General features: G+C 46.9%; 1 protein-coding gene across 1 annotated transcript; it reads right to left on the bottom strand.

The window, feature by feature from the left end:
• Positions 1 to 27,401: 27,401 nt before the first annotated feature.
• On the bottom strand, positions 27,402 to 66,886 carry CANX (calnexin). The gene is made up of 15 exons (XM_077266293.1): positions 66,748 to 66,886; positions 57,115 to 57,360; positions 56,664 to 56,737; positions 56,528 to 56,586; positions 53,665 to 53,806; positions 46,262 to 46,343; positions 45,695 to 45,887; positions 44,020 to 44,209; positions 43,128 to 43,241; positions 42,881 to 43,037; positions 42,496 to 42,711; positions 42,171 to 42,290; positions 41,545 to 41,686; positions 38,408 to 38,502; positions 27,402 to 28,288 (listed from the first exon to the last, which is right to left on the bottom strand). The coding sequence occupies exons 2-15, from the start codon at positions 57,355 to 57,357 to the stop codon at positions 28,238 to 28,240; spliced, it is 1,878 nt and encodes a 625-aa protein (XP_077122408.1). The 5' UTR covers positions 57,358 to 57,360; positions 66,748 to 66,886; the 3' UTR covers positions 27,402 to 28,237.
• Positions 66,887 to 72,089: the final 5,203 nt, after the last annotated feature.

Genomic DNA, 72,089 nt, shown 5'->3' with positions numbered 1-72,089 from the left:
GCCCGCAGCTCCCTTATACACTGTCTGATGGGCCCGCAGCTCCCGTATAAACAGTATGATGGACTCACAGCTTCATTATACATAGTATGATGGGCCCGCAGCTCCCGTATACATAGTATGATTGGCCTGCAGCTCCTGTATACACAGTATGATGGACCCACAGCTCCTGTATACACAGTATGATGGACCCGCAGCTCCTGTATACACAGTATGATGGGCCCGCAGCTCCCTTATACACAGTATGATTGACCTGCAGCTCCCTTATACACAGTATGATTGACCTGCAGCTCCCGTATACACAGTATGATGGACCCACAGCTCCCTTATACATAGTATGATTGGCCCGCAGCTCCCGTATACACAGTATGATGGGCCCACAGCTCCCATATACTGTACACAGTATGATGGACTCACAGCTCCTGTATACACAGTATGATGGGCCCGCAGCTCCCTTATACACAGTATGATGTCCCCCACAGTTCTCCGGTACACAGTATAATGGGCCCACAGCTTCCTTACACACAGTATGATGGGCCCGCAGCTCCCGTATACACAGTATGATGGACTCACAGCTCCGTCATGATTTGGATGCCCCGGTCATTTACTCATCCTCCGGTGTATTCACTATTTTGTGGCACTGCTGCAGTGCCGCTGCTCAAACTTGTGAGCGCAGCTTCTGACTGGCCAGAAGTTAGAAGCTATGTCACAAGCGCTCAATGTAAGACTATGAGGCTATGTGCACTTGTTGCGGATTCGTGTGCGGATTTACCACGGATTTCCTGTGTTTTTTGTGCAGATTTCACCTGCGATTTACCACCTGTGGATTCCTATAGAGGAGCAGGTGTAAAACGCTGCGGAATCCGCAAAAAGAATTGACATGCTGCAGAAAATACAACGCATTTCTGCACGGTATTTTCCGTACCATGTACACTGCAGATTTGGTTTTCCATAGGTTTACATGGCACTGTAAACCAGATGGAAAACTGCTGTGAATCCGCAGCGGCTAATCCACACCGTGTGCACATAGCCTGAGGGTGAGAAAGAGGCCAGAACGAGGCTCCCACAGACTTACATTGATTGCTGACCTCTGCGCTGCTCCATGAAACACTGGAACCGCTGACAGGTCACGAACTGAAGGAGACAGAGCCGAGCGGAGACTTAGGGTATGTGCACACGCTGCGGATCCGCAGCAGTATCCCATGCATTTACATTACAATGTAAACCTATGGGAAACTAAATCCGCAGTGCACATGCTGCGGAAAAAAACGCCGGAAGCGCAGCGGTTTACATTCCGCAGCATGTCAATTCTTTGTGCGGATTCCGCTGCGGGTTTACACCTGCTCCAATAGAAAACTGCAGGTGTAAACCCACAGCGCAATCCGCAATAGAAACCGCGATAAATCCGCAGGAAAAACCGCAGCGGTTTTGCCCTGCGAATTTATCAAATCCGCTGCGGAAAAATCCGCAATCCTCCACAATACGTGTGCACATAACCTAAAACAGATGAAAACGCCAAAAGGCAAGTATCAGACAGGGGGCAGGGGACATGGATTTTCAGCACCGCTCCAGAAACAAATAAAAAATAATGCTGGAGTGGTGCTGTAAATGTGATGCAGCTCTTGGTTACTGTATGGGGGCTCCTTATACTAATACTCATAAACGACCCAGGTAGTACGTATCAAAAGCCCCCGACCCCCATCTCCAGCCTCCCCAGACAGCAAATATTACGTGATGTAGCACATATAATATCATAACTAAACATTATAATATTCAGCCCCCAGTGACCTGTCCCCCCTCCCCCACTTCAATACCCCCATCAACTCCATCATCTCACATCCACCCCCTCAGTGCCCTGTCCCACCTCACCCACCTTCTGCCCTCACAACACCCAAATGGTCTTACATTCACCCCCCAGTGTCCTGTCTCCCCTCCCCCACAATACCCCCATGGTCTCACATTCACCCCCGGTACCCTGTCCCCCCTCACCCACTTTCAGCCCCCACAATACCCCAACGGTCTCAGTGACATACCTGAATTTAATAAACCTAATAAGTTCCATCCCCACTTACTGATGAAGTTTGCACTGCAGGCAGGACCAGGAAGTGTCAGTGTAATGCAGGGTGTGGGCACTAGGACCCAGCATGCCTGAGCCAATCCCAGCGTGCACAGAGTAAAGAATGCTGCAGCCATGGGAAAAAGCTTCATGATCAGGTCAGAGGGGACCATTCACTGCAGGAGCGAGACTCTGCAGCCGGCCACTGTGCTAGCAGCCTGCAGAGTGTTTGTCAGACCAGAGCAGACGTTATACTGCTCTGCTCCTATGCTGTGTGCTGCCTCGTCACAGAAGTGGCCCTGGCTCCCGGTGGGCCCCTTCATATGACAGGGCCCGGGGCGATGGCCCCCTCTGCCCCCCCAGTAGCTACGCTACTGGAGTTACTACAACACACAGGCGCTAGTAGGAAGGCTACTGATTTCCACCTGTAGAAGGGAACTCTGGATGTGCCTTCAGACCAGCCGGACTCTGCCTGCCCTGTGAACGGTACTCTGGACTGTGGATCTTGAAGTCTTCAGTAAAAGGTAAAGAGACTGCAACCTTTGTGTCCTCGTTATTCACTGCGCCTTACAACGTCCACCATCACCACCTACACATCTGGGAAGCCCTGGGGACATACTTCACCTGTGGGAAGGTACACCATCTAGCTGCCATTCTATCACCCCAGCGGACCTCTAGCAGCGTCGGTCACTCTGAACGAATACCACAGGTGGCGTCACGAACACCAGACAAACTTCACCTTTAATTGGACACCCCTCAGAAGGGCCACAGACCGGGTCGGGCCACCGTGACATCCCCAGAACCAAGAGAGATAGACCCGATACCGAGTACCCCATTCCCCTACACGTGGGGGCGCTCCACAAGCATGACATCACTCTCCCCATGAGGAAAGCAATGCCACTGTGACATCCAGGAACCTGGGGTGTTACATTCCCCCCATTAAATCCAGTACTCACGAACTGGGAAAAGAAGAACAGCAATAACAGGTTCATAAAGACATACAAAAACATTTTTAAATGCTTGAAAACAGGTATAAACATTGGCTTCCCTTTATGGGAGGTAATTATTTTTTAAATGTTGCAGGAACATATATATGCAGCGCCCCAGAGTCCTGGTCGTTGCAGTACTGTGGCTCCGCCACTATGGGGTGCTATGGTGCGTCTGATGGCACTGAAGGAGTTCATCTGATCAGGTATCACAGACACCAATACATTTCACAGCCGGGCCTCCGGGGGGAGCTAAGGGTTCTATTCACTAGGCCACTCCCCACCATAGTGGGTAAACTGGGGGTCAGGCAGGAAGTTAGATCAGAAAGCTGACTGGGTTGGAACCAGGCAACACCTTGTGGCAGAGGGTGTTGTGGGGTGAAGATGCAGTAGGGTCTCTGTCAGAGGTGGGATCCTGACAGAGGCTTGGCAACTTGAACGAACGTAACGGGACCGTGCCTGCTCTGGGTAGCGGCGGTGCCCAAGGAAGGATTAGAAGAGAGATAGATTGTGCTGAGTGAGAAACGAGATCACGCAAAAGGAGAAATACCAGTAGGAGTCGTGCTGTAAGACCGAAGCAACATCCTACTGAGGCGCACTACCGGTGGCCGGAACGCCGAGGGAGTATCATAACATTCAGCTTCAAGCAATACTCCAAACAGCGGCAGGACAGTCAGTCTAAGGTGGGCTGTCTAACTTTAATCACCTATGCAGTCTTGGGGGGCAACTTGTGGAGAGGGGCGACTCTAGGGTCCCGGAAGAGCTCCGAGCCTACCCGTCAAACGGGTGCCGTCCCAACCAGAACAACAGGGAGGGACGGAGGATTAGCAGAACATCATCTAATCGAGTTGTGAGGGAACTTAAGAAACAGACACAACAGTTGTGGGGACTTTCTGTAAGCACAGTAGGGAAGGACCACAACACATAGCGCTAGTAGGAAGGCACCGATTTCCACCTGTGAAGAGAACTCTGGAGGTGCCATTGGGCCGGCCGGACTTGCGCAGCCTGGTGAACCGTGTTCTGGACTGAGGACCCAGAGATCTTCAGTAAAGAGACTGCAACCTGGTGTCCTCGTTATTTACTGCACCGCACCACAGCCTCATCACTACCATCATCCATCATACCTATCCACATCATTCACTGTGCGCCCCTCGGCAGGGTCACGGACCGGGCCTAGCCACCGTGACAACCCCAGAGCAGACACTCACCCAGGCCCGGTACCGGGTACCCCTCGGCCCTGCGGCGGTGGGGGCGCTACAAACTTGGCGTCACGAACAGGATCTACTTAAGCCTGAAGAATCAGGTCATGTGTGCCTTGGAACTGTAATTTGTTGTGCTTGGACTGTACTTTATTGCAAAGACTGTGCTGCGCCATTTACCGCCAAAATCCGCCGCCATTATAGCGCTGAGGAGAGCGCAGGAGAAGAGGGGCGTGGAGTGGGCGTAGGCAAGCTGGAGAGCGCGAACAACCATGGCCGCCCAGTCTAAATATTTCTGTGTCCTGAGGACGTGTCCGTCAACAGCTGAGGTCCGCCTCCTGATCCTGTTTGGAGGGTGGAGACCATGGAGACGGGGCCGCCCACGAAAGAGACCGCGGGAAGAAGACACTGGAGAGGAGATAAAGATGGCGACGCCGGAAGCACCGCATGGGAATGATCGGACTCGGAGAGAGGCTGGACAGCCCGATGCGGCCCAGGGTACGCCGTCACTGCGGGAGCTGACCCTTGCAGAGCCAACGATGGGCCAACCTCCCCGGCCGCCGTCAGAGGAGTGTATGGCCGCGGCCGAGGCCCGGCGGATAGCTTCCCGCTTGGAGGCCGATGCCCGCGTGATCGCTCGGCTGGGCCAGCCCACGGAGATCCGCTTGTCTCCGGTGTCCCCTGCTCCTTCCAACCCGGCCGCGGCTGAAAGTGCGCTGCAGACGCAGGGCCTGAAGATCATGCCAGAGGCCGAACACCTGCGGCGCTTGGTGGCTGCATGGCGAGACCGACCACAACCGGCAACCCAGGTTGATCTGACCACCGTTGCAGAGGTCCCCTCGTCCCATTGGGGTGTAGTGGTCTCCTTCAACCCCCGACATGGACGCGGGGTTATACAGGAGATCGGGGAGCCGCTACAAGTCCACGTGGACCGGGAGGAGGTGGAGCCCTGCGGAGGAAGATTCCCTCGCGACCTGGAGCCAGGGGATGCGGTAACCTACACCAGGTGGAGGAGGGCTACGGGTGAGGCTGGCTGGATGGCGCGGGGCGTCCAACGGTGCGTCGCACTCCAAGCCACTGCCGGAGCATCAGAGGATGAATCTCCTGCTGAGAAAGCCACAGAACCTGACCCTGAAGAACAGCGAAGAACCCGGACCCACCATGTACCTTGGGGGCGTGCCGGATCCTCAGCGAAGAGAGCATCGCGGCGCGGAATCCTGTCGTTGTTGGGACCGGAACCGCTCCCTGGATCGGCAGCACGACCTGTTGGTCTGGTGAGGCCCGGAAGGAAACCACCTTCTTCCCCGAAGAACGAGTAAGCATAATTGCTTTATCAATATGTAAATAGTTGTTGTTTTACTGTTTTGCTGCTGCTAAAACCCGTCCAGGGTTAACTCTTAAAGGGATTCCTTTTGTTGACCCGGGATCCCTATTGTTTTGTTTTTGTTTGTTTTTCTGAGTTTTTTTTTGTTGCACAAGTTTTAGTTGAAAAGAACTGCTGAAATCATGAACAGTGCATGATGCAAACTTTTTGTACATAGTTTGCACCTTATTAAAGGTGCTCCCTACTGGTTTTACTTAAAGAAGGACTCTTTGTGAAGATACCACACTGGAACCTTTGCTGAGTACGGACTGGTAGCTTGAGAAGGCGTGCTACCTCATAGAGACTTGGTCCCCTCTTAAAGGGGATGTTCATTTGTCGCACTTAAAAGGTGATATTGCTTTAAGACAGATAGCGATAATGTTTGATGATGATAATGTTTACATGAGTAAGTTATATGTATTTAACTAGTTAATTGTGAAGAAATGCTGATGATGTTCTCTGAAAAAAAAAGAAAAAGTGAAAGATAGTAGAAGGATGCAGTGGGCCCATAGGGGTAGACGTGGTGTCCAGCATGCATGTTAGTGAGAAAGATAATGAGAAGGTTTGATGTTATATAAAGAAAATGGTTGATAACGTTGATAGATGATTAGGATAGAAGGTAAACCCTGAGTCCTCATAGGAGTCATGTAGAGATGGCTCAGTGCTCTTAAACTGAAGGTAATGTTATGCTCTATACTGTGTATAGTAGTGGAAAAGGCAGTAGGCCCGGGCTGAACGGGGCGGTCCTGCATAGAAAGGAGAGGCAGTAGGTCTGGTGCCGTTAGGACAGGCGGTCCTGCAGATTTAAAGAAGGAGAATGAAAAAGTTAAATTGCCTTATAATGTGATTATAAGAAGGTCTTTAGTGGATGCGGAGTGTATGTCCTTAAAGGCAATGTTAAATTATTGTTCAACAATTTTGCACTTAGTAGAATACCCGGTTGGGTAAAAGGAAAGTTATTTATAGCATGTTGCTATGATATCTATCCATGTTTGTAACGTTCAAGTGTCCTCACCTCCCATAAAGGGAAGCTCTGTTTAAGTATGCTTATTGTTATTGCACTCAACAAAACTGTATGTCTTTTTGCTAACTTGTATTGTTGTTTTCTTCCCAGTCCCGGAGTACTGTGTTTAACCAGGGGGGAGTGCAGCGCCCCAGAGTCCTGGTCGTTGCAGTACTGTGGCTCCGCCACTATGGGGAGCTATGGTGCGTCTGATGGCACTGAAGGAGTTCATCTGATCAGGTATCACAGACACCAATACATTTCACAGCCGGGCCTCCGGGGGGAGCTAAGGGTTCTATTCACTAGGCCACTCCCCACCATAGTGGGTAAACTGGGGGTCAGGCAGGAAGTTAGATCAGAAAGCTGACTGGGTTGGAACCAGGCAACACCTTGTGGCAGAGGGTGTTGTGGGGGGAAGATGCAGTAGGGTCTCTGTCAGAGGTGGGATCCTGACAGAGGCTTGGCAACTTGAACGAACGTAACGGGACCGTGCCTGCGCTGGGTAGCGGCGGTGCCCAAGGAAGGATTAGAAGAGAGATAGATTGTGCTGAGTGAGAAACGAGATCACGCAAAAGGAGAAATACCAGTAGGAGTCGTGCTGTAAGACCGAAGCAACATCCTACTGAGGCGCACTACCGGTGGCCGGAACGCCGAGGGAGTATCATAACATTCAGCTTCAAGCAATACTCCAAACAGCGGCAGGACAGTCAGTCTAAGGCGGGCTGTCTAACTTTAATCACCTATGCAGTCTTGGGGGGCAACTTGTGGAGAGGGGCGACTCTAGGGCCCCGGAAGAGCTCCGAGCCTACCCGTCAAACGGGTGCCGTCCCAACCAGAACAACAGGGAGGGACGGAGGATTAGCAGAACATCATCTAATCGAGTTGTGAGGGAACTTAAGAAACAGACACAACAGTTGTGGGGACTTTCTGTAAGCACAGCAGGGAAGGACCACAACACATAGCGCTAGTAGGAAGGCACCGATTTCCACCTGTGAAGAGAACTCTGGAGGTGCCATTGGGCCGGCCGGACTTGCGCAGCCTGGTGAACCGTGTTCTGGACTGAGGACCCAGAGATCTTCAGTAAAGAGGTAAAGAGACTGCAACCTGGTGTCCTCGTTATTTACTGCACCGCACCACAGCCTCATCACTACCATCATCCATCATACCTATCCACATCATTCACTGTGCGCCCCTCGGCAGGGTCACGGACCGGGCCTAGCCACCGTGACAACCCCAGAGCAGAGACTCACCCAGGCCCGGTACCGGGTACCCCTCGGCCCTGCGGCCGTGGGGGCGCTACATATACATAGTATAAATAACTTTCCAAAAATATAAAACTTTCCTGTAACATACTATAAAACGGCGACTACCCTTTACGGGTATACTATCTTTAGAGCTCCCTTCAATCAAAGTGCAAAAACATCAGCTTTACTTCCAATTTACAAACTCTCACTATAATTCCCAACACTAACTGCATATTTAAACTGTCTGATATATATTATACTAGCTCACTTCTTCCAACAATTCTAAACATTATCACTTTCTTAAAGTGCTACAAATTTGAACATTCTCTGTTTTGAGGTAGTGCATTTAAATGGGCAATCTATATTCAAGTCAATAAATAACATTCAAACAGCAGCAACGATGCGGGGGAACCCATCATAAACCCCCACCGTAGGCTTTGGGCGGGCTACAAGGCGTAACATCCCGACCTGGTCTTCAGCCACTCCCGAAGGTTTTTATTCAGGTCACTGTAAAACAAATCAACTCATAAGGCAAACATTAGCAAAAGTTGTTTCAAAGTTTCCACGTGAAACCAGTAGAAAGCACCTAAAGTGGTGCCAACTATGTACAATGAAGAGTTTGTGGACCATTCACCGTCCATGGTCTCAGTGTCTTTAAACAAATTAACTTTTGAAATGGAAACCTGGTCATGTTAGTCAAAGTTTCAGATTTTTTTAACTATTCACAGTCATGTTCAAACTTGCAAGCAAAAACTTTATCTCCTTTGCCAGGGTAGCTCTGGACGGCTGCTACTCCCTGACCGGGAAAATTCTGGATCATATCACTCCACTAGTATGGCATATCGGCCTGCTGGCTGGTTCCACCACTGGTGTCTGGGTGGACTGGTGGCATTTGGTAGTTGGCCTGGTCTGGCCTGCTGCTGTGCCTGCAGGGACTGAGATTGGTACACATCTCCTACAGTCTAAAGCATACCACCCTTTCTCGTCAATATGGCTAGTGTAAGTCCCTTTGTCACCGGGGTTCAGGTCCCTGTCCGGGTGTCCTTCTATAAGGTGCGATTCAATCTCCCGGTGGTTGACAAATATCTCGTTTATCATGCCTGGTTCTTCAATGAAGCCCCAGCCTCTCCACTCGTTGAAGACCACTACTTCCCCCTGTCGCAGTGGTCCCTTTCTGTCCAAGGGATTTTACATGTTCGGGCCTTTCCTTCCGATTTCTTTTCCTCAAATGCTGCTTTCCAGGCCACGGATTCCTGTCTCTATTTCTCCACCCGCCGTCTGCAATGCTCCCGCCAGGTTATCATGGGGATCTCCCCCTGGAGCTCAATCAAGTCCTCCTCCGTGGGTCATTCTACGAACACCATGGGTTCCTGATAGCTAGCCTGGGGCTCACAGGTTGGGATTAGCGGAGCTGCCAACTGATCTGAGCTACCATCTCCAAGGTCCTGGTCTAGCCGATGATCTACTCCTCCAGGCCTCGGCGTTGGTGGGGTTGGCAGGGGGCCCAACAGGGTGTCATCTAGTGCAGGGGTTGTTGCGGGACTGGCGGCCGGGGTACCCTCAGTGTACAGTGACATCTCACCGACGGACCCAAAACCCTGGTCGGGTGTATACCGCAGTGGGGGTGACTCGGGCCTAGCTGTCGGGTCTTCCGCCGCCGGGGGTCAGGGTCATGCCCCTTACCTTCTCTTCTGGAGTTCCGGATCTTCTTTTCTGCTCCGGGCCGGATAACTTTGCTGGCGGTCGTCCGGTAAGGCTCCCGATGAAGGTCTCCTTACACCCAGCCACAGCCTCCAGCTGCATCAGCACGAGCTGCTGGGTGAGCTCTTCTACCTCTCTCCGCAGGAGATCCGGATCCAGCTTCGATGACGGGTACAGCTCTTGCAAACCCCAGCTGGGGGAGCCCTCCTGCTCTACCCCACACTCCGATGCTCGGTCATCTCCCTCCGCCATGTTGCTTTCCGGCACTGCCTCGGTCTCGTTTCCCGCGGTTTCACTCCACCACGCCCATCTTCGTGGGCGGTTCTTTCTCTTCTTCCCACCATCTCAGACTAGGAGGCGAACTTCTCTAATTGATGCGCATACTTCTCTCACATAGCAGTATTGGTAAGGGGCGGCCATAGCTCTCGCGCCATTTCTCCAGGCTCTGCCCATGGCAACCCGCCCTTCTCCTCCTGCATGCCACATGGTGCTGTAATGGCGGTGGTTTTGGTGGCAATTTACAGTTCACAGTCTCTCAACAAAACACAGTTAGGCACAGTCTCTTAGGCACAGAGGACCCGATTCTTCGGGTCGGTCCATCCTGTTCGTGATACCAAGTTGGAACTCCCACCAGGGCCATGGGGTACTCGGTACTGTGTGTCTGGTACTTAAGGGGTTGTGTCATGGTGGCGGCGACCCGGTCCGTGGCCCTGGGCACCCATGTAAAAGGGGCTTGAATAAAGTTTGTGTTCGTGATGCCACCTGTAGTATTCGGTCAGGGATGATCGAAGCTGTTTAAAGGGGTCCTCTGGGGTGATCCTATGGCAGCTAAGATGGTATAACTTCCCACAGGTGAAGTTGGGTCCCCAGGGCTCCCGGTGTGTAGATAAAGATGGTGGGTAGTACAGTAAGAAATGGAGGACACAGGTTTGCAGTCTCTTTACTTGGTTTACTGAAGAATTCAGACAGCCACAGTCCAGGGCACCAGATCACAGGTACAGGCAGGGTTCGGCCGCCTTGGAAGCGAGTTCAGAGTCCCCTTTACCAGGTGGAGTTAGAAGCCTTCCTACTAGTGCTGTGGTGTAGTTCCTTGCTGCCTATGGCTTCTGCAAGGTCCTCACTGTTCTCTCTGTCCTCCTTAAAGGGTAGGACACTAACCCGTATGACAGGTGGCTCGAGACTTTTTACAGGGTCTCTATCATGACCCGGGCTCTATGCGCCACTGTGTCCAGGTGTTAGGGCAGACAGGTGATATGTAGTCCAAGTGTCCTGCCAGTTTCTGCTGTGAGTTTTGGAGTCCCTCACAACTTTTGTCTTCCAGCTACCGGTGTCTGCGCTCTGCAAGGAGGTAGCTCAGTTGCAGCTATTCTCCCCAGTTCTTTACTCTCCCATGCTTCGCTCTCCTACACGCTCACTACAATCTGTTCTTTTTTCTGTGTTATCTCTGTCTAGTGGCTGCACGGCCCCTTCAGTCCTTTCGACTCTCTCTTCTCTGTCTCTCTGACAGGCTGACTGAACTTGCTTTCCCTCCAGACCAGAATATCTATAGGGCAGCCACCCACAAACTGGATCAGGGCTCCTCCTTCTGGCCTGGAGTGTGAACATGTTGTATGCTTGTGGTTACCTGATAAAGAAGATCCTCCCTCACACTCAAGCGTGACATCACTCTCACCGTGGGGCCTTCAATCCAAAGGCAGAGGGGCTGTTAGCCCCTCTCCTGGCTCCGGAACGCTGTGATCATGTTTGATCGCAGTGTTCCAGGGGTTAAAGTGCTGGGAGCGGTCCGTATCCGCTCCTGGCACTTGATGCCAGGTGTCAACTGTGAGAATCAGCTGATACCCGGCCGCGATCCCGCCGGGAGCGGGGTTGATCGCATGTGACGTACTATTCCGTCCATGGGAATTAAGTCCCAGGTCATATTGATGGAATAGTACGTCGGATGGCAGAGAGGTGTTAATAATGCCTGATTGCGGTGAGTGGTGGGGATTCGCTCTGCACTGTTGGAACACGTGTCTCGTTAAAGCAGAGTTTGAAGGCGTAGGTGGAGGCCCTAGATGAGATAGAGGAGGCAGAAGCAGTGAAGGAAGTGTTAAATGTAGAGGTTTGTCCTGCAAGCCTTGGGGATGCCAAGACTTGTAGAGCAGCACTTGTCCCCACAGCCACCAGAGTCACCCAGTGGCCAGTCAGCGAGATGTAACGCCCTTTGGCCATGCTTACTAGTCTAAAGGTACCTTCACACGAAGCGACGCTGCAGCGATAGCGACAACGATGCCGATCGCTGCAGCGTCGCTGTTTGATCGCTGGGGAGCTGTCACACAGACCGCTCTCCAGCGACCAACGATGCCGAGGTCCCCGGGTAACCAGGGTAAACATCGGGTTGCTAAGCGCAGGGCCGCGCTTAGTAACCCGATGTTTACCCTGGTTACCAGCGTAAAAGTAAAAAAAACAAACAGTACATACTCACCTGCGCGTCCCCCAGCGTCTGCTTCCTGACACTGACTGAGCTCCGGCCCTAACAGCACAGCGGTGACGTCACCGCTGTGCTTTCACTTTCACTTTAGGGCCGGCGCTCAGTAAGTGTCAGGAAGCAGACGCTGGGGGACGCGCAGGTGAGTATGTACTGTTTGTTTTTTTTACTTTTACGCTGGTAACCAGGGTAAACATCGGGTTACTAAGCGCGGCCCTGCGCTTGGTAACCCGATGTTTACCCTGGTTACCAGTGTAAAACATCGCTGGTATCGTTGCTTTTGCTTTCAAACACAACGATACACGGCGATCGGACGACCAAATAAAGTTCTGGACTTTATTCAGCGACCAGCGACATCACAGCAGGATCCTGATCGCTGCTGCGTGTCAAACTAAACGATATCGCTAGCGAGGACGCTGCAACGTCACGGATCGCTAGCGATATCGTTACAAAGTCGTTTCGTGTGAAGGTACCTTTAGTGTCGGTGGTGAAATGCACCCTGGCAGAGATTTAGTCAAGGAATGGGTGATGTTGTCTGCGACATGCTGGTGTAGCGCAGGCACACCTTTCTTAGAAAAGTAATGGCGACTGGGCAATTGGTAGGGAAACTGCGATGGCCATCAGGTTTCGGAAACTGTCTGTATCTACTAGGCGGAAAGACAGCGTTTCTGGGGCCAACAGATTGGAGATGGTGGAGTTCAACCTCTTAGCTTTGTCATGCGTAGGATGAAACAATCTTTTTCGTGACCACAACTGCGGAACCGTGGGCTGACTGCAGTGCTGAGAGAGGGTGGAGTATGGTGAACTGGATAAACTGCTGGACCGTGAGAGAGGTGCAGGCGGAGATGTTATGATGGTGTCACGCCTGCCGCACCTCCCCTTGGCTCTCAACATACTTACCTGTCCCAGTGCGCTTCTGCCACTGCTGCCGCGTCTTCCTCCGGCTCCCGACGTGCTTGTCCTACCCTGCGTGCTCCAGGTGTATTCGCGCACCACCTGACCTCCTCGCTGGCTCCTGATTCTCGGTGGCGGCGCATGAGCACTTCACTTTCCCTCACAGGCTGGTCTTCGCTCGCTCCGTTCCTCCTTTTCATGATCCTGGAGGTTTTCTGACCCGGAAGTTCTGCGTTACTCTTCCTTTATCAGGTAGCCTCTCCCCCTGTTCTTTGCCTGATTATCTATTGTGCTTCACGCTAGATTCAGGTCCCTCGCTTTCCTCTTTTTCTGCCAATCAGTCCAGTATTTTGCGCTGTCTCGTATTCTGTGCTTCCCTGCCCTGTTACCTCTTAGAGTGCTCTCATTGTGCCTTCCGTCCGTCCCGATCTGCTCCTTGCCTGTCCCGTTTTCCAGTCTCTCCTGAGTGTCCTCCTCTGTCTGATCCGTATCAGTCCCTCCTGTTCTCTCCAGTCTCCGTTTCCTGTTTTATTCGCCTGGCTTTCGTGCTTCTCCTATGTCCTGTCCCCGGGTATCAGCGACTGCAGCAATAGTCTCCTCTGGGCCTGCCTCTGATGCTCCCTGTATAGGGGGTGGTCTACCAGGCCAGCTCACCCTTGGGAGGTTCATTGTCGCAGTCCACCGGGTTCACTTTAGGAGTTCCACAAACCCTACAGATGGATTGAGAAACTTGTGGTGTGCTCGTTCTCTGAAATCGGTCAAAAACAGCAGGAATGTCCGCTTCCGTTACAGCTAACGGCGGGCTCTCAGTCAGCATGACTGGAGCGGTTAAAGAATCCGAGGTTCTGCTGTCGAAGACCTGCTTCTCAATAGTTAACACGGTAAAAGAGGAGGAGGAGGAAGAAGCAGCAGATGCCATTAATGGGCCAGCTGATGGTTGTTGAGGTCCGCATTTTTGCACAGTGGGATTCCCACAGTAAACCATGTTGATTGCACATGTGTAGGTTCATACATGTAGTAGTCAAATTATTGCACTTTTTACCTCGACTCATCCTTTGCAGTGTCAAAAAAAAGGCCCAGGCTAGGCAACCCTTGCCACCCCTGCGAGCTGCAGACCCACAGATGCTGCTGGTCAGAGGCACAGTTGTGGATGAGGATGCATTGCTCGTTGTGGCTGCATCACTACGTGTCTGCGATGTACGGTGGAACGTAATCTCCTAGTCTTCCTCCTCAGATGACCTACTCAGCTGTGTGCCCCTATGTTCACACCAACTGGGATCTAACACATCATCATCATTCTGTGTTATACGTTCCTCACCCTTGGAGTCACCTTTCTTCTATCCCTGACAGCACAGTACAGTCCGCGTGAGCCTCAGCTCTCGGAGTCTCATCAAGATCACCTCCAACCCCCCCCCCCCCCCCCAGGGGTTACCGTCTGATGACAAGGGTCAGGATGATGTTCGGACCCTACTTCGTCCTGCCCCAGATCCAAGCTAAAAATAATTTGGGCATCGGTGCAGAGTTCCTCCTCTTGACTCTGTGAAGCTTTTGAGTACACTTCAGATGACCATGGCTTAGAATGTGTGAACAGCTCTTCATACTCACCCATCTGTGGTTCCGTAGTCAGTTGTACGGTTGGAGAGTTGGGATGTGGGTGAAGCAAAGGGAATTTCATGACTCCTCTGTGGACTGTACTGGGTGTGTTGTTAAGGAAGAGGAGGAGAGGCCACTAGAAGCTGCGCTTGCCATCAACTCTAGTACCTGTGCTTTCTGGGCATCATCGACAAAGCGTACCACTGTGCGTCTGCCAAAGAAAGGTAGTGGTGTAGCCTGTCCAGAAATAGAAGTTGTCAGTTGTCTTTGCATAGAATGTGACGTTTCTTCACTAGTTCTTTCACAAACATTACCACCTACCCCAAATACACCTTGAACACCAAGCCTAATTCCCCTTCCACCACAGCTTTTTCCCAGTCATGTTGCTCAGACAGTGTGGTAGGAGCATAGTATAGTAACAAAAAATTAGATTTTAAACTCTGCTCCACCTCTGGAAACAGCTGAATTTCAGCGACAGTAAATTCCAAGTTGAAATATGGCACGCTGTATCGTTACTAGTTACAAAAAAAAAAAAAAAAAAAAAAGAAGAATTGATTGAGTGTGGATGAGGCCTTTGTGAAAAAGAAGTTATGCTACAAACAATTTGAAAGTCAGGTCCCCTACTATATGACACTAGGAACAGGAGATATTTTTTTTGTGGCCTATGGATCAGGCCTCTACACACAACACACCTGTAGGACATGTGCCCTGCAGGCTTTGTCTGTGGACTTCAGTAATTGCAAAAAAAAAAAAAAAATGCTGGAAGGTAAATTTAACAGCCACACTGAACACGAGCTAGCTACATTACCTGACTGATATACAACTGCCTAACTAACTAGCTAAAATCTTGCTGTTAACAGTGCCAGCGTCAGGAGCAGCCTCTCTGCGCTGTTAGGCCGGCCCACACTGGGCGTAAGACAATACGCCACGTATTATACGTCCGTACTACGGCCGTAATACGGAGAAATGTTCCCAAAATATTGATCCGTAGTCAGGGTGTGTCAGCGTATTTTGCGCATGGCATCCTCCGTATGTAATCCGTATGGCATCCGTACTGCGAGATTTTCGCGCAGGCTTGCAAAACCGACATCTAATGGATTTATGTGCTCAAATGTTCGGGAAAATATATATATATATATATATATATATATATATATCATTGAGACACATATATATATATTCTGTATTTAGATTTCATTCAGCGCGATATGTGTTAAAAGCCGGTAATTCAATTGCCGGCTTCTCATTTCTCCTGCACAAACCCGACAGGATATGAGACATGGTTTACATACAGTAAACCATCTCATATCCCCTTTTTTTTTGCATATTCCACACTACTAATGTTAGTAGTGTGTATGTGCAAAATTTCAGCGCTGTAGCTGCTGAAATAAAGGGTTAAATGGCGGAAAAAATTGGCGTGGGCTCCCGCGCAATTTTCTCCGCCAGAATGGTAAAGCCAGTGACCGAGGGCAGATATTAATAGCCAGGAGAGGGTCCATGGTTATTGGCCCCCCCGTGGCTAAAAACATCTGCCCCCAGCCACCCCAGAAAAGGCACATCTGTAAGATGCGCCTATTCTGGCACTTGGCCACTCTCTTCCCACTCCCTGTAGCGGTGGGATATGGGGTAATGAAGGGTTAATGCCACCTTGCTATTGGAAGGTGACATTAAGCCAGATTAATAATGGAGAGGCGTCAATTATGTCACCTATCCATTATTAATCCAATAGTACGAAAGGGTTAAAAAACACACACACACACATGATTTAAAAGTATTTTAATGAAATAAACACAGCGGTTGTTGTAATAATTTATTGTTCTCTCAATCCATCAGGAACACCCTCGCTTGGAAAAATAATAAACGCACAAGATACATACCTTCTGGTGAACCGTCTCGTCCCACGAAGTAATCCATCTGAAGGGGTTAACTAATATTACAGGCAGGAGCCCTGCTAAATGCAGCTGTGCTCCGTGCTTGTAATTCCCCAGCGAATGAATGAAATGTAGGTCATTGACCTACATTTCCTTCAGTCGCGGTGATGCGCCCCCTGGTGCATGTCCTCATATGACCTGGAGCGTGGGAAAAAGTTCCCAGGCTGCAGTTCATGAGAACATCCACCAGAGGGCGCCTCACCGCGACTGAAGGAAATGTAGGTCAATGACCTACATTTCATTCATTCGCTGGGGAATTACAAGCACGGAGCACAGCTGCATTTAGCAGGGCTCCTGCCTGTAATATTAGTTAACCCCTTCAGATGGATTACTTCGTGGGACGAGACGGTTCACCAGAAGGTATGTATCTTGTGCGTTTATTATTTTTCCAAGCGAGGGTGTTCCTGATGGATTGAGAGAACAATAAATTATTACAACAACCGCTGTGTTTATTTCATTAAAATACTTTTAAATCATGTGTGTGTGTTTTTTAACCCTTTCGTACTATTGGATTAATAATGGATAGGTGACATAATTGACGCCTCTCCATTATTAATCTGGCTTAATGTCACCTTCCAATAGCAAGGTGGCATTAACCCTTCATTACCCCATATCCCACCGCTACAGGGAGTGGGAAGAGAGTGGCCAAGTGCCAGAATAGGCGCATCTTCCAGATGTGCCTTTTCTGGGGTGGCTGGGGCAGATGTTTTTAGCCACGGGGGGGCCAATAACCATGGACCCTCTCCTGGCTATTAATATCTGCCCTCGGTCACTGGCTTTACCATTCTGGCGGAGAAAATTGCGCGGGAGCCCACGCCAATTTTTTCCGCCATTTAACCCTTTATTTCAGCAGCTACAGCGCTGAAATTTTGCACATACACACTACTAACATTAGTAGTGTGGAATATGCAAAAAAAAAAGGGATATGAGATGGTTTACTGTATGTAAACCATGTCTCATATCCTGTCGGGTTTGGGAAGGAGAAATGAAAAGCCGGCAATTGAATTACCGACTTTTCACTAACACCGCTGCGTATTTCTCGCAAGTCACACTGCTGGTCAGTGTGGAATCCGTATTTTTCTCGCCCCCATAGACTTTCATTGGCGATTTTTTTGCGCAATACGGTGACAAACGCAGCATGCTGCGATTTTGTACGGCCGTAGAAAGCCGTATAATACTGAACCGTAATATACGGCTAATAGGAGCAGCCCCATTGAGAATAATTGTGCCGTTTATTTTGCGAGTTTTACGGACGTAGTTTATGCGCTCATACGTCCGTAAAACTCGCTAGTGTGAGGCCGGCCTTAGTGTCAAAAAAACAAGATGTTCGCTATTTATATGTAGAGGGACATGTGATTTCAGCAGCAAATGACACAAGCCGTTGTGTCATGACATTGTGGGTATTTCCTGCACCCTGATTTGCTAGCCGCAATGTGCACACATAAAGCTAGGGAAAAAAAATAAAAAAATGATTGTTTACTAGAACGCCACACCTCTGAGCTCTGCAAACCCCCTCCCCTCATCAAACGCGTGCCAAACGCTCATGATACATCACCATTTTTGTTTCTAAAGTGCTGAAAATACTTTTGTGGCAACGCAAATATTTTCCCGCACTTTTACCAAATGTTACTCATTTTTTCCGATTTTATAAAATTTTGCTTGTGTTTCCAATCACAAATCCGAATGTGCCATATTCGTGCCGAATTTATATTTGGCGATCGTTTTCTGAGCAAATTCGCTCATTACTAGTCATGACGACCCCTGAGTCACCAAACTACAGAAAGCTGCAACAAACAAATTTACAAAATAAAAAAAAAATTACACTAAAATACACAATTTGTTAAAAAAAACAAAAAACACAAAGAACAAAAAAGTACACATATTTGGTATCACTGCGTCCAGAATAGCCCGATTTATAAAACTCAAGAAAAAAAGCTGAATGTCACTAAGAAACAGGTGAGTACTCACTGTTTGAGCGGGTTTAGCTGAGTCCAATAGATTTATAAAACTGTAAAGGCTGAGTCACACATAATATCGTTAACGATATCGTTGCAATATCACGCTTTTGGTGACGTAAGCAACGATCCCGCTAACGATCTCGTTATGTGTGACAGCGACCAACGATCAGGCCCCTGCTGGGAGATCGTTGGTCGATGGGAATGATCAGGACCTTTTTTTGGTCGCTGATCAACCGCTGTCATCGCTGGATCGGTGTGTGTGACGCCGATCCAGCGATGTGTTCACTTGTAACCAGGGTAAATATCGGGTTACTAAGTGCAGGTCCACGCTTAGTAACCCGATATTTACCCTGGTTACCATTGTAAAAGTTAAAAAAAAAAAAAAAAAAACACTACATACTCACATTCTGATGTCTGTCACGTCCCCCGGCGTCCACAGGGTTGACTGTGTCAGCGCCAGCCGTAAAGCAGAGCACAGCGGTGACGTCACCGCTGTGCTCTGCTTTATGGCCGGCGCTGACACATTCAGTGCAGGGAAGCTCTCAGCAGCAGCGCGTGCATTACCAGCGCTCCTTCCGAAAGCAGTTTTAACCCTGTGGACGCCGGCGGGGGACGTGACAGACATCAGAATGTGAGTATGTACTGTTTTTTTTTTTTTTCACTTTTACAATGGTAACCAGGGTAAATATCGGGTTACTAAGCGCGGCCCTGCACTTAGTAACCCGATGTTTACCCTGGTTACCCGGGTGCTGCAGGGGGACTTCGGCATCGTTGAAACTGTCTTCAACGATGCCGAAGTCGTTCCCCTGATCGTTGGTCGCTGGAGAGAGCTGTCTGTGTGACAGCTCCCCAGCGACCACACAACGACTTACCAACGATCACGGCCAGGTCATATCGCTGGTTGTGATCGTTGGTAAGTCGTTTAGTGTAACGGTACCTTAAGGCTATGTGCACACGTTCAGGATTTCTTGCAGAAAATTCTTGAGAAAAACCTGAAATTTTCTGCAAGAAATCTGCATGCGTTTTTTGCGCGTTTTTGGTGCGTTTTTTTCCGGCCATTTCCCAATGCATTTTATAGTGGGAAATCCGCAAAAAAACCCCGCAAAATTAATTAACATGCTGCGTTTTTTCACAGAAAAAAACACATCATGTGCACAAAACATGCGGAATTCATTCTAAATGATGGGATGCATATTGTATGCTGTTTTTTTGCGGTTTTATAGCGTTTTTATGGCGAAAAAACGGCAAAAAATCAGCAACGTGTGCACACAGCCTAATGCTAGTTAAACCCTTCAGTGAACTCCGTCGGGGGGGGAAAAAAAAAAAAAAAAAGCAAACTATAGTTTTTCATCATACCACTGGAAGTGGAATAAAACGTGATTAAAAAGACAGATATAAATAAAAATGGTACCACTGAAAAAGCCATTTGTCCTGCAAAAAGCAAGCCGCCATGCAGCTCCATCAGCAGAAAAATTAAGGAGTCATAGCTTTCAGAATAAAGTGATGAAAAATCCCGGTAACGGGATTTCTCAGAGCCCATGACAGCACCACGGAGAGAGGGGATCCGCCGTTCAGGGACAAGAAACCTACAGATAAAAAAGTGGTACCTCTCCCTCGCATCAGTTGGTTTACAGAGCATCGGAGGACCTCCAGTTTAATGACAAAAAAATATATATTTTATCATACAGCTTATCAGAAAAAACACCGTGACTATACATCAACACACTACTAACTGCAAAAACGTGCTCATCACACATGTGATGGGAGGGAATAAACAGGTGCTGTCATGGGCTCTGAGAAATTCCGTTACTGGTAAGTAAATACGTCTTTCTCTATCCCCCATGACAGCACAAAGGATAAAAATTACAGTAGTGATGAGCGAATATACTCATTACTCGAGATTTCTCAAGCATGCTCGGGGGTCCTCCGAGTATTTTTTATTGCTCGGAGTTTTAGTTTTTAGCGCCACAGCTGAATGATTTACATCTGTTAGCCAGCATAAGTACATGTGGGGATTCCCTAGCAACCAGGCAACCCCCACATGTACTTATGCTGGCTATCAGATGTAAATCATTCAGCTGCGGCACTAAAAACAAACTCCGACCACTAAAAAAATACTCGGAGGACCCCTGAGCATGCTCCAGAAATCTCGAGTAACGAGTATATTCACTCATCACTAAATTACAGAGATTTGTAACTCAGTGAGGGACCACAGCCTGAAGAACCCTTCTCCCGAAGGTTAAGTAAGAAGAAGAGGCTAGGTCCAGCCGATAGTGTTTGAAAAAGCTGGAAGGTGATGACCAAGTGGCGGTCTTACAGATCTGTTCTATTGATACCTTTCTGCCCAGGAGGTTTCCTTTGCTCTCATAGAATGAGCTTTTCAGTCCCTCCGGGATATTCCCACTAGGTGAATAGGCCAAGGCTATAGCATCCCTTATCCATCTCGCCAGGGTACTCTTGGAAGCCTTGAGTCTCTTTCTAGGACCTTGAAAACACACAAAGAGAAAGCCTTCCTTCCTACACCTCTGGGTGGACTCTAGATACGGAACCAGACATCTCCTAACATCTAAAGTGTGGAATCTTTCTTCTTTCCTATTCTTAGGGTTAGAGCATAGATCCTCTTGGGATCTATGGAAGTGAGATGCTACCTTTGGTAAATAGACCGGGTCAGGTTTTAAAATAACCCTATTGTGACACCCCAGGAATCCGGTTGTCACAGTGGTATTGCCTGCCTCCCGAGGAGGGTAATGCCATGCCTGGAAGCGAGAAGAAATTCCTTTAGCAGATAACACTAGCATGCAACACTTTCCTGACTCCAGGCCAGAAGGGGAGCCCTAGACCCGGTTTCAAGGTAGCTTCCCTATACTTTCTGGTCTGGAGGAGGAGTGAGAGGTCAGTCTGTGTGAGACAGTGAAGGGAGAGAAAGCACAGGTGGAAAGAGAAACTGGAGTGGCGCGGCGATTCAGCTCACTCCAGATTTGAGTGCAAGAAGCCAGACATCGGGGTCCGAGGTTTTGTGGGAACTGTATGCCCCACAGCAGAAATCAGAGGGCAGGAGATTGCAGGTCTTCTAGCTACTGACTCCTGAAGGCTCAGTAGCAGATTAGAGCCCGGAGTCACCACGAGAAAGGGACACCTGTAAAAAGGCTCGGGCTACCTGCCATGCGGGTATTTTGTTCCACCAAAAGGACAGATTGAGAGAGGGACTTTAGGAAAGCTAATGCACCAAGAACCTAGAATTCAGCGCAGAAAGGAAGGCTTCCAATCCCACCTGACTAGGGGGATTCCGAACCGCTTCCAGGCAACCCAGATTTCAAGATCACCGGTAATCTGTGTACCTGAACTTCACCAGTAAAAGGTAAAGAGACTGCAATCCTGTGTCTTCCAATTCTTTCCTGCACCTCAACATCTACAAGCCCTCTTAAACTGTCCTGGTAGCCCTGGGGAGCAAAACCAACTACGGTAAGCTGCAGTACCATCGGCCCCAGATCCCTTTTAAGCAGCGTCGGCCATCCCTAGCCGAGTATCACAGGTGGCATCACGAACTGTAGACTTTATTTCCCAATACACTTTATTTCCCCTTTAATTGGACGCCCAGGGCCACGGACTGGGTCACCGCTGCCGGGACACATCCCTTTAAGAACTGTCCCGGTTCCGAGTACCCCACAGTCCTAGCGGGCGCTCCACTATCATATAGAATCTTAGCGAAGGGAGGACCTGCAGATAAGGCCTGGATGTCGCTTACTCTCTGATGTTAGAGCCACAAGGAGAACAGTTTTAAATGATAGGACCTTGAGAGGGACTGAGTTTAGAAGTTCAAAAGGAGGACCTGTTAGGGCTGATAGGACAAGATTTAAATCCCAAGGTGGTAGCTTCTGGCTGACTGCTGGCCTAGATCTTGCAGAGGATTTGATAAAACGTGCCACCCTCTGGATTACCCGCTATATTCTGATTATATAGTGCTCCTAAGGCTGCAACCTGTACCTTTAAAGGTGCTGACCGCTAGGGGTTGTTGGTATTCCGAAGGGGAGGGCTTTGTACTGAAACTCCCTTATTTCCCCTTTTATGGAGACTGCTAGCCTGAGAAATCTCTGGGACTCTTTGTGAATGGGGACATGATAGTAAGCATCGCTTAAATCCAGAACAGTCATAAAACTATTCGGAAACAGTATTTTGATAGTCAATTTTATTGATTCCATCTTGAATCTCTGATTTTTTTTATATAGCCGTTTAATTTCTGCAAGTTTATGATTGTCCGGTTAGACCCTGTGCCGCATTTGAGAGCCGCAAACTTGGATGTTAATCTAACTGAATCAGCTGATGAGTCAGCCAAAAAGGCAGCCGCACCCTGAATCAAGGGAATGGATTCCAATACCTTGCTTCTGGGTACCCCATCTCACAGCTGCTTCTCCAACTGATCCACCCACTTAAGTGATATGGAGGTACAGGTGGCTGCTATGGCAGGCCTAAGATTACCCCCTGCCGATTCCCATGCCCCTTTAAGGAAGGTGTCAGCTTTTTTATCTAAGGGATCTTTCAATGTACCCATGTCCTCAAAGGGAAGAGCAAATTTTTTTTTAGAAGCTTTGGCCACTGCAACATCTAGTTTCGGGGCCTTATCCCATGATGTAGATGCCTCATCCTCAAAGGGGTATTTTCTCTTAAGGGAAGGTATCGATGAGTTTTGCTTGTTGGGCTTCTCCCACTCCTTTTTAATTAGGGCCCGGGTGTTTTCGTTCAGGGGGAAAACTTTACGCCTCTTCTGGCCTAACCCCCAAACATTATGTCCAGCACCGTTTTGTCAGGGCGAGGGTCAATCACCCCCATGATAGATCTCACCGCTTTTACCAAGGTTTCTACTTCATCTAGGGGAAAACAGTAACGCCCGCCCCTTTTCATCATCCGAGGACAAGGAGGGGTCTGATACATCTGAGTCTATGCCCCCGAAGGGGGGATTAGACTGGGAGTAAAATGTTTTGGTTTCCCTCCTCCTAACCTAATCTCAGTTTGAAGGACTTAAGGTACCTTCACACTAAACGATATCGCTAGTGATCCGTGACGTTGCAGTGTCCTGGCTAGCGATATCGTTGTGTGACACGCAGCAGCGATCAGGATCCTGCTGTGATATCGCTGGTCGTTGAACAAAGTTCAGAACTTTATTTGGTCGTCAGACCGGCGTGTATCGTCGTGTTTGACACCAAAAGCAACGATACCAGCGATGTTTTACACTGGTAACCAGGGTAAACATCGGGTTACCAAGCGCAGGGCCGCACTTAGTAACCCGATGTTTACCCTGGTTACCAGTGTAAAAAAAACAAACAGTACATACTCACCTTCGCGTCCCCCGGAGTCCGCTTCCCACACTGACTGAGCGTCGTAAAGTGAAAGTGAAAGTACAGCGCAGCGGTGACGTCACCGCTCTGCTGTTAGGGCCGGCGCTCAGTCAGTGCAGGAAGCGGACGCCGCGAATGTAAGTATGTACTTTGGTTTTTTTACATTTTACGCTGGTAACCAGGGTAAACATCGGGTTACTAAGCGCGGCCCTGCGCTTAGTAACCCAATGTTTACCCTGGTTACCCGGGGACCTCGGCATCGTTGGTCGCTGGAGAGCGGTCTGTGTGACAGCTCTCCAGCGATCAAACAGCGACGCTGCAGCGATCAGCATCGTTGTCGCTATCGCTGCAGCGTCGCTTAATGTGAAGGTACCTTAAAAGACACTTTTGACCTCCGCTTTGATTAGATCTCAGTTCAGAGGTGAAGTCTGGGGTTTCCTGGCATATCACTTGTTCTATGCAAGAATGACAAAGCTTCTTATCCCAGGCCACATGTAATGCTTTGTCGCACATTGGGCAACATCTGTGCTTCGTCTTTCCCAATCTCTTCCTTCCCTAATAAAAAAAGGAAGAGAAGGGAACCCCAATTACAATGGTGAACTTTAACGAAGATCAGTCACCCATCAGACGCAGCCACAGGTGCAGATTCCTCCGGAGGTGTCTTTACACAGCGCAGCAGAAATTCTGGCACGATGGACGAGTGGCTGCTAGACCGTTTACATCGCTTGCTTGAAGGATCTCTCTTAGCCTGTGTCTTTGGTTGTGGTTGCTGGTGCTGCTGGTCGCTGTCCACCATGATTCACAGGGACTGCATGCAGCAGGGAGCGTCTGCACTATTTCCCTTTTTGAATTTGCCACCCAGCGTTCTGCGTTCACTTCCTGTCCATCCCTCCTCCTGCGGCCACGTCACCGGGGAGCGCCTCAGCTGCGCATACGCCGGCCGGGAACCCAGAAGACCCGCTTTACTTCCAGAGCGTCGGCCATCTTTCTTCACCTTCAGGGCGCACACTGCCCGCACGCGAGTTCCCTAGGAATTCAGAAGCCCTTGCTTCCTCTCCGGAGTGGCAACCGCGCTTCCCCCCTCTCACCCTGCAAGACCCTTCGGTCCCAGCAGCAGCGGCCTTAGGCACTGCACCAGCCGTGGCAGAGGCCTCCCCGCTGCCAGAACCCAGACTGGCCAGCCCTGGATCTCCGTCCTGCATCTTCTTTCAGGTACCGCAGGTTCCCAGTCAGGGACAGGAAACCAACTGATGCAAGGGAGAGGTACCGCCCTTTTTATCTGTAGGTTTCCTGTCCCTGAAGGGTGGATCCACTCTATCTGTGGTGCTGTCATGGGGGATAGAAAAATAATTCTTTCTATAAAGTTTGTAAAAGCGCCAAAACAAAAAAAAACAAATGTGGTTATGCTGTAATCGTACTCACCCAAAGGATAAAGCTGCTTTATCAATTTTACCACACACAAAACAGCATAAACCTCCCCCCAAACAAAAAAAAAACAAAAACAATTCCTGAATTGCTGGTTTTTGTTCATTCTGCCTCCCAAAAATCAGAATAGAAAGCAATCAAAAAAGTGTCATGTGCCCGAAAATGGTACCAATAAAAACATCAACTCGTCCTGCAAAAAACAAGCTCTCACATGACTGTCAGCTTGTTTTTGCAAAAAAAATAAAAAAGCGTCTTTTAGTGGATGACAGCAGTCAAACATAAAATACCAATATAAATCTGGTATCGCTGTAATTGCAACGACCCGAAGAATAAAGTTGCCTAATCACTTATACCGCACGAGGAACGGCGTAAAAAATAAAGCCAATTCTTCACCCGTTTTGTTCATTCTGCCTCCCAAAGATCGCAATAAGCCTAGGCGCACATTTATCCTGTGTTCTGTGCTGAGCTCTTATGTAACACCCCAAGTAACCGGTTGTTACATCCACAGAGGTGTCTAACTCAGATGTTACCAAAAAACCTTCCAAACACATGACATCATATGGGCAGTCCAGAATTGTTTAACCCCTTAACCCCCGGAGCTTTTTTTGGTTTTGCATTTTCCTTCCCCTCCTTCCCAGAGCCAAAACTTTATTTTCCGTCAATATGGCCATGTGAGTACTAGTCAGGGCTGGGTTATAAATAATAAAAAAATAAATAAAAAAATCCCAATCTGACGATCCCCGAAGCAACATCAAATCCATTATCATCAAAAGCAAAGAACCAGAACAACCCTGCCATGAGAGGGCCGCCCACCAAAACGCTCAGCCCGGGCAAGGAGAGTATTAATCAGAGGCAGCACAGAGACCAAAAGGTAATCCTGGAGGAGCTGCGGTGTTTCCAAGCAGAGACTGGAGTATCTGTCCATACTGCCACAATAAGCCGTACACTCCATAGAGGTGTCCTTTATGGAAGAGTGGGCAGAAAAAAAAAAAAGCTCAACATTTAGGATCATAACACAATATGTCCATTCATGTACAAGTATTTTCAGGTTTGTAGTTACCAGTTTATATCTCTTGCGTTTTACCAATATTAAGTAAAACTATTTTTTGACTAATAAAGGAATAATAAAACTATATAAGTATGTATTTTTTTTTATAAAAGCTTTATTTTGTGTTCAGTCTCTGAATCCCTAACATCAACAATATAATTTATGATGCAACTGCAACAAGAGCAAAATGAGGAAAAAAAACCAAACAAAACATAACCAAACACAAAACAAAAAACGTTAAACTTCACATGGTTACAGCAAATCTGACTGCCAGCAAGGCCTATCCTAAATATCTGCTCAGATTATCCCGTGCCGATGCATCGCTACTGCAGCTGCTGAGGATACTCATGTGTAGTGAAGGACAATCTCCAGGTTAGATCACAAGATGAAACGTTTCATTCTTAAGAACTGACTGCTAGCCTTTAAGTGAAAGCCATTGTGCAGCTGGATTGCCAATAACAATGCCATTACCTACAAAAGTACGCAGTGGCCATGTCGCTGCTTGCACATTGTATGGATGCAGATGGCAGAAATGGAGTTTGTTCGTAGACTTGTTTGCAGATATTTAGGCTAGAACTCCAAAACTGAAGCATTACAGTGTCTTCATGTCAGTGGAAGTAGACTGTGGGCTGAACCAATATTCATCAAAATGCAGACTATTTACCATAATCCCTAATTCCGAGTACAAGAATAACGGTTCATCCCAAAATGATGGCCTCCTCCACTATGTGTAGGTCAATGGCAGCTAACAGACCAACAGTATAACGGTCTAACACTGAATCAAGTCTGTTTAACAATATCTGGGCCCATTTCGCTTTAAAAAGAAAAAAAAAAGTCAAGTAAAATAAAATGGAGACTCAAAAGTATAGGCTCACTTAAAAAGAATACTTTATGTAAATAGGATTAAAGGCTTAAAAAGAAATGTGGAAAATACTAAGTATAGATTTGGAATATAAGGGGAGAATTAAAAAAAAAAAATAAATTCAGAACATTGCAGCACAGTAATCAGACTGTAGTCTGGACCGCCCCTGCATTGCCTTATAAGGCTGTTCAGGGGAGGTCCAGACTACGGTTCAGCAACCAGTGGAATATTTTTACTCAAGTATGGAACAGAAGATTAAAACAAAGCTAATTAACATATTAGTTTTATTTTTAAGCTTTCTTTTAAGTGAACCTATACTTTAAGAGAACAATATAAATTCAGAAAGTGATGAAGATACTAAACGCTGGACAACTGCAGAACTAAGAAAGCACACAAAGCAAAAGATATACTGTATGTATATATTTATATTTACATATGCGCGCACACACACAAAAAAGAGGGACAAGATCTTGAACCTTGCTTAAACTTCATGGGTTTGTGGGAATTTTTTTTTTCTAGCTTTGGTCCGTAAGGCCAACTTTTATCAGACAGTGCAAGCGGCTTAACAGAACCCAAAGGCAACATGCATGGAATCAGGGTAGAAACATGCTGTCTGGGACCCAATCAGCATGTACTGCTTGTTTAAGGAGCACTCTTAATAAAAGATAGGAGGAACAAGAAAAAAAAAAAAAAAAAAAAAAAAAAAGATAACTGAAGGAGAGTTCTACCATACGGGAATAGAGGACCAAACAAGCTCTTTAAAAGGAAAGAACCTCTGCTTTTAATGGCTAACAAAGTCCTAGTGTTCTCCATGATCTTTTTCTCTAAGATTAATACATTTTATTACACTGACGTTTGGAAGAGTTTGGCAATACTATATTGTTCTTTTAAAAAGATCTTTAAAAATCAAAGAAACAGTACAGTTAGTTTATCATACACTGCATATCCCCACAGAGAGGTCAACTAAGGTTAAACACAGAAATCATGGACTGCTTTTTGCCACAGTTTATAGACACGCTGCGTTCTCGGTGACCATTCGTGTGGCTTAAGTATGCGGAGAACCAGGGTGGTCATTATTTCATTGCAACTGTGTAGAAACTGCAAGCTTTTTATATTAAATTTGCCAAATAATTCAAGTTCGTTGGTGGATTTGCTTTTTTGTTTTTTTTTATTTAGTTTAATCCCTTCTGGGTTTTCGATTTCTTGGAGATCTTCTCATATCATCCTCCTAGAGTAAAAAGGAAAACCAAAAAATTAGATATTTATGATAATTATCTGTGCCATGGGAAAAAAAAAAACTGAGTACATCCATTACTACCCCAGTATAGGATTTTAAAGTAGTTAAAGGGATTTTGAAGTACTAAATACTAATGCATTTTTTCCTTTACTATGAGCCAAAAAACTAAGGCCGGTATTTGCCAACTAGTTCGGCTACCTGCCTGTTCTATCTGACGCTGGCAACCAGTGGTCACTGACCAATTCTGCTGGCGAGGCAGCTACTCCACACCAACAGAGCAGCTCTTAGGGTACCGTCACACATTGAAATTTTCATCGCTGCGACGGCACGATTCGTGACGTCGCAGCGTCGTATAATCATCGCTCCAGCGTCGTAGACTGCGGTCACACGTTGCAATCACGGCGCTGGAGCGATGCCGAAGTCCCCGGGTAACCAGGGTAAACATCGGGTAACTAAGCGCAGGGCCGCGCTTAGTAACCCGATGTTTACCCTGGTTACCAGCGTAAACGTAAAAAAACAAACAGTACATACTCACCCGTCGGTGTCCTTCAGGTCCCTTGCCGTCTGCTTCCTGCTCTGAGTGCAGCCGTACAGTGAGAGCAGATCGCAGCACCGCTGCGCTCTGCTCTCACTTTCCGGCCGGCACTCAGAGCAGGAAGCAGACGGCAAGGGACCTGAAGGACACCGACGGGTGAGTATGTACGGTTTGTTTTTTTACGTTTACGCTTGTAACCAGGGTAAACATCGGGTTACTAAGCGCAGCCCTGCGCTTAGTTACCCGATGTTTACCCTGGTTACAAGCGAAGACATCGCTGGATCGCTGTCACACACAACGATCCAGCGATGTCAGCGGGTGATCAAGCGACGAAAGAAAGTTCCAAACGATCTGCTACGACGTACGATTCTCAGCAGGGTGTCTGATCGCAGTAGCGTGTCAGACACTGCGATATCGTATGGATATCGCTAGAACGTCACGAATCGTAACGTCGTAGCGATGGAAATTTCAATGTGTGACGGTACCCTTACTCTTCCCGGCTGCTCTGTAGATTGGGTGTGACTGTCAACATCATGCTGATTGATGACTTCTTGCAGTTATACAGCAGGAAGCCGGCTGTCAATCAGCCTTACATCAGCAGTCACGCATCGGCAACAGATCAGAGCGGAAGAGAAGTCGCTGCTCTGTCGACGTGACATCAGCAACAGCGGTCTGTGACTGCTCTGTGCTGTGCAGAATAGACCATAGTTAGTAACTACCTGCCTGTTAGTTCTCAGGCCCACAATAAAAAAAAATCTATTTAGTCCTGGATAAGACCTTTAATATTCCCAAAAATGCTACACAATTTCACCATTTCCAAGGCATTTGGCTCACAGACTAAGAGTATAGAGATTTATTGCTCTACAGCACATATTTATTGATTTTACTCACTTATATAATGCCATTAATTCCACAGCGCCTTAACATTATTACTAGGATAATTTTATTTCTATAGTGGAATATGTTGGCCCTATAGAAATAAATTAATTATATTAGGATACATATGCATTTGGAGCTGACGAGACAATTGCTGCAAATTAGCAATGTTGCAGAACGAGAGGCAGAGCAGGGTAAATACTAGAGATGGTGTGAATCAACTTGAAGGACCCAAGTCCAGCGGCCACGTCAGTAGTCTGTGGCTGCGAGACGGGGAGAGTCATGCAAACCCCTTTTATCTCCCAGCATCAGCGGCTCTTCCTTCGATTAATTAGCATGGCACAACATCACATGAGAATCGGGCCTCAAAGATGACGTGTCACCAGGCTGACTAATCAGAAGAGGAACCATGGATGCCATTAGGCAAGATGGTTCTCAGGGCTCCCATCTGGCAGCCATAGATATGGTTGTGGATCTCTAGTAAGTAGGAAGTCTCCTCAGACAGACCAGTTGAGTATGAAGTCTTTTGGGCTATGCTCAATGGAGGGAAAAGTACACAAATTAGTTACTTTCATTATTTTATGCAAGATAGCAGTCTTGAAAGAACCACCTAAAAGCGACATCATCTTATGGGTCAATGTCAGATAGTTACGTAGCAAGGTTCATTAATAGGTCAGTCTCAATGGGTAGCTTGCTCTTCTAGGTGGTACCAGCAAGATGGATGAAAAATGGCATGCTTTGCTTCAATGGATCATTGCGTAAGACTCTATACTCTCCTTTCACAGACATTTGTTCTGAGGAGAACATGTTCCTTAAATACTTCAAAACGATTCTATTCTGTAATTTCCTCACTTATAAAATTTCACAGCGCTTTACAGACATCATCATCGCTGCCCCCATTGGGCCTATCAATGTCTTTGGCGTATGGGAGGAAACCTAAACAAACATGGGAGAACATACAAATTCCTTGCGGATGTTGATCTTTGCAGGTTTTAAATCCAGGACCCCAGCGCTGCAAAGCAACAGTGCTAACCACTAAGTCACCGTGCACAGTAAGGTCTGAGCCACTATGTTAATGTCCATGTGACCAAGAGGAAGTGTATGTCTAATATTAGGCTTTGAGGCCAGTGTGAAAATTGCAAGAGTTGTCATTTTCAATAATATATTCATGGCACGGTTGGCAAGCATAGTAAAGGAGAATGTAATACCACTTTTAAAGATGTTGTCCACTACACTGACAACCCCATCACATTTGGCCCTATAAAATAGGGATTTTTGTGTACTCACCGTAAAATCCTTTTCTCCGAGCCAATCATTTGGGGACACAGGACCATGGGTGTTAGTGTCCTCCTGGTGGCAGCAGCATAAGTAATACAGAAAGAATAGCTCCTCCCCTGCAGTATACACCCTCCTGCTGGCTCCAAGTGAACCAGTTCGGTAACAAAGCAGTAGGAGCTTAACATGTAACAAGAATGAACCATGTCAAAACCCAAGTCAACACAGAAAAAAACTAAAGCCAATAAGCTAACAGGGTGGGTGCTGTGTCCCCCAATGATTGGCTCGGAGAAAAGGATTTTACGGTGAGTACACAAAAATCCCTATTTCTCCTACGCCTCATTTGGGGGACACAGGACCATGGGACATCCTAAAGCAGTCCCTGGGTGGGAAACAATCCACTGCAATTGCTCCTTGTACCCACAAGTTACAGATGCGGCACTGCCGCCTGCAAAATTCGTCTGCCGACGGACGCATCTGACGAGGCCTGAGAATGGACATGGTAATGCTTCGTAAACATATGCAGGCAGGAAAAAAGTCGCAGCTCTGCAGACTTGCGCTGCCGACGCCTGGTGCAGGATGGCCCAAGACGCACCCACTGACCGAGTAGGATGAGCCTTAACCCCTGAGGCCCCCCGAAGAAGGAAGGTCCGAAACGCGCGTCGGGGGGGGGTTGGGGTTAGGGGTGTGGACGCGCACGGACCAGGCTGTACTTTGGCTGGGCAAATATATGATGGTATATATTTTGGTTATACCCCATTCTTTGATATCTGCCTATTAGGTTTCATAAATTTACTTATACTCTGAATGTAATGTATGGGGTATTTCTTGAGCTTAATATAGTTTATGATATGTGAATCATTTATACCTCATTGGTAGCAGCTCTGGTCCCTGTGCGGCCTATTTTTGCACAATTTTGTGTAATATTCCCTTGTGATTAATCCCTCACTACCCTTATCTCCTTGTTGTATTTTATTAATAAATTTTGTACCTTTATATAAATATAGACCTGTGTATCATCTTTTCTGTTAGTATGCCCATTTAATATGTGATGATAGGTCATTAAGATCCTAAATCACTAAATATACATGGCCCTATCTTAGGGTAGATTTTTGTATCATGTATAACTGTCAAATAAGGTGTTTGTACTTAATCCCTGCTGGGACGGAGTGACCTCTGACTTGGTAGGACTCCTGGATAGCTGACCGAATCCACTTGGCTATCGTAGCCTTGGAAGCGGCTAGACCTTTCCTTGGCCCTTCTGGGAGCACAAACAGGACCTGCGGAAAGACTCTGTCCTCGAGACGTATCTCCTAAGAGCTCTCACCAAGTCCAGTGTGTGAAGAGCCTTCTTGGTGCGATGTACTGGTGCCGGGCAAAGTGAAGGCAAGACAATTTCCTCATTGGAGGTTGAAAGATGAGACAACTTTCGGTAGAAAGGACGGGGATGTTCTCAAAGCCACCTTATCCTGATGAAAAATGAGGAAAGTAACTTGACAAGACAAAGCCGCCAGCTCGGAGACTCGTGGGATGGACGTGACCGCAACCAGGAAGTCAACTTTCCATGACAGAAAAGAAAGAGGAACGTCCTGCAGAGGTTCAAAAGGTGCCTCCTGCAAGACTCCGAGGACCAAATTAAGGTCCCATGATTCCAAAGGCATCTTATAGGGCGGCACCACATGGGAGACTCCCTGAATGAACGTCTTCACCTGTAATCTGTTGGCAATTCTACGTTGGAACAGGACTGACAAGGCTGAAATCTGCCCTTTGAGAGAACTAAGGGTAAGGGCAAGACCTAAGTCCAAACCTGACTGAAGGAATTCAAGGATGGAAGGAATGGACAATTCAAGAGGAGAGCGTCCTCGGTCCTTGCACCATGAAAAGAAGGTCTTTCAAATGCGATGCTAGATACGCATAGACGTAGGCTTTCTAGCACTGATCATGGTAGAAATGACCTGAGAGAAGCCTGCCTGTGTTAGCACCCAGGACTCAGCCATGCCATCAAACTCAGGGCCTCAGAGTTCTGGGGGTAAATGGGGCCCTGGGACAACAGGTCTGCGCGATTCGGTAATCGCCAGGGGACATCGGCGACTAGTTGAACTAGTTCCGCGTACCAGGCCCTGCGCGGCCATTCTGGCGCAATCTGGATTACTGGTATCCCCTCCGCTCTGATCTTCTTGATGACTCTCGGCAGTAAAGGAAGCAGGAGAAATATATACGGAAGCTGGAACTGATGCCACGAGTGAACGAGTGCATCTGCCCCGATGGCTGCCGGAAGCTTGGAACCTTGGAATTTAGCCGTGAGGCCATCAGATCGATATCCGGGGTTCCCCAGCGACAGCAGATCTGGTGGAAGATCTCCGGATGGAGAGACCACTCTCCGGAGTCAAGACCTTGACGGCTGCGGAAGTCTGCTTCCCAATTTTCCACTCCCAGGATGTGAACCGCTGAGATCATTGAGCAGTTTTCCTCGGCCCAGCGGAGAATGTGGCCTACCTCGGTCATGGCTGCCTTGCTGCGTGTTCCCCCCTGCCGGTTGATGTATGCCACTGCCGTGGCATTGTCGGACTGAATCCTGATGGGACGACCCGCCAGGAAGGGATGGAACTGGAGAAGTGCCCGTATTTCCAGGATGTTGATGGGCAGGCGTGCTTCTTGAAGAGACCAGCGGCCCTGAGCAGTGTGATGGTGGAACACTGTTCCCCAGCCCAGAAGACTGGCATCTGTTGTCACGACTAGCCAACGTACTAGGAGAAAAGACTTCCCTTGATTCAGGGAGAACTTCAAAGTCCACCACCTGAGAGACTGTCTGACTCGCTGGGGAAGGAGGAAACGACGATCGAGAGAGGACGGGTTCCTGTCCCACACAGCCAGGTGAGCATGTTGTAAGGGGCGGAGGTGTAGTTGAGCGAATGGGACAGCCTCCATAGCTGCTACCATCCTGCCGAGGACTCTCATACTGAAACGTAGAGAGCGAGTATGAGGTTGGGAGAGCTTCTGAGCGGGGACGAGACCAGTATCATTACTAGAAAGGAAATTCGCTGAGCCGGTACTGGGGAAGATTTTTGGAAGTTTATCTTCCAACCCAGGTGAGAAAGAATATCTATTGTGATGGTCATGGCCTCCTTGCAGATGCGGAAAGAGGGGCCTTTGATGAGGATATCGTCTAGATACGGTAACACCACCACACCTCGGGTATGGAGGATGGCCACGGCGGCCGCCATGACCTTGGTGAATACCCTGGGGGCGGTGGCGAGGTCGAAGGGCAGAGCAGCAAACTGAAAGTGATCTTCCTGAACTGCGAAGCGAAGAAACCTTTGGTGACAAGGTAAAATAGGAATGTGGAGGTACGCGTCCTGGATGTCTATGGACGCTAGGAACTCGCCTTTCTCCATGGAGGCGATGACAAAATGAAGCGATTCCATCCGGAACCGCCGCACCCTGACAAACTTGTTCAGCAGTTTTAGGTCCAGTATGGGCCGTACTGTACCGTCCTTCTTTGGAACAATGAACAGGTTTGAATAAAAACCTTGAAACCTTTCGCTTTGAGGAACCGGGATAATAACCCCGTCTTCTTTTAGAGAGCTTATGGCCTGGAAGAACTCTGATGCCTTTGCCCTGGGAGGAGAAGACCGGAAAAAGCGATTTGGTGGAAGAGAGGAAAATTCTCTTGTATCCGGAGGACACTAGGTCGCGGACCCATTCGTCGTGAACGACCGAGAGCCATGCGTCGCTGAAGGAAAGCAGACGGCCGCCTACTTTGAGGGTGTCCTCCGGATACCGCAGGGAGTCATTGTGTGGGAGACCTGCCCGGTCTGGACCCTGACTGCCTAGGCCTGCCTCTCCAAGAAGGGGAGGGTTTGTAAGAGGTCTGAGGACCTCTATCCCTATGTTGTGCCCGGCCAGGTCCAGAAGATGTGGAAGTAGAGGACCAATTCGAGTTGAAGCGAAATAAAAAAAAAAAAAAAAAAAAAAAAAAAAAGAAAGAATCGGGACCGAGCCTGCTGCTGCTGGTTCCGAAAGGGTCTCTGTTGTGGAAGAAATTTACTCTTCCTCCAGTGGCATCGGAAATTAATTGGTCGAGCTTTTCGCCAAAAAGGCAATCGCTCTGATATAGAAGAGAAGTCAATGACCTTTTGGAAGCCGAATCCGCACGCCAGACCCTGAGCCATAAGGACCTCTGGATGGTGATGGCGTTTGCTGCTGCTTGCGAAGCACAGTTAGCAGCGTCCAGGGACGCGGTAACTACAAAATCTTCAGCTCTGGCTGAGTAGCGAGGTCTGCTATCTGGGGGCGAGATTGGTATCCAGCACCGCTGCAGACAAGACCTCAGCCCAGTGGGTCATAGCATTAGCCACCCACGTAGCAGCAATAGATGGGAAGAGTGCGGCTGCTGAAGCTTCAAAGGCTGAACGTGCCATATTGTCGATCTGACGATCGGTTGGGTTTTTGATAGAGGCGCCCTCCGAAGAGGATAAAATAGATTTAGTAGCCAGGCGTGATACCGGAGGATCTACCGGGGGAGATTGAGACTAATCTTTTCTTAGATCCTGGGCAAAGGGATATTTTGATTCCATGGGCTTCTGCCCTGTGAATCGTTTATCGGGACGGACCCTGTGAGATTCACCGATTTCCTTAAATTCGGGATGAGTGGCGAACACTCTGCGAGCTCACTTGGTCCTCTTTAAGGACACGGCATGATCCGTTTTAGATAAAGGTTCCTCCTCAAGTTTCAAAGCCTTATTCACTGACTCAGTCGAGAGTCTCCTGATAGTGATGAAATTCCTGATCTAGGGACGTGTCAGAATCGTCCTCTGAAACAGGTTCTCTACTAGCCCCAATGGAAGGGGAGCAAGAAGTGGAGCTCTCAGTACCCGAAACCCGATGACGGTCTGGGGATATGGCACGAGTCCTTTTCCTGGAAGAGCGAGAGCTCCTTGGCAATGTACGACCCCTAGAGTACGAGGGGTTTTGAGGATCGGAAGCGTCATCCGTAAGAGTGCCCTCGTTAGAGGAGGGGTCTCGGAACGATTCTAACGCTTTTGCCAGGGATGCCATAGACTGGGTAAGAGAGGTAGCCCACTCAGGGGGACCAGGCTCACTAGGTTAGGTATCAGTAACAGGTGGTTCCTGAACAGTCACCGGTTCACAAGCTGTGCACAATGCAGTATTGTGACCCCAGGGTAACGAGACCTTACAAGAGGTACATGCAGCGAAGAATACAGTGTGGGTTTTCCCAGACTTTTTGTGAGGCTTTGATTGAGACATAGTAGCGCTTACTAGCAGGGGAAGGGTTAAGCTATGTATCTGCAGCTTACCCAGGTCCGGTGTCTTGAGTTCCCAGGGGAGGTCCGCAATGTATGGTCCTGAAGGCTGTGATTAGGAGAGCTGGAGCAGCGCTGCAGGATCAGCGCTGTGGGTGTCCCAAGATGGCCGCCGAGATCTGTGAGAGCACTTCTCAGGGAACGAGAAGTGCTAGGAAAGATGGGCGGCGATAACTGCCAGTGGGCGTGGCCAAGAACTCTGGCCTGTATGAGGGGGAAAAGCCGGGGACTAAATTTTAAAAGCTTGCGGTTGTGGCCTCATGACTGCCGTTAGTGCCATCCTGAGCTGCGCTCCTTCATAAAAAAGCCGCACTGCGGACCACCCACGGACCCAAGCTGTATGCCCTGCTAGAGTTGTGGACCTTCCATACCCCCGGGACCAGGACCCCGCCCCCCCGCAGTGTACTCACGGTAGATGTGGTGGGCCAGTGCTCAATCCACAGTCGCCATAGTCAGGGAGGGGGTGGAGAGCTTCTGCCACCATGCGTCATCCGCTATATCAGTGGTGATGCAGTGGGGGGCTGCACGGACGCCATTCATAATATGTCCGGCTATGCACCTGGCTCCAGGAGAGGTAGATGGAGGGCTACTCCATGTGGTCGCCTGCTATGGAGGGGGGGAGATCGGAACACGAAGGAACCGTCGCCCGTAAGATGAGCTCAGGGCTGGCGTCCAACGTTGCAGGAAAGGATACGGGAGGAACGCTCCACGTACTTGCCTGTTGATGGTTCGGGGGAGATTGGAACCTAGAAAGGGTCCGTCGCCCCCATTCACTCCGTTAAGGGAAAAAAATAGAATAAAAATAAAAAACGGTGGGGTCTGAAAGCAGACCCAAGTGCCTCCTACAGACACTAAGCAAGAACTGGTTCACTTAGAGCCAGCAGGAGGTTGTATACTGCAGGGGAGGAGCTATTCTTTATGTGTTAACTTAGTGTCCTACTAGTGGCAGCAGCATTATCAACCATGGTCCTGTGTCCCCCAATGAGGCGTAGGAGATTTAATCTATAATCACCTCTGGTGCAAGCGCCTGTCTGCACTCGCTCACGTGACAATGTCGCCCTGCACCCAATCAGCTCTGTCTTAACTCTTCCCTCCTTTGGATGTATTAGATATTAAGAGTATGTGAGCGGCCAGTCACAGATCTTACTTCTTGATGTCCAATTTGTCCGAAGGTGGGGAGAATGAAGCCAGTGCTGATTGTAATGTTACGCGAGCCCTGTGCCCCATGTTACGCGAGCCCTGGGACAGCTAGTACCGGTAATATTGGACCTGCACCAGAGGCGAGTATAAGTGTTATTTTATGGAGACAAACATGCTGATTGAGAAGGGCTTGCCTGAGTAGTATAACAACCCCATTAACGACATGTTCCCACTGTGCAAAATCACAGCGGACCTTTTGCTGCAAATTTGCTTGCACAAAATTGTCTATACAGCACGAGAAAAGTGCATGACATTTAAAAAAAAAATATCTGCAGCATAAATTGGCAGCTGTGGATTTATAATACACAGCATGTCAATTTATGCTTCAGATGTAGGTTAAAGCTACCCCCTTTGCTATGAAAGAAGTGAAAAGTGGGGCTTCCTGCTTTTTCGCAAAAATATCCACAGTGGTAAATCCTTTTGAGCAAAGGAAAAACTCTAGTAACATCCTAGCACTTTGGGATAAAGTGACACCAACCTAATCCAGTGATTGTCACTTTCTTCATTGCAAAGGTACTACTGATACATTGACATTTGGACGGTTTATTCTGCATATTACCCCTTCTGCACAAGGGGTATAGCTAGACACAAGCAGAAGCATCTGCCCCCAATTGCAGATTTACCATCAGGACACTTGTCTGCCTAGGAGGAACCATATTTCGTTCTGCACAGCTGTCTACAACCTGTGGCATTTCAGTCGTTGCGACATGACAAACAAACCTGCTGTCTTACGTTCGGACTTGTCAGCCATATTTACCACATTAGTCATTGGCTTTCTTCTCCATACAGCTCATTGGGAACCAAAAGGGGTGAAACGTTCACAACAAAAGGTAAATGCCCTAATATAAGGCAAGATTTTTATTAAATATTCATATAGTGGGGTGGATTGCTATGGCTTACCTGAGGTTTGTCTTCGTTCTCTTGCTCATCATCTTCCTCCACCTCCTCTTCTTCATTACTTCCATGTCCAGCATCTACCTCAACTTCTTCAGGTGCTAAAAAAAAAAAAAAGTGTATGTGAAAAAAAAAACTAAAACATGAACCACACAGGACACAAAGCTATAGCATTTCAAGCCATATGAACGCTTCATTTGTTGATAAATCTGTACCAGAAACTATTAATCCTGCAGATTCAGACAAACAGCAGTAAAGGTCTGTAACATGTTTAAAGGGTGTAAAGGCCCCGTCACACTTAGCGACGCTAAAGCGATCCCGACAACGATACGACCTGTCAGGGATCGTTGCTGCGTCGCTATGTGGTCGCTGGTGAGATGTCAAACAGTGAGATCTTCCCAACGACGCAGCAGCGATGCGGCGACCTGTACAACGATGTCGTTGTGACCCTGTCACATGGCAGCTATTATGACGATTCAGACCTCGATGAGGGTCGTCCTGTGTGACGTTGTAGTCAACGAGGTCGTTGGTAAGGTATCAAACACAGCGATGTGTGCTACCCAGCGGGACCCTCAACGATCAAAAAAAGGTCCAGGCCATTCCGACACGACCAGCGATCTCACAGCAGGGGCCTGGTCGCTGCTACGTGTCAAACATAGCGAGATCGCTACTGAGGTCACTGTTGCGTCACAAAACTTGTGACTCAGCAGCGATCTCGCTAGCGACCTCGCTTAGTGTGACGGGGGCTTAAGATGCCTGCCGGACAGGTTCTCAAGGAGAGATATGAATCATCGATGTTCGTAGCCTCAGTGTTGTAAGCCCAGAAAAGCAGGATCCAGTACGTATAGTGCCGAGAGTTAATAGTGCGTGTCAGGGCCGGGTTTACTAACAGAGATAAGTGGGACCGGCTGCTCACAAATCCTCACCCTGGGGCGTGGTATGGCAGATAAAAAGGAGACCAGTTGTCTCATTCAGGGTCAGTGCGTGGAGGTGTGCAGACCTCCAGTGTTTGTCTTTGCTACGGAACGAAGTGTTGAACACTAACCCAGGCGGGTGGACCCACATTACTGTATGGAGGATTAGCTTTAAATTTTTCACTTTGTGCTGGAAAAGGCTGTGTGTTTTGTTGTCCTTAGCAGTTTATGGAGACTTAATAAACCAGCCTGGACTTATACTGTAACCGCTTTCAGTGCCAAATGTTACAATTGCTGCTAGAAGTGAGGGCAAGACTCCAAGGGAACACGGGTGACTGATGAGGGAACCCGCATGTCCTGGGTGAAGGCGACAGAGTGGAAGCACAATTGGACGAAATGGAGGAGGTGAAGCAACAGGTGCAGCAAGAGACCAACAGGCTCCTGATCCAACAGCTCCTGCAACCACAGAATCAACACAAGTTAGAGTTGGTAGCAACACCACCATTTACAGCGGCAGCAGCAGGTGCCTCAGCAGCAGAGGGGATCTGTGGCAAAGCAACCACCCCACCCCCAAGTCAAAGTGATGATTCACATGTGAGGAAGATGGTAAGGAGAGTCTTGCAAAAGATGACCCCAGGTGATGTTGACTGTGTTCAAAAGAGTCTCGGAACCTGAGAAACAACCTTCGGAGCAGTGCCTAACAGAGGCAATCCCCACATGTATTCAAGCTGTCTAGCAGCCGCAAATCACGCAGCTGTGTCGATAAACAATCTCCGAGCACGCCAAAATACTCAGAGACCACCCGAGCATGCTCAGGAAATCTTGATTAACGAGCATACTCGATCACTACCACAGTGTTGAACAGTAACCCAAGCGGACAAACCTGCAATACTGTATGGACTATTTTATGTTTTTTCACTTTGAGCTGGAAACGGCTGTTTTTTGTCTTATGCAGTTTATGGAGACTTAGTAAACCAGCCCGTTTGTTTTAATGAAACCACTTCCAGTGCCTACCTCAAAACCAGGACTGTGGAGTCGGAGTCCATTTTGGTGGAGTCTGTGTCATGGAAATTGAGGAGTCGGAGGTTTGACCTACAGACTCCACAGCCATGGCAGGGCTGTGGAGTTGCGGAGTCGGAGCCCATTATGGTGGAGTCAAGATCATGGAAATTGAGTGGGAGGTTTGGCTTACCGACTCCACAATCCTTCTTAAAACGCAATAGAGAGCAGAAATCATACAAGGGATATTCTCAAGTTGTCTCTTGATCACTTAAGAGCTCTGCAGTCTCCTTACTTCCTAGTTTCGAGCAGGACAGGCTCTCCTCCTTGGGCAACAACTCTGGTAATAACTGAACTGTAGTATAGAGTAGAGTCTGGAGGCCGGTCTCCTTGGAAATGAGATGTACACTATGAAAGAAAGGCTTCCATTGCAGGAGAATAACAGTAGATAGAAAAAGCAAGTCCATTGCAAACTTGCTCATTTTCTTGCAAATTAGCAATTTAATACCTTGAGAAGACCCCTTTAATTATGATGTCCTCTTGTGTAAGAGTGTCTGCAACTTACAAACCTTTTGGATCAAAAAACAGTCTGCATAATACCCAGATGTTTAATGACAAATGAGAAAAACGCTATTAACCACAAAACCGCATGTGGAATTTACTGCAACACCCACCCTGGGTCAGAACTGTAAAGGTTAGGGGCTGTAAAATAAGAAGATTTTATCCCAGTCTGTATGTGACTGTTCCTTGAGCATAAAATGAATTAGAAAGTCAGATAATTTGTATTAACATTACTCCTAAAAGTCAAAAGGGATAACTGTCTTTTTTGGCCCTATAAGGCCCCTGACATCTGGTGAGCACAAAAGTCTTAAGAGGAATCCACTGCTGGGTTGGGATTAGCCAAAAGGCAAGATATTAAGAAGGGGAATCTCAAAATAGGCAAACAATGCAATAAAGCAATTTTTTGCTTTTGCAAGAAGAATCAAATTTCTATTTTTGCCATCAAAAAGACAAACCTTGACAGATCCCATTAGAAGTGTATGATATCTGTTGAGCAATGGTTGGATCAGACTTGCACTAGACACCAAGTCACTTAGCAACATGCAGTAACGTCCGCTTTCTGATACAGATTTATTTTCAAGGAGATAAGACTATAAAACAGGACAGACTGACAATATAAAACTCACATCAAGAAGAAACTGCAAAAACAAAGAGGACCATGTAACTTACTCTGCTCCTCCTCTTGCTCCTCTGCAGCTTCATCTTCACCCTCCTTGTTGGCTTCTTTTTCCTCTTCTTCCACCTCCTCCTCTTCCTTTACATCAGGCTGTGGAGCATCAGTCTTTTTGTGGCTTGCATCCGATGTCTGCTTCTGTGCAAAAAAAACCAAAACATGTAACTACCTGTCTGGTATATTAGATACCACCTTACTTTATAGAGAGAAAAAGGTCTACAATTTATATAATTTAAAGATTATGACCTCAATTCAATGCTTGTGTTGATGACAAGGGTTACTGGAGACAGACACTCCAGAGGCACATCCCTCCGAATAATTCAGGACAATGGGCGTGTAGTGTCCACATGCGTCTCAGTGCAAATCCTACTCCAGTCGCTGCTGGAGTAAGATTTATGGCCATTTATGACAGTCCTATAGGGACTGCACACTGTCACTCCACTCTGATGGGGATAAAAGAGCCCAGATTTGGAGATCGATGAGGGTCCCAGTAGTTGGACTTTCAATAATCTAGGCATTATCACCTATCCAGCAGGTAGTTGATAAAGAGATCTCCTGATATATGTGTACCTGTGAGTGTGTACATACAAGTGATCTTATTGTATAGCCATTTAACACATACCTTGCCCGAGCAGCAGAACAGAATCACCAGGAAGACTGGCAGGGCCACAGTCAGAATGTAGACTATCCAGAGCCATGGTCGTTCCTCAGCTGCAGACATCATTTTCTCAACCACGCTGGGCTGAAAATAAAATATATGTAACTCAAATCATGGGGAAGTAGCTATATAGTAATGTTTCTCATATTTACCATTCAATTCAAATTTGCCATTAAAGGATTGTTCAGGACTAGAAAGACCTTTCCATAAGTTGGGCGCGGTACGGCATCATAGCCTTATTCTCTTTAATGGAGCCACTTTCAGAAGCAAGACCACATTAATTTCTTACCTCTGCAGCACCATCGGCAGCTTTCTTCAGACCCCATCCAGCATTTCCCCATTCATCAGCCACAACCCGATCGGAGCAGATAATAAAGTTGTCAAAGAAAATATCAGAAGTCATGGACCACAATTCCAGACCCATAGCGAAGAATGGAGTCATCCTGAATGGTTCAAGGTCCTCAAAGAAATCAGGATTGGAGATTTTGCGTGGTTTCCAGATGCCCTACAACAAGAAGTGACAAGGTTGGTCTGTGGCTCATGTCTCCTGAGCTTTCTGCAGCTGAACTTTACAAGGCAATCACAGCAGATGGTATTTTGTGACCGGGGTATTAGAACCAGCTGCAATCACTGTAACCCCTGCATGACATTAAGAATTACAAGAACTTCTATACCTGGTAATTGGGGTTATCAATCATAGGTGCCTTCCATTTTCCTTTGTAGTTGGGGTTGTCAATTGTTGGCCTCTGCCAGGCTCCACAACCAGGGGCAGATGCACATTTGGGGTTTGATACCTGTGGTGCTTCCCATTCTCCATCCATATCTTCATCCCTATTGCAATAAAATATAACATTTCAATATAAAAAAAAAAAAAAAAAAGTAAAAACTTCCCAAAAGTTGCTAGAGACACGATGTACACACCAGTCTTCAGGCTTCTCCGCATCGGGGTCAGCAATGTACTCGGGCTCATCATCCAGCCAGCCTTCTGGTTTCACTGCATTTTCATCAGGGATCTTCGCTGGAGCATCTTCATCCCTAGGTCAAAACATACAAGTCATTTTTTTTGTGTTTTTTAACGAGCTCAGCGCTGATGGACTGGTAGAGATTAATCTTACTGAGGGATTTTTCTACCCTACTTCCTATAAACTAGGTTTACTCCAAAACAACAAATTAAAATGAACGCGCCTCGAGGTGGAGGTCTCTGCTCCATCTATCACCATCAGTAGGCCTCTTCACTGCATTTCATTATTTCTGAAAATAGCTTTTAGCCTTCTTCGGTACTGGTATATGGTACTTTATTGTTTATTGGACCATCTACTTCATACACTTCGACAAAGCATCAGATTAGAGCATTTTATCTTCTAGATCTGGTACATTATAGGTCTTCCCGAGTGACACAGTTACTCTGCACATACTCTAACATGTTTGTTTTGTTTCTTTTGCAATATAATAAAGGTATAAATCTAAATCTCTCTGCAGTGATGTATACACTTTATATTATAAAGCATTGTGAATTGTCAGTTTGCCTTAAACAACCTCAGTGCTGTGATTTGAATACATGCCAACTAGACGTGCGCAGCTTTGGACAATACAAGTCTAGTTGGAATGTGGGCGGAAGTATGCAAATCACATACGTGGGGCGGGGTCACATGACCGCCTGCTTAGGAGAATCCTCAACACAGTGCACATGCTGTGAACATACACAAGACCGCAATCACAGAGTGACGGTAGACTTGTACCCCAAGGCTGGACCACCCCTTTAAATAGAATAAAAAGGGCCCAGTGCCATCATGTGTGTATTGTCATCATTTACCAGTCATCAGGCTTCACAGCATCAGGATCAGGTATTTTTGGTTTCTCATCCCAATCTTCAGGTTTCCGGTCATCAGGATCCTCAATTTCACTGGGTGGGTTGACGGGGGGATTCACATCATTGAGTAGGTTGCCGCTGTTTACAACATTTTGGTCCACCAGGATTTCAAAAGAGTTGTCTGGATTCAAAACTGCATAGAAAAGAAGAGACCAAGTTAAGTCTTTGCATCACAAACGGCGTGTAGTGCTAAACCATTAAGGGGATATTTCCTTTACTACTTCTGGTTTACCCACAGGACATGACACGCGCAGACAGGAGTCATCTATCTCCTCTAGGGGGGTGGCTAGCTGGTTTCCCCATGGAAGTGAATGATTATGTGGCCATGTGTATTAGGATCCATTCACACAGTGCTTTCAGGATACATCAGAGATTTACTTCAGGAGGAAACTGCTGAACGATGCTACTTTATATGTTAACCAGTTCAAGACTGGGCCATTTACTCCCCTCACCGACCATTCTTGTTTTTTTTCTCTTAAGTGTTGGTTTAAAGAGCTGTAAAAATTATCATTCGATTATTCCAAGTAAGGCTGCTGTCACACTATCAGTATTTGGTCAGTATTTTACATCAGTATATGTAAGCCAAAACCAGGAGTGGGTGATAAATGCAGAAGTGGTGCATATGTTTCTATTATACTTTTCCTCTATTTGTTCCACTCCTGGTTTTGGCTTACAAATACGGATGTAAAATACTGACCAAATACTGCTAGTGTGATGGCAGCCTAATTTTGTGCATCATTTTTTCCTTGACACGAGGCTTAATTTTTGTGTCATTTTTTACTTTTCTATGGGGGCAGGGCTAGTAGAACAAGTTTGGATTTACCGTGAAATTAACGTTTTATTTTTTCTTCTTTCACATATTGTGCCTCATAAGGTCATAAAAACTTTGGGTTTGGGATATTTCAATACTTTAATTGTATTTCCCTGGTAACTGGTATATTAGCCTCCTGGATGCACAGCAGAGCTGTCTCTCTCCCCAATGACCCAGCGATCACATGACCACTGTATGGAGGAGGCCGTGCAGTCAGGGCTTCCTATTACAGTGTACACAGTGCCAGGGAAGGCAGAGACGGTAATAAACCATCTCTGCCTTCTCTATGGGGACCTACAGTCACATGTAGCTGTGCGACAGTGCAGTGATGCCTAGGAACTTCACTGCAGAGTAGGAATGGATGTTTAAACTATGGGCTGGTAATTTTAAAGGGGGCAATTTTTACAATTGTGACCACGGTGCAATCTGTGGCCCATACAGCCTTATAGTGTGGCCCAAAAAATATGGTGCCATGCTTGTCTGAGGCTGCACACGGGTATTTTCTATTAGAGAACTGAGACATAATCCAGAGCAGGAAACATATGTACTAGGGGCGGCCGGTGTATCCTTTTCTGGGATCCTATATATTGGCATAGTGGGGATCTAGGAAGCTCTTCCTAGCACTCCAGTATGGAGTAGACGAGATGGACAGGTCGCCATGCACGTGTGCACCTATCCTCACTGTAGTCTATGGGACATTTTCGGTCTACGTACTATTTATATGACATACGAGCCTCTTATGTTAATACCGTGACCAAAAAAATGTGTTCATCCCATCTATAATAAGAAAATGTCAGAATCGCTTACCTAAGGTGTAAAGATGCGTCTTCTTATCTGTGAAGAAGGACTTCAGGTCAGCGTCTGGCTTCTTCGCATGCTTCTCTTCATACTCTCCAGTCTTGGGGTTTTTGTGACGGAAGATAAAGTGCAGCTTATAATCTTCGCCGCACTTGTCGGGACCAAACATTATGGTGTAAGGCGTCTTATCCTGGAACTGATCCTGACAGAAAAATAGAGATCTTTCAGTTTCGATGCTTCCACAAACAAACAAAAACAACATGTCCAAGTTATTCGGTAACATGCATTTATTTAAAGGGATCTTCTAACTTTAGACTATTGATGAATTATTAGGATAGGTCTTTAGTATTGGTTTGTTGAAGCTCATCTGAAAAGCTTTCTAAAGGAGACATGGATCTCATCACGTGCCAGGGCCTTTTCCATGTTTAAACGTTGCAGACTGCCATCGACGTGGGAGCAGCGTTGACGGGCATCGCAGCTTTGTTCCATTCACTTCAGCGGGATACTGATCTGACTTTAATGACTCCCCCACTATGCATTATTCTAATCCTGGAAACCCCTTTAAGAGGCACTTACAAGGCTGTGATCGGAGGTCTTGGACAGCAGTTTTACATAGGCTCCTCCACACTCTATTCCACTCTGAAAATTCACTTCATACCTGAAAAAGCAGAAACATCGACTGTAGTAACACAGAAGAGATTGTACCGGATGACCGAATAAACCATTTGGTTTGGGCGTCCAATTTATTTCTGACCAATTAAAAAGCCTGTGAACATGACGGGGTCTAACAGCCATACCAGATACCCATGTGTAGGACAGTGGCTGCTAAACAGTTCTTGCTCATTGCCAGTACTGATTATTCACCCATACGTGTCTGTCTCTAAGAGCATTTCTTGTATGAAGAACCAGTATCTTGTAAGAGATTCGGGTTGTTTAGCCGCTTGCAGACCGCCTATAGATTATAAACATCCTGACGCTCTGTGCCCTAAATCACTGCATAGTAGAGCCGGGGCAAGAGATTGTGCAGCAGCTGCCTGTCCAGACACAGCTGGACTACTCCGAGAAGGCAGAGACAGTTTATTACCGTCTCTGCCTTCCTGATCATGGCAGACATCGCACAAAACAAGTGCTGTGTACACAGTAATATTAAACCCTACCAATGCTTCCTCCTCCAGACCCAGTGGTTATGCAATTGCTCCATGTAGAGAAAGAGCAGGAGTTCAAGGGTCTTCGGAGACCCAGTCAGTTCTGCTTTGCAGGCAGGAGGCTTCCTTTCAACTGTAACTAAAGCCAATATACCAGTCCCAGTTACAGGGGAAATTCTATTAAAAAAAATTAAATTACGGTAAGTGTTGAAATGCCCCACAGGTCTTTTATGACTTAAAAGGAACCTGTCACCCCAAAAATCGAAGATGAACTGCGGCCACCGGCATCAGGGGCTTATCTACAGCATTCTGTAATGCTGTGGATAAGCCCCCGATGTAACCTGTATGCTGAGAAAAACAGGTTATATTATACTCACTAAGGGGCGGTCCCGCTGCGGTCCGGGTCCGTTGGACGTCGCGGTCCGGGGCCTCCCACCTTCTTACGATGACATCCTCTTATTGTCTTCATGCTGCGGCTCCGGCGTACTTTGTCTGCCCTCAACAGGACAGACAAAGTACGCCTGCGCCGCAGCGTGAAGACAAGAAGAGGACGTCATTGTAAGAAGATGGGAGGCCTCGAACCGCCCATCGGACCGGACCGCGATGGGACCGCCCCTGGGTGAGTATAATCTAACCTCTTTCTCATCTTTCAGGATACATTGGGGGCTTATCTACAGCATTACAGAATGTTGTAGATAAGCCCCTGATGCCAGTGGGCTTAGCTCATCTATTTTTGGGGTGACAGGTTCCCTTTAATGGGGAACACAATATGGGAAATAAATTAAAAAAAATATATAGATACAAAAAAAGCCGCAGCCAATCCAAATCACTTACTTGCCTCATCCCCCAAAGAACCCCGTGTCAGATATATTAAAATAATTGTTACAGAAAAAGGGGAACAGATGTTAAAATGGATTTTAATTGGGGACAGACTTTTTTTTAACTTTTATAGTATAAAAATTAAAGGAATCCATGCGATGTGCTTTAATGCGCTCACTGGATAAACGAGCGTCAGCAGAGGACTGCAAATGCAGTGCACATATTTTAAACTATTGACAGAAACATGAGGCTATAAAACTTCTGGCTGCGTCCTATCTAGACATCGCAGTCCGTAATCAGCCCATGAGTGTTGGATGAGTGAGGCCGATCTAAGACGTGTGACAGCGACTGAACATGAAAGTTTAATTACTCTTAATTGTTACATTTGCATATTTTTTTAAATACTTTTTCCCCTCAACATAATATATATTACAGTGGGGCATCGCGAGAACAGGGTGCTTGTGGAAGCAAGTCCAATGCATCCACTACAGTACTCAGAGGGTGGTAAAGATCAGTTCATTGAGGGTAATTATAAAAAACTAGATGGTGGCCCGATTCTAACGCATCGGGTATTCTAGAATATGTATGTATGTATGTATGTATGTATGTATGTATGTATGTATGTATGTATGTATGTATGTATGTATGTATGTATGTATGTATGTATGTATGTATGTATGTATGTATGTAGCAGCCACACAGTATATAGCACAGGCCATGTAGTATTGGTCTGCTATATACTACATGGCTCCTATATACTACGTGGCCTGTGCTATATACTGTGTGGCTGCTATATACATACATACATACATACATACATATTGTAGAACACGATGTGTTAATACAGCCCAAACAGTATATACAGGTCCTTCTCAAAAAATTAGCATATAGTGTTAAATTTCATTATTTACCATAATGTAATGATTACAATTAAACTTTCATATATTATAGATTCATTATCCACCAACTGAAATTTGTCAGGTCTTTTATTGTTTTAATACTGATGATTTTGGCCTACAACTCCTGATAACCCAAAAAACCTGTCTCAATAAATTAGCATATCAAGAAAAGGTTCTCTAAACGACCTATTACCCTAATCTTCTGAATCAACTAATTAACTCTAAACACATGCAAAAGATACCTGAGGCTTTTAAAAACTCCCTGCCTGGTTCATTACTCAAAACCCCCATCATGGGTAAGACTAGCGACCTGACAGATGTCAAGAAGGCCATCACTGACACCCTCAAGTAAGAGGGTAAGACCCAAAAAGAAATTTCTCAACAAATAGGCTGTTCCCAGAGTGCTGTATCAAGGCACCTCAATGGTAAGTCTGTTGGAAGGAAACAATGTGGCAGAAAACGCTGTACAACGAGAAGAGGTGACCGGACCCTGAGGAAGATTGTGGAGAAGGACCGATTCCAGACCTTGGGGAACCTGAGGAAGCAGTGGACTGAGTCTGGTGTGGAAACATCCAGAGCCACCGTGCACAGGGGTGTGCAGGAAATGGGCTACAGGTGCCGCATTCCCCAGGTAAAGCCACTTTTGAACCATAAACAGCGGCAGAAGCGCCTGACCTGGGCTACAGAGAAGCAGCACTGGACTGTTGCTAAGTGGTCCCAAGTACTTTTTTCTGATGAAAGCAAATTTTGCATGTCATTCGGAAATCAAGGTGCCAGAGTCTGGAGGAAGACTGGGGAGAAGGAAATGCCAAAATGCCTGAAGTCCAGTGTCAAGTACCCACAGTCAGTGATGGTGTGGGGTGCCATGTCAGCTGCTGGTGTTGGTCCACTGTGTTTCATCAAGGGCAGGGTCAATGCAGCTAGCTATCAGGAGATTTTGGAGCACTTCATGCTTCCATCGGCTGAAATGCTTTATGGAGATGAAGATTTCATTTTTCAGCACGACCTGGCACCTGCTCACAGTGCCAAAACCACTGGTAAATGGTTTACTGACCATGGTATTACTGTGCTCAATTGGCCTGCCAACTCTCCTGACCTGAACCCCATAGAGAATCTGTGGGATATTGTGAAGAGAAAGTTGAGAGACGCAAGACCCAACACTCTGGATGAGCTTAAGGCCGCTATTGAAGCATCCTGGGCCTCCATAACATCTCAGCAGTGTCACAGGCTGATTGCCTCCATGCCACGCCGCATTGAAGCAGTCATTTCTGCCAAAGGATTCCCGACCAAGTATTGAGTGCATAACTGAACATTATTATTTGATGGTTTTTTTGTTTGTTATTAAAAAACACTTTTATTTGATTGGACGGGTGAAATATGCTAATTTATTGAGACAGGTTTTTTGGGTTATCAGGAGTTGTATGCCAAAATCATCAGTATTAAAACAATAAAAGACCTGACAAATTTCAGTTGGTGGATAATGAATCTATAATATATGAAAGTTTAATTGTAATCATTACATTATGGTAAATAATGAAATTTAACACTATATGCTAATTTTTTGAGAAGGACCTGTAGCAGCCACGCAGTATATAACACAGCCCACATAGTATGTAGAGCAGCCCACGCAGTTATCTAACAAAGCCCACGCAGTTATCTAAAGGTACCGTTACACTAAACGACTTACCAACGATCACGACCAGCGATACGACCTGGTCGTTGTGTGGTCGCTGGGGAGCTGTCACACAGACCGCTCTCTCCAGCAACCAATGATCAGGGGAACGACTTCGGCATCGTTGAAACTGTCTTCAACGATGCCGAAGTCCCCCTGCAGCACCCGGGTAACCAGGGTAAACATCGGGTTACTAAGTGCAGGGCCGCTGCTTAGTAACCAGATATTTAACAAATCGAGAGATTTTATTTTATATGGTATTAAACCAAGGTTTGCTTTGGGTCAGGGTTTTATAATTATTATTATATTAAAAGCTAAGTTTTAAAGGGATTACATGTGCACAATTAACCAGATATTTACCCTGGTTACCATTGTAAAAGTAAAAAAAAAAAAACAGTACATACTCACATTCTAATGTCTGTCACGTCCCCCGGCGTCCACAGGGTTAAAACTGCTTTCGGCAGGAGCGCTGGTAATGCACGCGCTGCTGCCGAGAGCTTCCCTGCACTGAATGTGTCAGCGCCGGCCGTAAAGCAGAGAACAGAGGTGCACAGTCAACCCTGTGGACGCCCTGCGCTTAGTAACCCGATAGTTACCCTGGTTACAAGTGAACACATTGCTGGATCGGCATCACACACACCGATCCAGCGATGACAGCAGGTGATCAGCGACCAAAAAAAGGTCCTGATCATTCCCATCGACCAACGATCTCCCAGCAGGGGCCTGATCGTTGGTCGCTGTCACACATAACGAGATCGTTAGCGGGATCGTTGCTACGTCACCAAAAGCGTGACGTTGCAACGATATCGTTAACGATATCGTTATGTGTGACTCAGCCTTAACACAGCCCACGCAGTTATCTAACACAGCCCACGCAGTATATAGCAGTGTGGGCACCATATCCCTGTTAAAAAAAATAATTAAAATAAAAAATAGTTATATACTCACCCGCAGGGATCCAGCGAAGTCCCGGCAATGCGCACGCGGCTGCCGCCATCTTCCATTCCCAGGATGCATTGTGATATTACCCAGAAGACTTAGCGGTCTCACGAGACCGCTAAGTCTTCTGGGTAATTTCGCAATTCATCTCTGGGAACGGAAGATGGCGGCGGGAGCGAGCGCATCGTCCGACGACGGAAGGTGAGAATAGCAGTTTTTCTTTAAATTATTTTTATTATATCTTTTTACTATTGATGCCGCATAGGGAGCATCAATAGTAAAAAGTTGGGGACACACAGGGTTAATAGCAGCGGTAACGGAGTGCATTACCCGCGCCATAACGCGGTCCGTTACCGCTGGTATTAACCCTGTGTTTGCGGTGACTGGAGGGAAGTATGCAGGCGCTGGGCAGTGACTGCAGGGGAGTAGGGAGGGACTAATTGGACTGTGCCCGTCGCGGATTGGTCGCGGCAGCCATGACAGGCAGCTGGCAAGACCAATCAGCGACGCAGGATTTCCGTGACGGAAGTTGCAGACAGAAAGACGGAAGTACCCCTTAGACAATTATATATATGATACTAGCATTGGAATGAGACAGTACTGTAGGTCAGAGAAGCCAGCACAGCAGCGTGGCAGGAGCGCAGGCTCCGCTCAGTAGCTCTGGAGACAATAAGGGATTGGGTTGATAACAGTGCAGGAAGCAGAGTCCAGTTCTGCTAAGTTACTTATACACATCAACCCACCAGTTTGCTCAGGAGCGAACATGAGGATAAGCTGCCACCCCCTCGACTGCCAAAACTCTTACTCCAAGTACATAGTTACTTTGATACCAGACCTCTGATCCCATCCTAATAGCTGGCCAGAAGACTAAGGATACGCAGGGGTTTAGAAGCCACTTTCTGTTTATTTACAAGAATTAAGTCAAATCCATAAATAAAGTCATGTGCAAAAAATTATCACTTCATATGCTGGACAAAATGGTTAAAAAAAAAGTTGAAACTTTAGTTACTTATTAATCATACCAATAACGGGATTTATGATTGAAATCTTCACTGATTATTTTGGTAACCATCACTGTTATTTGTAAGCAGTCTCCTTGCATTCAGGTGATAAATACAGTCAAGAGAAGAACTAACTACACCCGACTTTAAAGGGAACCGGTCACCCCCAAAATGGCTGGTGAGGTAAGCTCACCGGCATCAGGGGCTTATCTACAGCATTCTGTAATGCTGTAGATAAGCCCCCGATGTTACCTGAAAGAGGAGAAAAAGACGATTATACTCACCCAGGGGCGGTCCCGGTGCGGTCAGGTCAGATGGGTGTCTCCGGTCCGCTCCGGCGCCTCCTATCTTCATTCCATGACGTCCTCTTCGGGGCTTTACGCCGCGGCTCCGGCGCAGGCGTACTTTGTCTGCCCTGTTCAGGGCAGAGCAAAGTACTGCAGTGCGCAGGCGCCAGGCCTCTCTGACCTTTCCGGTGCCTGCGCACTGCAGTACTTTGCTCTGCCCTCAACAGGGCAGACAAAGTACGCCTGCGCCGGAGCCGCGGCGTAAAGCCCCGAAGAGGACGTCATGGAATGAAGATGGGAGGCACCGGAGCGGACCGGAGACACCCATTTGACCAGACCGCACCGGGACCGCCCCTGGGTGAGTATAATCTAACCTCTTTTTCTCCTCTTTCAGGTAACATCGGGGCTTATCTACAGCATTACAGAATGCTGTAGATAAGCCCCTGATGCCGGTGAGCTTACCTCCCCAGCCATTTTGGGGGTGACAGGTTCCCTTTAAATTCTAGTTTTACATAGGACAAAAAAAAAACCAAACCTGATCCTTAGGTTTTGCAATAAGGAAAATACAACCTCCAACAGTCAAGATATTTGAGAATCTTCCCAGGAGTTGAGGTCCCTGCAAATTCACTTTGCAATGTTCACAGAGAAATTGCAAAAAACCCAAGAGCTACAGCTCAGACTCTAAAGGCCTCAGTTAGCATGGGAAATGTTTATGTTCGTGACAGTACCATTAGAAACAAAGACAAAACAAGTATGGCTTGTTTGGATAGTGCACGCGGTGCGAGGATTCACAAGTCTGCAGTTCAGAGTGACTGACTGCAGCTTTGTACACCAAGGCCAGACAACCCCTTTAAAAACAGCGTTGTGAAGAAGAATGGGCCAAAATTCCTCCAGATTGAAAACCAAACACTATTCTTTCAAGTTATTTCTGTTAAAAGGTGGGTCTACAAGCTACCAAAGGGGTTGTACTTAAATTTACACACACTGCTTGAATATTTTGGCCTAATTTTTGTTAACTAATGACATTAATTTCTCACATGAGATTGTATATATCTCTTTTTAAATAACTTCCAAGGACCAGATAAGTTATGTTCTGATACGTAAAGTCATAAAATTCAAAGAGGGTGCACTTAGTTTTTCTCATCAGTAAACTTGAACGTGACCCGAGTCTTTAGCATACACGCCCCTCTCAGGGGACACAAAACCGCTGCACTTACTGCACAATCAGAGGCTTCTTATCGAAGACGAATGGCTTTTTAAGCTTGATGGCAATTGCATGATGTTTGGCGCGTGATGCGAGCACTAGTCCTTTGTCCCCGGGGAGCTTCGTCTCCTTCATCTCAGACACTTCCCACTTGCCTAAATAATATCAGAAAATGTCAGCAGTGACTCCACGGCTTCTTGTACATTGCACAGTCATGCATTACCTACACAATACATTCATGCTCCTCCATCATAAAGGTTCATGCTACAGAATGGGGACAGGAGCAGCTTATAAGTAGAGCAAATCCTGACAATTGTCCTCTGTGGGACGCTCCTGCACATCTCGCCCAGTTACTGTGTCCTATTAGGACGTCTGTCTGTCATGGAATCTTACATTGGGTGCCATCAATCAGGAAGCGGGTTATTGGCGGGGGTCCCTATTGATCCCGTGTGAAGGGGTAGAGCAGCTGTGTCTGTTTTAGTGGAAAGGAATAAGCTGAAAAGCCAAGTACAGTCACAGTTAAAAATATGGAGCAGTATAAAGAATGAGTGACAGCCCAGTGACGCCCTGACTGGCAGCAGTGCTGAGCGTCGGACCCTCGCTGACCTGACATTATCCTTCATGTCTCTAGAATGTAAGCCCGCAAGGGCAGGGTCCTCGCCCCTCTGTATCAGTCTGTAATTGTTAGTTTGCTTACTGTAAGTGATATCTGTAATTTGTATGTAACCCCTTCTCATGTACCATGGAATCAATGGTGCTATATAAATAATAATAATAAATGTAGGCCAATCACAGCCACTGATAAGCTGTTTGGTGCTGTTCTGTGTACAATGTGCACATCTGACCTTGAGAGTTGCAGACTCCATGTACTGGCCGTTCTTAGGTACTGCAGCTCTGCTCCCAGTCACTTCAATCAGAACGGAGTTACAGTACCAAAAAACAGTGTCACAGTCCCACTGTCAGACATTTCTGACCCAATGGGTCAATGTTAAGTTCTGGACAACCCCTTTAAGCCTTACTTACTGAGACAGAAATACCCCTTGTGTGTTTTGAGCTGAATCCTACTATCGTGCTCCAGGCATTTCAAAATCGACCATAATGAAAATAAATGATTGGTTCCTCTTTAAAAGGTCTAGGATTTTCAAGAGCGGTGCAAATAGGCAATGCAAAACATAAGTCATCCTTCATGCAAAACAAATTATCCTTCAAATCCCCCAGTGTCCAACCAATGATCTGGTGCTCCTGCAGCAATGGCCTCCCATACATAGGCTACATGGCCTCAGTAATGTAGCCGGCATGTATGACATGTGACAACTGAGGCCAGCAATTAGCAGCAGCGGTCACATCAATAATGTGCGGCATGTGACCAGCTGTAGGAGAGGCAGAGAATGCAATGAGGAGTTATGGTAACTTTCCGCTTAACCCCTTAGTGACGGAGCCAATTTTTTACAATTCTGACCACTGTCCCTTTATGAGGTTATAGCTCTGGAACGCGTCAACGGATCCCGGTCATTCTGTTTTTTTCGTGACATATTGTACTTCACGTTAGTGGTAAAATTTCTTCAATATAGCTTGCATTTATGAAAAATCGGAAAATTGGAAAAAAAATTGAAAATTTCACAATTTTCAAACTTTTAATTTTTGTACCCTTAAATCAGAGAGTGGTGTCACACAAACTAGTTAATAAACAACATTTCCCACATGTCTACTTTACATCAGCACAATTGTGGAAGGGAAACCACATTCTACTTTTTTCACAAAAACCTTGCTTTGGAACCAAATTTTTTTTTTTTATTTTCTCAAGGGTATCAAGAGAAAATGGACAACAAAATTTGTTGTGCAATTTCTCCGTAGTACTCAGATACCTCGTATGTGGGGAAAAGCGACTGTTTGGGCGCATGGCAGGGCTCAGAACAGAGGGAGGGAGCACCGTTTGACTTTTTGAATGCAAAATTGGCTGGAATCAATGGTGGGCACATGTCGCGTTTGGAGACCCCCTGATGTACCTAAACAGTAGAACACCCCGATTCTAACTCCTACTTTAACTCCAACACACCTAACCCCAGCCCAACCCTACACTAACCCCCACCCCCAGCCCAACCCTACACTAACCCAACCCTAATGAAAAAATGGAAATACATTTTTTTTTTATTATTTATATCCAACTAAGGGGGTGATAAAGGGGAGTTTGATTTACTATTTATTTATTTTGATCACAGTGATCTGATCTAATCACAGTGATCTGATCAAAATGTACCAATAGGAAAAATGTCCTACTGTTGTCAGGTGCCGGCCGACAGATCTTGGCGGGTGCACTGCCAAGAAAAGGAAGAAAACGCAGAAAGCCGGTGGACAGGACCGGAGAATCCAGGAGAGTCCAGGGACACCGGAGGTACCGGGGGGAGGGGGGCTCAGGGGACCCCTTTTCTCTCTCCTCTGACGTGCTAGATCATATCAGAGGAGAGAGAAATTAAATGGGAAATTTGACTTTTTTTAGGTCACCGTTATTCCGTGAATAACGGTGATCGCAACACTGGGGTCAGTAAAAACCGACCCAAATCATGTTCTCTGGGGGTCTCAGCAACCCCCGGTAGCTGAGACCCCGGAGAATTTCCGACACTGGGGGCTCTATAAAAAAGCGGCGCTGAGGAATAAGTACTCTTAACGGTCGCCATTAAAAGGCATATCGGTGATCTTTAAAGGGTTAAATTAAAAGGGAAGTACATATACAGACAATAAAGAGGGCGTTCAAAGTTCTCAGTAAGCACAGAACCACCAATTTACTAATTGAAGATATGGCCACCATTAATTTTAATGCAAGTGCTGAGTTTGGGCCATCAGAAACTGACAATTTAGGACATCTGAGAAGATCCTACCATCATATTTGGCAATCTCATCATCTGTGTCATCCTTCTTCGCCTTGGACAGAACCCACCTATGAAGAGAGAGGGGCTTTTAAGGATTACTTCTCAACAGTTTATAACAGGAAACAAAGAAGATTGCATTTCTTACCCCTCCAATGTTCCCTTGTCAAATGACTCCGCGACATAGACATCACCATTTGGGACGGGCGCTTTGTAAGTAACCTAAAAATAATAAAAGATGAAAGAAGAATTTGGAAGCCAAAAGATAAGACAATACAATATTTCAGCCCGTTTAAAAAAAACCCTCAGTGCTATGTCTGTATGTTGAGATCAACACCATTTACTAAGAGCTGAGATGCAGTACCAGGCACAGCCGCAGACGAGAGAGGTGCCGTGTCCTGAGCAAATGCAGATCTTAAAGTTAAGAAAAAATTTAATTTTTAAGAAAGTTATTTTTTTCTAGTGTCAGATAAACCATTACGGGATTGCAGGTCTGTAGAGTAATTTATCAGCTGATCGCATTGTCTAAGCCTGCACTTGTTTCATAATGGACTTTTGTATTCAAAACAGTAAATTTCAGGCTCAGGGAATACACAAACCTTAGGAGCAGGGGGTGAAGCGCTGGTTTCTGGTGTTGGATCTTCGGCATCATCAAGGAGATCATCGATGTCATCTTCTATATCAAGTCCATCGTCGTGGTCATGATCATGATCGTGGTCATGGTGGTGGTGGTCATGGTGGTGGTGACCATGGTGGTGTCCATGGTGATGTCCATCATGGGCCTTTATCAGCACGACACCAAGAAGCAGGAAGGTCAGGCAAAAAAGCCACTTCAGATCCATGATCTAAAAAAAATAAATAAATGAAATCCAATGCCAATCAGGAGAAACACGCAGTACATAACAGTCATTTTAATTGTATAAATCAATAGTACACATGAACAAGAGACACTTTGAAATATATCTAATCAGAGAACTCTGCTTCTCTCTTTCTGGACTGATTTTCACTCATCTCATGTGTAAAATCAGTCCAATCTGTACCCAGAGACAGCAGACATCCCATTACTGAGATAGGAGGTGTTCTACAGGCCGACAGACATGCTCCGGAGCCCACAGTTACACATCTCCATAGAAGTTCATGCGCACCAACTGTCAGCTATCTGAGGAATGGGGAAATCCGTGCTCACTGAAAACAGATTTCACCCGAGAAATGAGAATTAATGATCAGTACAGGAGCAGAGAAAAGCAGACATATTACAAATAAAGCGGCAGCAGCTTTAGGTGAGCGCCTGGTTATACATCACTCCAGATGAAACAGCTTATTTCTCAGTTCACTCTGCCCTATGGAAGTGTATCCATGTGTGTAAGAGGGGCCCCCAAACTAGTGCATCAGTTGGAGCGTTATACCTTCACTGACCACTAGTGAGCACTGTGCTTGCTGTCTTATCATCCAGCTCAGACACCGCGGACGCCAAGGGCCGATCATTTTTCTATTTCTCATAGCCATTGCCTATGCACCAGATACCATAGAACCAGCACTAATTAAAAAGACGAGGTCACAGTGAGTGCTGTATTGCCTGCCATCAACGCTTCGATTGCTGATGGCCATGCCTAACAGCAACCATACCGGCATGGCGTCAGGGTGGGTGACGGGCTTAAAAATGATCCATATGACTGTATTTGCAGATTTCCATTACTTTACGTTAAACTCATTCTTCGTTATGAGAAGGAAAGGTGTCGCAAGAAAACTATTGAGAAACTAAAGTTAGACGTCGGCTTAGCTCCCATGGTGTGTATGTGCTGTATTTCTGCATATGGGATTTCCATAATTCTCATGCACACAGTGCTTTTTATTTTTTTCTTTACTTTAATGCAGAAATTGACCGGTGGTGCAATTTTGACATCCGCAGCACGTCCATTTCTCTTGTGGTAAACGTGTTTTATTTGCAAATATTCCCGCTAGGCTTAAATCACATGTTAAGACACTGCAGTGGTTTTTTTTAAAATTGTATTTCCACTGTGGAAGTGCAATAAAAACGGCATGTAATCTGCATGGAACGATCAATAGGGTTTTAACAGCTAAAATTACTGAGCTCCCAGGAAGTTGTAAGGTCAACCTTCCAAAAACAAAAAGCAAAGCTGAAAAAAAATAAATAAAAAGAGTGTGTGTGTGTGTGTGTGTGTGTGTGTGTGTGTGTGTGTGTGTGTGTGTGTGTGTGTGTGTGTGTGTGTGTGTGTGTGTGTGTGTGTGTGTGTGTGTGTATATATATATATATATATATATATATATATATATATATATATATATATAAAAATATATATAAAAAAAAATATATATATATTTTTTTAATTTGTGCATATGTGCGGCTGTAAATTCAAAGTACCAAAGCGTAAAGACGCACTGTGGGTATTTAGCCTAATTGTCGCCCATCAGTAATCGCAGCTTTGGCTTCTTCTTTCTGCAGGATAATCCCGAAGAACCTGTTTTGCAGGCAGCACATTCATCACCAATCCTGACCAACACGGCCCCTGGTGGATGCTTCCTTTAAAGGGGTTTTCCACCACTGAGGATTGATCCGTATGATACATTATCAATTCGAAGAAGGCTGGGGGTCCAACCCGCTGTGAGTAGCTCCAGTGTATGGAGGGAAGTGGTCACAACAGCTGGAGCGCTGCAGGTTGCAGACCCCCGTATCAATGTATGAGGGGTCTGACCAGACCAGATAGCCCACCCATTGTCGGTCTATCCCCTTGTAGAAATGAACATGCACGCCCGGCCCATGAGAGTGTTTGTCCATGGGGATTGAAGGGAGAATAAGCAAACAGTCATCTTCTCTCCAAACATTACCCTGGCACACAGAGCCCCAGCGAGGAGCAGTGATACCGATGAGCCTTCGGCAGATTCACCCTGAAGACCAGAGACCTTTAATGGCTTCCTAAGTTAATAAATAACTGTCTGGAGAACACAGAGGCCTCATTCAGCTATAGCCGTTGTATGAGCACTTAGATCCAATCTGTGACCGACGCAAGACATGAAGCTTGTACTGGAAATCGCATGCTTCACGTATCGGAACCATAAATTAATCATCATTTAGACCTGGAATTGTAAATACTTATGGTCATCAAGAAGCCTTTCCCGCTTCCATGGTTTACCCGTAATAAAGCAATTCTGGGGCGTCGTTTCTTATAACTTTGCATTGTGCCTTTCCTCTTTTCTCTGTGGGTCTCAGCAGCTCCCACATTAAAGGGGTACGTCTGATGAGACAGCGCATTTAAATATCTCACACACATACCTTGGAATAAACGTGGGTTCCTACCTGTAACAATTGGCAAATATAAATCATGTAGTTAGTGGCTGCAGGACATTTACTGCTCATCAATGTCACTAAGGGTCCAATCACATAGGGCCTAATTCCCATTTGCTTTTTTTTTTAAATTCTATATATATGTATATCTCACACGCACACATATATGATGTATACATTTGAGCAAAAATGTTGCCAATTTATAAAAAGTGGGAAATAATGAATCGCCAACAAGCATCTTGATTTAAAAAAAAAAAAAAAAAAAAAAAAAAAAAAAGCCCTATAATGGAAAAACAAGGGGAAAAAAGATGAAGCTGAAAAATTTCAAGGAATCAGGCAAGTGCGTCACTACTAGTCAACTCATCACCCATGTGCAAAACAGCAATTTACAGTGAGAACTGGCAGACAGAGAGGCGCTTCTCATATTGTGGTGGTCTATGGGCCCCTCGTCCCGTAGATTTTACTATAGTTTGTTTATTTAGCAAATAAAGGGTCTCCTCCGAATAATGATAATTCCTACAATTTCTAAATACATTTTCTGTATCAATCCCTCCATCTCTGCTTGCTGCTCGGCTACATCCACTCGGCCGCCTACATTTTTACATCCACCTAAAACTGACAGTTTTTTCCCCACATTTGTCATGTTTTGCATTTGTTCTTTTTGCCCCTCACCAGTTCTTCAAAAAAAAAAAAAATAATAATAATGGAGGAGGTAACTTCTATTGTTTTTTCCCATTGTCACTTAGCAATAAATTAGTTAAAAAGTGTACGAAAAATGGAGGAAAACCGATGGAAAACATGTCTTGCGTTTTTCATGGACTTGAATGGCCGAGTCTGATCGACCAATACAGGTAAGTTTAGTAATCGGAACATGGATTCTAAGAGGTGTGAATGACTCCAATAAACCCCATCGGTCAATGTGCTAAATGTGGGGGAGCGCCATGGAGTGCTTTGTGGATGAGGGTAATAAGTTTGTACTGGACTCTGTAGTGGATGGGTAACCAGTGTAATGACTGGCACAAGGTAGAGGCATAGTACACTCCTACCTATGTATATCTAACCCCTTTCGGATCAGATGATTTTAATTTTTTTTGCACTTTTATTTTTCTCTCCCCTTCTTCCTTTGATTTTCCTGCCAATATATCCATACAAGGGATTTTTTTTTGTTGAATTAGTTGTTTTTCCGCCATCTAATTTACCATATCATGTACTAAGACCTGCAACTTTGATTTGTCTGTAAGATGGATCTGTGCAAGTTTTCATGCACATTGAGCACCTGTGAGTTACCTCTGACTTGCAGCCAGTCAGAAGTTAAGGGCACAAGTTGGCGTCGCAGGACCGCAGCGGTGTCGATAAAAAAGGTGAAGACAGCAGCGGGTAAGGCTACTTTCACACTAGCGTCGTACTCGGCCCGTCGCAGTGTGTCGGGCCGACGTACCGACGCTAGCGTTGTATACGCCGCACAACGGGGGCAGCGGATGCATTTTTCCAGTGCATCCTCCGCCCCATTGTGAGGTGCGGGGAGGTGGGGGCGGAGTTCCGGCCGCGCATGCACGGTCGGAAATGGTGGTCCGTCGGCAGCAAAAAAATGCTACATGTAACGTTTTTTGCAGCCGACGGTCCGCCACAACCGTCGCACGTGTGGCAATGCATCGCAAATGCGTCGCTAATGTTAGTCAATGGTGAAAAAACGCATCCTGCAAGCACTTTAGCAGGATGCGTTTTTTCGCCAAAACGACGCATTGCGACGTAATGCAAAAAACGCTAGTGTGAAAGTAGCCTAAGACGACAGTCAGGGAGCTTCGATTAGAAGTGGCGCTTTAAATAAGCAACAGCAGTGGCGTCTGATGCTGGCTAGGTGGTAACAGTCATCTGCTATGTACGGAGCGGGCATAGCTCCCGAATCTGATCCATACACATGCAACCTGGGCTGACTAATATGTACAGCAGGGCATGCAAGAAAAATCTATAGAAAAGTATGGTCTTGTTGTCTTTATCCACCACTAGTTGCTAAAACTTTTGGCACACATACCAGTCTAATATGTCCAGGAACAATCCCCTATACTTAAGCTATGTATCTTGCAATTTACTCGTTTTGAGAGAGCAGTTCCTCTCCATCAATATTCTGCCAGCACTATAGGAGCTGGAACTTACTCTCCCTTGCTTCCCAGCATGCATTGCTCCTGCCACTGTCCAATAGCATGCTTGGCCTGAGAAAGACTCCCCCTGACTATATGCATCCTGTCTACAGGGTCCCTGCATCTAGAAACTGGTCACACATGACAGAAGGCAGTGGACCGCGAATTACACAGAAGGGAGACAGCTAGTGGCCGACACTTTGGCGTGAATTTTCAGAAGACAATTACAGTATTTAAAAAAAAAATGATTTGTAGATTGTCCAATTATCACATCAAGATCAAGTGGTCTGGAAGTATAGGAGCCAAACGCTTTGCCTTTTGGACTAGAGTGCATACGAGAGCCTGGCATAAACTGCACTTACATATAACAGAGTATTCATGTGACCGATAGGCTTTAAAGGTGCAGGAAGCTTCACAGTAACAGGTCCCACTAAATGCTATGTTGTGTGTCAGTTGGCTTTTCCTTGACGCCAGCAGCTGACCTGAAGCCCTTCCCCTCCCCCCATTGGCTATGAATGAGAAAAAATTTGGAGGGCAGCAGATTGTGTCCACAAGATGGCAATAGTGCTATGATTAACCCACATGGTCATTTACCCTTACAGCATCAAAGTGATGGAAGATACAGGCGGCAGAATCCCCTGCATCTGCACAAGATCAAAAACCCATTAAAGCCCAATATTCAATGGCTTCCTCAATAAGACAGATGTCAGCATGAGTATATGTGGTGCTGCTGGGGGCATGATAAGAGCAGCTGCAGGCAGGACCCTAAAGGCAGGGAATGAATGCTGGTAAAGGTAGCCATACACATGATAATAACCATTCAGCTCACTGTCAGTACAACACCCCACATCCCAAAAATGACATATTTCACTAACGCAAGGGGAGATAAGTGACTGACTGCTCCAGAGCCTGCTTATGTCTAGGGAAAACTAAAAAAAAAAAAAAAACTGAACAAGAATAATTCTTGCTGTCACATTCTTGCTCCAACCGTGGCCGTCCTCCCAGCATCCACCACGTAAATGAACCCTTATGTCAGGATACATCAATACTGGAGGTTCTGCAACATTGATACAACTCACAGATCAGTGCAAGAAGGAAACTACAAAGCTCAGTATTTGCCGATACTTCACCATTATCTGGTTATGATCTGCCCAGTGACCCGTGTCGGTAAGTCGAGGTTACCGGGCAGAGCAGGACAGATGGCGGTCTAAGCCCCTAGAGCTCTCACATGACCCCATCGACCTTGGAAATCAAAGTTTGATTCTAACTTTCCCAAAAGTGGATGAAGTTCCAAAGATTGGCAGTTAATACGAATGAAAAAAATAAAAATCAGAGACGTAACAAGCAAATGATGGGTCGACTTCAAGCGCCCACTAATAGGATTACAGGAAAAACTCTGGAAAATAGTGTATGTGAAAGGGGATCATGGCGCAGAAGATGTATGTCCAGGTGGTGATGAGAAACGTCTGCCCTCAGCTTACAGAGCACTGCGCGGAGCCCATGAGGCTAAAAAGACTCCAATATGTATGCAGTAAGCCCAGGGTCCACCATGAGTAACGGCGCCCCCTTATGGTGCCTATGGTGTGACAGAGCATGCACAATTATTGCCTATGGGCAGATCTATGACGTGGCCTTGTGCACGCTGCCCAGGGAGTAGTGCACATGACTGCAGTGCTTACATGCTGCAATACTAGTATTGATGCCGGTCGTAAAGCACAAAGCAGCCAGTGGCTCATGACTGGCAGCAGGGGTCACATGCTAGTGAAGCCTGGAGGGACCGCTGGAGAAGAAGCACTCAATCTGCTTTTTGAAGGAGGATAGCGGTTTTTTTTTAAATTTATTTATTTGCAGTTTTTCCAAGTCCCCAACCGTTACTATAGAGAAATGGATGCAGATTTCATTATTCTAACAAGTTCTCTGTAACTTTATTGCGCTGCAATTGTTTTGGAAGAATCAACTGTGTCGCCTGTACTTTTTATACAGGAGTGGTCTGGAGGAGGCGTCTCACACTGCTGCAGCACTTGCTGCTGATCCGGATCGTTCGTTATTACCTGTACCCTTTTACACACTGCAATCTGACTGATGAAGATCATTATGAGACCGAAACATCATATGTTTTTGGATTGCCTGCACACAAAATTATCTTCTTACAGCATTTACCTGAATGCCTAAGTTTTCTTCAAGGTTTACATGGGGTAAGATCCTACTTTGGCACTAGCCACAGGAATGCAGTGATCACCATTTTGAAAGTTATGGGAGGAGACCGCCCACTGGACTAGTGCGGCATAGTTAGCACATGGGACACTGCAGAGAAAAGTTAAAGGGGTTGTCCACTACTCTGAATCCTCATCTATACACACCTTCAGTGCTGTTCCAGCATTCTTACCACTGGCTATCAGGGGGTCCATATGACATTGTTATGTGATTTTGCGGTCAATCAGAACTGGCTTTGTTCTGCTCTCATAGGAACATAATTGACCAAGGCTAGGAGAGATGCAGCAGCTCTCACGTCCTCTGGAAGCCTTGGTGTTTCCATAGGAGTGAAGCCAGCACTGACTTCCCACAAAAATCCCATAACAGTGCCATACGGGCCCTGGGAGAGCCAGTACAGACAGACATCGCTGGAACCTCTACGGCATCAGAGGCCAGTATAGAGGTTATCACAGGAATTCAGATGGGGTAGTCTGAAAAGTGGACAACCCCTTTAAATTCTTCAGACATGGGGACCTGACAAGTTCCCTTTTAAGCCTTCATAGTATTTAAAGGGCTGTCCGATCTAAGCAGCAAGACCTGCAGACACTATGGCCCCGATTCATCATTGCTTTTAACCCAGAATCTGAGCATAAAAATCTTTGAAAAAAAGTCATGTAAAATTTTGGTGCAAAGCTGCGTTAAAATTGTGTGATACTTTGCATTCTCATGCCATTTTTGCCCAGCACTGACAAAGGGCCTGGAACTGGGGCCCCACTTGTCAAATTCAGTCCCCAGTTGGTGTAAAATTTGTGGTGGGCCGCATAACTGCAAGTAAGCAAATTGCACAAGTATAATCACACTGTGCACATTTCTCCATCCAGTTACTGCAATATTACAACCCTCATCACCCCATGGACTTCCGGGCCACCATAGCTACTCGTGTCCCATCGTTATGCCAGGAAACAGTGAGGAAGACTCTGCCTGATCTACACAGGTCATTCTGCCCTCCCTGTAGACGTCAGGCATGTGCCTGCACAGTATCACTGGGACACGCGTTTCACGCTGGTACTTTTGAATCTTGCAAACAGAAATGAGTCAGCAAGGAGAGGGGGATCACAGGGGCGGCCACCGTCAGGGGCGGCCACCGTCAGGGGCGGCCACCGTCAGGGGCGGCCACCGTCAGGGGCGGCCACCGTCAGGGGCGGCCACCGTCAGGGGCGGCCACCGTGTGTGCAGATAGCAGGATGCCGTTATCTAACAGATGCCTCAAGTGATGTCTGAGAGGCGCAGGATATCTCCCGTCTCCTCAGGATGGACACATATGCATATACACACGCGACGCCACCTACAGTTCACCTGTAAGTGACAAGTCACCTAGATCAGCATCATTTACACCTGCAGATACAGAAAGCAAAGTGATTTTCAGCATTTCTATACTATTCCTGAAGCTCCTTCATTCATAATAATAATAATAATAATAATCTTTATTTTTATATAAAAAATATGTCTTTGGAATGTGGGAGGAAACCGGAGTGCCCAGAGGAAACCCACGCAAACACGGAGAGAACATACAAACTCTTTGCAGATGTTGTCCTTAGTGGGGCTTGAACCCAGGACTCCAGCGCTGCAAGGCTGCTGTGCTAACCACTGCGCCACCGTGCTGCCCAGTCACTCCAGTCATACCAGTCACTCCTGGCCCTGCCGACTGAGGCGGAGCGCCCGCTCCACAGGAGCACTTAGTCTAAAGTGTCAAAACCAACATGGCGCTGTAGCACCCCTCATCAGGAATCACCTGCCATCTTCCAGCTTAAGTTTACTTTTTTTTTTTTTAAGTGAACAAACCGTGCTTCCGTCACCCTCCACAGGTCTGACAGCACTGCAGCCAATCAGTGACTGAGAGGATCGTGCTGTCAAAGCAGGCGGAGCCATTGGGGGAGGTCTCAGATTGGCAGCAGCGCTGTGGACAACAACAGACACTGGGAACAGCGACCAGACCTGGGGAGGGGGAATAAAGAACACTTAACTGACCGTGGGGGGTTTGCAAGTCATTGTGGAGCCCCTCCATGTAAAGGCACCCGCTAAAGACAATTATTTTGGAAGGGGGGGGGTCACTAAACATGGGGGAGGGGTGCAAACACTGGTGACAAGGAGGGGATCAATTGGGGAATTTAAGGTGAAAGCTACAGAAAACTCATTATAAGGTAGGTGTGGCTAATGAATAGATAGCACCGCCTTTTAAAGAGGCAGACTGTATAATATAGCTATACACACACACACACGGGTGGTCCGATACCGTTGGTCACGGGGTCCAACATTACCCAACGATATTATTTAGCAGCCCAGCAATGAGGCTCCAAGGGGCAGCAGTGATGTAGAATAGTCCATAATGCACACATATAGGTCTATGGGCGAGCAGTGTCGTGCAGTCGGGCTTGGTTTACGGCCTGTCAGGGCTGTGAGGATGAATGGGCAGTCCTGTGTATGTGAGGCCTAGTGTCATGGCCCTGACAGCCGGTGTACAGGCGGCCCAGGCCTCGCCACATCGCACTCCCTGGGTGCGGCAGCCGCACTGTGCCCTCTCCCTCCGCAGCACTCACCGCCGGTACACAGTTCTCCCTCCCTCTCCAGTCACCCGCCAGCTGCCGCCGCTGCACCGACCGCTCCGTCACGTGTCCTGCCGGGAGTGAAGCAGAAGGGGAGGAGTCACGTACTAAAAGCTAAGACACAGCCTCTGCGAACAGCCACACTGGTCACGCCTGTTACTCGGTTTACTATTGGTTACTCAACGCGTTGTGGGCGAGACTAATGAGACATATCGAAATATCATTGGTTAAAGCAGCCGCCAATCTTTTGAGGGGCGGAGACCTTCCAGGACCTTCTCTCGTGGACCGCTAGGATTGGTTGGCGGGGGTTGAAGAGGGAGCACGCTGATTGGCTGCGGGGAGGGGTCGGCTGCTGCTGGGTGTTGAGGAAAGAGGAAGTAAAATAGTAAATGAGGCCTAAAAATAATCCATTCATTGAAGCATCGCACGAGCGCGCGTCACCGGGCGGCGGAGCAAAGGCCGCGGCGTGTGGCGGTGTGAGGCGGCGGGGGCGCGCTTATCACGGCGCTCCTGTGAGAGTGGGGTCAGAGCGTGTTCCTGACAGTCTCCTCTGCCCACGGAGGGGCCTGAGCTGCACAGGACTGAGGACCCTGACGTGACAGTGCCTGGAATCGCTGCTGATCCCTGGAATCGCTGCTGATCCCTGGAATCGCTGCTGACCTCACCGCTGCTTTTCTGACTTTTATTACTTTAGTTTCTTCTCCCTTGTTGGAAAACTGCAGCAAGTTTTATGTATACTGCAATGTGAGGAAAAAAGGTGTAACTCCGACCAGTGGGGATGATCACAGGCAGCGGTGTAACTAGGGGCTGATGGGGGCCCCACCTACGTGTCAGTCCGATGTATGGGCCCTTGTAGCGTTCTAAATCTTATAGATATGTGCCCCCCCCCCCCATAATAAATAATTACCACAGCTTGTACTAATGCCACCCATTGTGTGCTCCCTCCTGGTATAATGTCACCATCCGGTGCCCCCTCCTGGTATAATGTCACCATCCGGTGCCCCCTACTGGTATAATGTCACCATCCGGTGCCCCCTACTGGTATAATGTCACCATCCGGTGCCCCCTCCTGGTATAATGTCACCATCCGGTGCCCCCTCCTGGTATAATGTCACCATCCGATGCCCCCTCCTGGTATAATGTTCCCATCGTGTGCCCCCTCCTGGTATAATGTCCCCATCCGGTGCCCCTTCCTGGCATAATGTCACCATCCGGTGCCTCTTCCTGGTATAATGTCCCCATCTTTGGCCCCTTCCTGGTAAAATGTCCCTATCCTGTGCCCCTTTCTGGTATACTGTCCCCTTCCTGGTCTAACATCCCCATCCTGTGCCTCTTCCTGGTATAATGTCCCCATCCTGTGCTACTTCCTGGTATAATGATCTCACCCTGTGCCCCTTCCTGGTATAATGTCCCCATCCTGTGCCTCTTCCTGGTATAATGTTCCCATCCTGTGCTTCTTCCTGGTATAATGTCCCCATCCTGTGCCCCTTTCTGGTATACTGTCCCCTTCCTGTGCCCCTTCCTGGTATAACATCCCCATCCTGTGCCTCTTCCTGGTATAATGATCTCACCCTGTGCCCCTTCCTGGTATAATGTCCCCATCCTGTGCCTCTTCCTGGTATAATGTCCCCATCCTGTGCCTCTTCCGGGTATAATGTCCCCATCTTTGGCTCCTTCCTGGTATAATGTCCCCATCCTGTGCCTCTTCCTGGTATAATGTCCCCATCTTTGGCCCCTTCCTGGTATAATATCCCCCATCCTTGGACCCCTTCCATTAGTAATGTCCCCCATCCTGATAATATATCTCCATTCCCATCCAGTAATGTCTTCCGTCCTGGACCCATCCTGTAATAATGGTCCAAATTCTGCCTCTGTTCTCTTAACTCTTTTCTTACAAGTCTTTTCACCTTGGCCCCTCACCCACAACATGCGGCGTCCTCTTCTACAGCCAGCACAGTAGCCGGCAGCTGATTTCGGCGTGCCTGCTATGGGTAACGCATGATGTCACTGCTATATGTCCCCTGTGACTATCTCACAGTTGTCATTTGCTGACTTCCGATTGGCTGGCGCATGTTCACACATTTTTTTTTTCTTTGCGATTATTTAGACCAGTGATTTTCAACCAGTGTTCCGTGGCACACTAGTGTGCCGCGACACATGGTCGGGTGTGCCGCGGGGAAAGTTCCCCAAACTATGGTGCCCCCTTTGTTTTGTTCCCCGGCAATGCGCAGCGATGCGCAGTCACGGAATAACACATGCGGGAGCCTGGAACGCTCGCGCGACTTAATGACGTCACCGAGGCCGGCGCGTCATCCTGAGAGCGGAGAGACTCTCGCATTTGCCCGCCGCCAAGGTAATGCCCGCCAATAATGCTGTGTATAATCATTAACCCCTTCCCGACCCATGACGCCACATAGGCGTCATGAAAGTCGGTGCCAATCCGACCCATGACGCCTATGTGGCGTCATGGAAAGATCGCGTCCCTGCAGATCGGGTGAAAGGGTTAACTCCAATTTCACCCGATCTGCAGGGACAGGGGGAGTGGTACTTCAGCCCAGGGGGGGTGGCTTCACCCCCCCGTGGCTACGATCGCTCTGATTGGCTGTTTCACTTTCAACAGCCAATCAGAGCGATTTGTAATATTTCACCTATGAAAATGGTGAAATAATACAATCCAGCCATGGCCGATGCTGCAATAGCATCTGCCATGGCTGGAGACACCGATCTGCCCCCCCCCCACCTTTCGTCCTTTCTGCCCCGATCTCCTGTCCGCTCCCCTCCTCCCTCCTGTCCGCTGCCCCGGTCCTCCGATCCCCCCCCTTGTTCCGATCCCACCCCCCCATACTTACCTAGCTCCGATGTCCCTCCCGGTGTCCGGCCGTCTTCTCCATGGGCGCAGCCATCTTGGAAAATGGCGGGCGCATGCGCAGTGCGCCTGCCGAATCTGCAGGCCGGCAGATTCGTTCCTGTACATTTTGGTCGCTGTGATAAGTTCTATCACAGCGATCAAAATAAAAAAATAGTAAATAAACCCCCCCCTTTATCACCCCCATAGGTAGGGACAAAAATGAAATACAGAAAATATAATTATTTTTGTTTTTCCATTAGGGGTAGGGTTAGGGGTAGGGTTAGGGTTAGGGTTGCACTTAGGGTTAGGGTTGCACTTAGGGTTAGGGTTGCACTTAGGGCTAGGGTTGCACTTAGGGTTGCACTTAGGGTTAGGGTTGCACTTAGGGCTAGGGTTGCACTTAGGGTTGCACTTAGGGTTAGGGTTGCACTTAGGGTTAGGGTTGCACTTAGGGCTAGGGTTGCACTTAGGGCTAGGGTTGCACTTAGGGCTAGGGTTGCACTTAGGGCTAGGGTTAGGGTTAGAATTAGGGTTAGAATTACGGTTGCAATTAGGGTTAGGGTTGGAATTAGGGTTAGAATTAGGCTATGTGCACACGGTGCGGATTTCCACCATTCCTGCCAGGATATCCCTTTTGTGTTTATCGAAACAGGCCCAGGTTTCACACTGAGTGAGTATAAATACATTTAGAATCTATATTATTAACTATATGTAGAATATGTACTGTTTTAGTGTCATTTTGTGCCATTTAGGTTGGTGGTGTGCCCCGGGATTTTTTAAGTATAAAAAGTGTGCCGCGGCTCAAAAAAGGTTGAAAATCACTGATTTAGACATAGACTCAGCTCTGAAATTTACATACAAACATTGAATTAAAGGGAATTTGTCAGTTGGATCAGCCCCCTAAGCCGTCAATATGGGTATGCAGGCCATAGGAAGCTGAATAAAATGATAGTTTGATATCTGCGATCTGATGTCTTGGTCCAGGGAAATCCATGCTTTTCTTAATGTGTAAATGAGCTTTTAAAATCTATAGGCCAGACCTAAATTTCCTTGAGAATCTGCCTCCAGAGTTTATTATAAATGACAGGGAAAGTTACCTGAGTGAGACATGTAACGACTGACATTCTGCTCTCCTGATCTACATTTCTCACACTGGTGACTCCCCGCTTTCATTAAAAATATGTCCTGGAGTCAGATTTTCAGGGAGATCTATGTCCAAGCCATAGATCTTAACCCTTTTGCGACATGCGCCGTACATGTACTGCGCATGTCGGGTCCCCTGTTTTGATGTGGGCTCCGGCGGTGAGCCCACATCAAAGTTGCGACATGTCAGCTGTTTTGTACAGCTGACATGTGCGCGCAATAGCGGCGGGTGAAATCGCTATTCACCCGCCGCTATTAACCTGTTAAATGCCGCTGTCAAATGCAGACAGCGGCATTTAACTACCGCATCCGGCCGGGCGGCCGGAAATGACGTCATCGCCGACCCCCGTCACATGATCGGGGGTCGGCGATGCATCAGGAAGGTAACCATAGAGGTCCTTGAGACCTCTATGGTTACTGATGCCGGCCTGCTGTGAGCGCCCCCCTGTGGTCGGCGCTCACAGCACACCTGCATTTCAGCTACATAACAGCGATCTGATGATCGCTGTTATGTAGCAGAGCTGATCAGGTTGTGCCAGCTTCTAGCCTCCCTTGGAGGCTATTGAAGCATGGCAAAAGTGAAAAAAAAAAAGTTTTTAAAAATGTGAAAAAAATATTAAAAATATAAAAGTTTAAATCACCCCCCTTTCGCCCCATCCTAAATAAAACAATAAAAAAAAAAAACCTACACATATTTGGTATCGCTGCGTTCAGAATCGCCCGATCTATCAATTAAAAAAAAGCATTAACCTGATCGCTAAACAGCGTAGCGAGAAAAAAATCCGAAACGCCAGAATTATGTTTTTTTGGTCGCCGCGACATTGCGTGAAAATGCAATAACGGGCGATCAAAAGAACGTATCTGCGCCAAAATGGTATCATTAAAAACATCAGCTCGGCACGCAAAAAATAAGCCCTCACCCGACCCCAGATCACGAAAATTGGAGACGCTACGGTTATCGGAAAATGGCACTTTTTTTTTTTTTTTCTTTTTAAGCAAAGTTTGGAATTTTTTTTCACCACTTGGATAAAAAATAACCTAGACATGTTAGGTGTCTATGAACTCGTAATGACCTAGAGAATCATAATATCAGGTCAGTTTTAGCATTTAGTGAACCTAGCAAAAAAGCCAAACAAAAAACAAGTGTGGGATTGCACTTTTTTTGCAATTTCACCGCACTTGGAATTTTTTTCCCGTTTTCTAGTACACGACATGGTAAAACCAATGATGTCGTTCAAAAGTACAACTCGTCCCGCAAAAAATAAGCCCTCACATGGCCAAATTGACGGAAAAATAAAAAAGTTGTGGCTCTGGGAAGGAGGGGAGCGAAAAACGAAAACACAAA

The sequence above is a fragment of the Ranitomeya variabilis genome, chromosome 5 (genome assembly GCF_051348905.1).
Source record: "Ranitomeya variabilis isolate aRanVar5 chromosome 5, aRanVar5.hap1, whole genome shotgun sequence".
NCBI lineage: Eukaryota > Metazoa > Chordata > Amphibia > Anura > Dendrobatidae > Ranitomeya > Ranitomeya variabilis.
The sequence above is the reverse complement of the archived record's forward strand: the minus strand, read 5'-3'. Positions and strand labels throughout refer to the sequence as shown.

Excerpts from the sequence above, each read along its gene's own strand:
- CANX (XM_077266293.1), bottom strand. The coding sequence starts at position 57,357 with ATGGATCTGAAGTGGCTTTTTTGCCTGACCTTCCTGCTTCTTGGTGTC. Across the intron at positions 56,587-56,663 it reads GACAAGGGAACATTGGAGGG|GTGGGTTCTGTCCAAGGCGA; the intron begins GTAAGAAATGCA and ends CTCTCTTCATAG. Across the intron at positions 43,038-43,127 it reads GCGGAGAAGCCTGAAGACTG|GGATGAAGATATGGATGGAG; the intron begins GTGTGTACATCG and ends TTATTGCAATAG.